Source organism: Bactrocera latifrons, unplaced genomic scaffold (genome assembly GCF_001853355.1).
Source record: "Bactrocera latifrons isolate USDA-ARS-PBARC rearing strain unplaced genomic scaffold, ASM185335v1 scaffold_0, whole genome shotgun sequence".
Taxonomy (NCBI): Eukaryota; Metazoa; Arthropoda; class Insecta; order Diptera; family Tephritidae; genus Bactrocera; species Bactrocera latifrons.
Window position 1 is genome coordinate 5,165,271 of NW_017534406.1, and position 72,089 is coordinate 5,237,359.

A 72,089-nucleotide genomic window follows, 5' to 3' on the forward strand; every position below is an offset into this window, starting at 1 on the left:
TGATAAATATAACGAAGTAGTGAAAAAGTAATATGAACGGACAAACCATGCCTGAGTAAAAAGAATTTATAATATAAAACTTTCAATTTATTTTTGTATTTAAAAGGGTATATGTGAATGCAGGTAATAATATATAAATGAATCTAAAGGGTTCAAAATCACTGATTGTTTTGAAATTTACAACAAAATAAGAATAATCAATCGATAGTAAATAATTTCGTATAGCTTGGAATCAGCATTAACACCAACAGCAACGTCAGCCTCGAAATCCAACGCAGACTAACTCTAGCCAACAGGTTGTACTTCGGATTATGTAGGCAATTGTGCAGTAAAGTCCTTTCTTTACAAGTCACTCATCATTCCTGTTCTGCTATATGATGCAGAGGCATGGACGATCAAAATATCTGTTGTGTCGACATTACTAGTTTTCGAGAGAAAAGTTCTGCGGAAGATTTTGTAGTCCTTTACGCATTGATACCGCGAATACCACAGTCGATAGAACCATGAGTTTTACGAGATATACGACGTCATTGACATAACTAATTCTAGCGGTGAAAACATTTTGAAAACTTGATAAATTTGCCAAGACCATCTATCCAAATTTTCCACCCGCCACAAACATTCTTCGAGCTCGAACTTTCAGAGAAAGTTTTTCACGTTTCCTATCTGGCACCTTCCAACAAGTTCCGACCATCTCCACCTAGTGCTGTAAATACTGTTATGGAACAACGTCTTGTTGCAACTATTTTTACTTTGAAAGCAACTGTTTTACCAATGTATTCCTCCAACATATTGCCACAGAGATATACATGTCGATATATGTAGATATACATCAACAGTTATATGTAGATTTTAGTTTTGGTATTACAAACATTGGGACAGATGTATTAAATTCCGCGAGTAAATAATAGGACTCTCATGGAGAACATTATAACCTTCGATGAGACATGGGTTAATGAGTTTGACATGCAAACAAGTCAATAATCATCGGGATAGAGGAAAAAAAAGAGCCGAAATCAAAAATAATACAGCCGCTCAAAATCAAGGTGATGCTCATTGTTTTTTTCGATATTTGCAGTTTGGTGCATCTTGAATTTGTTCCAGAGGGCAGACCGACAATAAGGAGTTCCATTTGGCCGTATTGAGGCATTTCATCAGGCAAAAACGGACGGAATTGTGAAAGAAAAATTCATGGATTTTACGCGATGATAATGCATCATCGCATTGAGTCACGCTTCTGACAGAATTTAAGAGATCGTTAGAGAAGTTCTCTCCAAATTGGAACTAGATATCTTAAAAACTCTGCCTTTGGGAGTGGAAACCGTTTTGAAAACCACTATTCTGAGAAAAACGCGTTTAAATATTTAGGTCGCTATATTCCCTTTCTACAAGAAACGCTGTAGCGACTGTAATAACTTGAATTTCGATTTCAAAATTTGAGAGAATGTAGTGTATGCTATCCGATAATGTAAAAAAAATCGATATTTGAAAAATTTCACACGATCTCTTAAAGCTAATAAATACCATCTATCAACCAGCGTATTCACCAGATTTGGATCCGTGTGATTTTTTCTTGTTTCCCAAAAAGAAGTCCGGTTCGGAAGTACCCGTTTTCAGTAGATCGAAGAGATGAAACAAAATTCGCTGAAGGAGCTGAGTGCAATCCCAAAAAATGCTTATGAAAAGTGTTTCAAGGACATTAGTCACATCTAGTGGGGCCTTGAAGGCGAGAAAATAATTATTAAAGAATAATTAAATATTTTGCGTTTTATTTACAATTTCCGGGTACTTCTTTGCCACAATGTATTCTACTATACAAATATTTTCTCGTATATTGGCACAGAATTGAGAGTAATTCTAGTGCAAAATAGTAAATAATGTAACCTCGATATTAAGTTTCATTCAAACAAACGTCCAAGTGTCAATAAACCTATTTTCAGTGTACTTTGAATAATTACTAGCATTTAGGCAGATACGCATTAGTTGATGCCAAAGTTCTAGAGTATAATAAAAATGCATTTTGTAGCAATTGAAGCAGAGATGGTGTGATAACTCAGTTAACCTCCGTTAATCGTGTAATTTCTGGGTACTTGTATTTCAAGAAATTTGTGTTTAAACATACACACAGCCACGCACATACATGCAAAATATTAAATATACATATATTATAAATTACAAACAGGCATATGTGAGTATTTATATGTTCATGTATATTTCGAAGTAAGATTTTATTGCTTGTTTACTTTTTGTTTTTACTTTTTTATATAATGTATGCATGTAATATAAATTTGTTTTCATGGAACGTCACAACGTCGGCGATGGTGATTGCATTTACGTTGCGCTACCATGTACAGTACGATCTGTTCGGCATACGGCTCCGTCCCGTTGTGCGGGGAGGCGGTGTCAGTGGTTGTATTGTATGCCAGCTTCGTGGAGGTGCGTCGCAGACTGTTGGTTGCTGTGCTATTTTGTGAGTTCATGGATGAGTTTCGTTTGCCGAGATTTTGGCGATAATTAGTGCGTGCTATAGGCGCGCTTGTTTTTGTTGTTTTATTGGAGTGATGTATAAAATGTTGCCGATCCGCACCAGTTTCATGGTTTTCTAAAAGTTGTTGTTGTTTTTTCCGCTGTTGTTCACGTATAAATTTCCTTAATATAATCTGCGCATTTGATTGCCGACACTCGTTATCAGCGCACTTTTGCTGAGACGCTTCCGTTGTTGTTGAAAGTGCAGTTGCCTGGTGTATCAGACATTGCAGTAATAAAAAGAGAAATGCATATTGCAATTGGTGCTGTTTGAACAGCGGCATTGTACTATATGGCACTGATATGAATATGCTTTACTGTTTTGCATCACTGCTAAAATGTGACTGTTCTTGATGGCTTCTGTGGAATAGGAAACTTGTCCCTGCTTATGCTACACTTATCTCGATGTAAAAAGCAAGGAAGTGGTAAATTCGAACGCAGCCGGTTCTTAGATGCTCTTATAATGCGCGAAAACTAGAGGCATGTCATACTCGGTATATGCAAGGAGTATCAAGCAATTGCGAACATCTTAGATGAAAAATGTGCCATTTGGGATGGGTTTGGTCCAACTTTACTATACATATATGTATCTTTATATACAAAAACTATATTAATTATATGTATAATAGTATAAAATGTCTACCACAGCAACGCGTGGCCGGATTCACTAGTTATATAAGTATATAAAATTGTATAACAAATTTCTTCTGAAAGCTAAGAGCGTTTGCGGAGCTATCTGAACGATATGCTTTTAGATACCCCTAAGATAGTCCCTGAAGGGGTTACATAAATTTACGGGTTTCAAACAATCGATTTTTCTTATTGTTTCATTAACTTTCACAACACCTCCAGAATATTGTCTTAAATTTCCAAACTAATCCGAGTCGGTTGGCAAGATTTCTCGAGAACTACTTAACCGATCTTCTTGAAATTTTACACAGTTCTTTGCGAAACAATTCGTAAAGACTTTTTTTCGATTACTACTATTTAAAAAAAATGTTGTGAAATTTTAATTTTTTTTGTAAGAATTTCTGCAAAAAATCCAATTTACAGTTCTTTTTCCTTCGTCCATGTTCTAAGTTAGGGTTTTAACTAAAACACGAATTATTTTTTACTTTAGATGATTCTGCAAGGGGCTATCCTACCATCGCTGCCACATCTTTTTTCCGAGGGGTCACCGTAAATGGCGCCGCAATGGCCGAGTTTTTATATTTTTTTTTTAAAATGTCAAAATTTATATGTTAATTGTGTACGGATGTAACAATAAAAAAAGGCATGTAACCTCTTAATAATAATAATACCCAACGATTACTCTCCTCCCGCCCAACCGACGCACGGGGCGCAATCCGCGAACGACCGGAATTAGCCGAGTCATAAAAGGCAAGAGAGTTTTAAGCGTTGCGATCTTAAGCTGCTCAGCTACAGAAACCAAAATTTCAACAGCCAAAATTAAGAATTAGATTAAAGTTTATAATTTTTGAACGTTACTTGTTAAGAGTAGATAAAATATTTTTTTTTAATGGTAAAGAGAGAATCTGTTAGATCAAATGTGCTGGAATGAGAATTGAAATCGTGACATATACGGCGGAATGGTTCGTTTAACTCGAAATTTGTTCTAGAAAATTTTATAAGCAAAGGTTTAAACTGCCTGGTAGAGCGAGCGGGAATGTTAAAATTAATATCAGACAAGAGAGATGGGCTACAGACTGACCCATTGATGAGTTTTAGAAGAAATATTATACCAAGCATTTCCCTACGGCTAGCGAGTGTAGGGAGATTTATAAGTTTTAAACGGTTAGTGTAAGGGGAAAGATTTAAACTGGAATCCCAAATGCAAATGATTTAAGGCAAAAAGTAAAAATTAATTTTGAACGGACTCTATTTTCTCAGAATGAACTAGATAACAAGGGTTCCATACCACGGAAGCATACTCTAATATAGGCCTCACCAAAGATGTAAAAGGAATTTTCGTTGTAAGCGGATCTCTAAATTCTTTAGACCAACGTTTAACAAAACTTAGAGCACCTTTAGCTTTAAAAACCATGGAAGATGTGTGAAGATTAAAATTGAGTTTATTGTCCATAGTTACTCCCAAGTCAGCAAAACTGCATACTTGCTCCCACCGTAAGTTTTGTATTACGTATGAAATAGGGTCTACAGTTCTACATGAAAAGCACATCGTTTTACATTTTTTAAGATTCAATGGCAAGTCATTTCTATCACACCAAGAAACTAGGTTATTTAAGTCTGTTTGCAACTGACATCTTTTACTATTTGAGGTGAATGATTTAAAAAGTTTTACATCGTCAGCRTATARTAAAACGTTTGAAAACTTAACAACAGATGATATGTCATTAATAAATAACAAGAGCAGAATTGGACCAAGATGGCTACCTTGAGGAACACCTGAAGGAACATTGATTATGTCGGAATAAGTATCGTAAAATATGACTTGTTAAATTCTGTTACTAAGATAAGAAGCAACCCATTTTAGAAATATTGGTTGAAAAYCAAGAAGATCAAGTTTATTCAAAAGAATTGAGTGGTTTACTTTATCAAAAGCTTTACTAAATTCTGTGTATATAACATCAATATTCTTATTCTTCCTAAAGTCCGTTGATACATGTGATACAAATTCAAGCAAATTAGTTATTGTGGATTTCCCTTTACGAAAACCGTGCTGAGAATAAGAAATTAGTGGAGAGATCCGGAAGGTTATGTCGTCTGTTATAATTTCTTCAAAAAGTTGCAAAGACTTGCAGACAACTTTGCTATTCCCCTATAGTTTTCAATAGATGACCTAAATCCACTCTTATGCAAAGGAATTATAAATGACTTTTTCCATATGGATGGAAATAAKCCTTGCATAAGAGATGAATTAAATAGTTTTGTTAGGGGTTGGTATATATATTTGGCACATTTCTTAAGAAAGCACGAGGGAAACATATCTGGGCCGTAATTGTATGATTGTTCTAATATATTTAACTGATATAAGACGTCTGCTTCGGAAATGGTAGGTGCATTAATGAAGGAAATCGGACATAGCTCGTGCTGATTCGGAACATTTTTTGGAGATTTTTGAGAGTAATTGGACCTAAAGAATTAAGTCTATGTACTCATAATAGGGTAGATAACAATTGACTTCCGTAAAATGTTGTTGACTTCTACGTAACAATAATAAACACATTTGATAAAGGGTGACAAAAACCCCTTCGAAAATCAGAGATTTAATTCAAATTCAGCAGAATTTACGAAGTAAAATTTATATTAAAAACATGTCTGGATCCGCCACTGCTATCGCACATTTGAAATAGTATTAACTCACAAATTATTTATCTAAATATTTTTATTATTTTAACTTAAAAAATTAAATTGCTCACTTTGTTTAAATTTTGCTAATACATTTGAAGAAAAATTTTATGAAAGGTATAAAAATCGCAGCAAATGATATCAGACATAAAGACATTACGATTTACATTCACCCACAGCGATAATACAACACTTTCACAGTTTCGATATAATCCTTATCGTATTTCCTTTGCTATTTGCGTTTTAAGCAAATCCACTTCTTATATCAATTGCAAGCGTGCTCTCGGTTGGGGCTGCAGTTACAGTGGCGACAGGCGTTGAAATTGCGCCTGAGATATTGGCTGTTGTTGTTTCATATGTTTTTGTTGTTGAAATTGCAGCTGAGTTACCGACTGTAGTTGTTTCATATGCTTTTTTCATTGGTTCTGTAATATCCACAGTTCTCTCAGCAGATTCGGTTGTAGTTGGTGGGGCAGCGCGCATTGTTGTAGAAGTCGTTGGCGTAATATCTATGACGGCATCTTCTTTTGGTTGACCTCCACCTCTACGTGGTGGTCCACTATTCTCCCATTCACGTAGGCCGTTATTAGTAGTCTCAAAGATTGCATTCCGTCCGAAACTGCCAGGTTCATAGCCTGCATGTTGTACATTTTCTCCGTTTAGGTCGGGATTCGAAACTATTGGCCTATGGCAATCGGGCCATCTATGGTGATGGCTTCTGTCATGCGGATTATTCGGATTATGCCAGGGATGGTTTACGATTACTGAATCCTGAGTTAATGCCACATTTACTCTAGGCGCTTGAAATGGTCCAGCTGCAAGGTTCAATACGAATGGTGGTGTATTGCCCACACTATTAGTATTAAATTCTTCAGAACTGTGAAATTTTGGCTGTGCAACTACAAAATCTTTATGGGGACCATATCCGTGACGGTGTCGGAACCGATGTCTTTCCCATGGATGTCGTTCAACTTGCACTGCCATGTATCCTCCATTCACGCCATCAAACCTAATGCTGTCTGGTGGTGGCCGAAACGGTGGGATATTGAAACCATGCGTTAGAGTGTGTAATATACGCACACCCGTGGGTTGCGCTAATATATATTCAATGCCACCGCATGCGCAATACAACAATAATATTGCACTGTTTAAGAACCACGACTTTCGAGCGCTCATTTTAGAGAAGGGATGTTATTAAAACGAATGTTTTGCTTTGACTAAGCTTAAGTGTAACATTTGAAAATAATTTAAGTTTTATAATGCTTATCAATTTCTACGGCATAAAATGACAAAAGCAAGGTTCAGGTTATCAGCCAAATTATTCTTAAATAAAAACATATACTAAGTGAAATTAATTGCGTATATTGCGATTTGATTGAGCTAAACTGAAATTTATAGCCCTGAAAGCGCAATATTCTCTAAGTTGCGTACTGGTTAATCAACTAAAGGGGTGAACTTAATCTTTATCCTTAACCGGCTGATCTAGATTACAACGTTATAACGGGTGATCCGAGTAGGGAATATCTAACCAATAGGCTTTTCCGACAGATCAGTCCAGAGTTGTATTAAGCTGTTACATTTTTTTGTCCGGTATTGTTTGGCATTTCATCTTGGAAAGGCTTACGCCGGAACAACATTTACAAATCCTTCAACTTTATTGCGAGAATTCACATTCTATAAAGAATATGTTTCGCGCGCTTCGCTCAATTTATGGTGAACAAAATCGGGCTACTGAGCGTACTATTCGTAACACCATCCCCCATCTTGAGACCCAGCATTCAATACTAGATAATATTCGACTAAATAAACCACGTCCAGCACGCAGTGAGGAAACTATTGCAGCCGTAGCTGAGAGTGTACGCGAAGACCGTGGAGAGTTAATTCGGCACCGTTCGCAGCCACTCAGACTGACTTGGCGCATTTTACGTCGAGTTATTAAATTTAAAGTATACAAAATACAGCTTATGCAAGAGCTGAAGCCGCTCGAGCTTCCCAAGCGACATCGCTTCGCTCTATGGGTTCTTGAAAAGTTCCAGGAAGTTTTGACGTCTTTCAGCCAAATTTTGTTCAGCGATAATGCCCATTCCTAGTTCAGTAGGTATGTAAATAAGCAAAATTTGCCGCATTTGGGACGAAGAGCAAATTAAAGAGATTCAAGTGCTGCCATTTCATACAAAAAAGATTAAGGCTTGGTGGTTTTGTGAGTCGGTAGAAGCATTGGTCCACATCTCTCAAGAAATGATGCCAGTGAGATCGTAATCGTCAACGGCGACCTTTATCGCGTCATGATAACTGACTATTTGATGCCTGAAATTGAATCTCGCGCATTAATCAATGGATTTATTCGGTTGACAGATAATTCCATGTTTTGGACCGGTTGATTGGCCACCAAGATCGTGTGATATCACACCTTAGATTTTTTCCTATAGGAATATGTAAAGCCTAATATCTATGCGGACAATCCCGCTTCGATTCAGATCTTAAGGCAAAACATCACGCGTCTATTTGTCAGTTAGCAGTCGAAATGATCGAAATTCGAATCAACAAATGGACCATCTGAGATGTAGCTGCGGCCAACATTTGAAAGAGATAATCTAATAAATGCCAAAGAATGTTCTTTCGAATGATAATAACTATTCCCATTAAATCATGGTTTCTGTGTTGTTTCTTTAAAAAAATAGAGTACCTCAAAAACAAAAAGAATATCTGATAAGTTGAAACTAGGCGAATTTCTAAATGCGTGACTAATCAAAGGCGATCTTAAGTAGTCATTATGAATTATTTTATTTCCAGTAAGCAACTGCATACATTTTTGTGAAATAATTTACCACATATTTCGAGTAAGTGTCGTTGTATACTCTTTCTTTTGAATTCTCAATTCACAATTACTGCTATTTCTTATTACTGCTTCTACATTCATTACGCAGATATTCTTAAAAGTTGTAAATGAAATGTGAGCCAAATGTGAGTACAGTCTCTGTTTGCTCGCAGATTCACTCTCTCATTTGTTTATTCACCAAGACTTTAGCGAGAGAGCAAATAATTCTTTTGGGGTATTAGAAAGTCTGATAACAATTAGCAAAAATTGTGAAATTATCACTTTAATTCCGGAAGTTAGTTTTACGCTTCGAACTTGTTTACATGCTTGAAAACATCTGCACTCCCTGAGAATGCTAAAAGCACTGATTATCAGGAAATCCATGTTTTTATACCCAAGCAACATGTTGCTACACAGTATACTAGTTTTTTTCAGCTAAATATTTACATATTTTACAAACCACTAAAGCTAAGTTAACCAAACTTGCTGAAAAAAAGTGCTCTAACCTTTCTTCATACACTGTAAAATTGGCGAAATAACATTCTAAGCTATGAGGTTACACCCGAACATAGTACTTTCTTCCTTGTTTATTCCGATTTTTTATTCTCCCGCAACGTGTTTTAAAAATCCGTAAAAGTATAACTATAGCTTAAGTTTAATTTTACGTATAAGTATAAGTATAAGTATAAGTATAAGTATAAGTATAAGTATAAGTATAAGTATAAGTATAAGTATAAGTACAAGTATAAGTACAAGTATAAGTATAAGTATAACTATAAGTATAAGTATAAGTATAAGTATAAGTATAAGTATAAGTATAAGTATAAGTATAAGTATAAGTATAAGTATAAGTATAAGTATAAGNATAAGTATAAGTATAAGTATAAGTATAAGTATAAGTATAAGTATAAGTATAAGTATAAGTATAAGTATAAGTATAAGTATAAGTATAAGTATAAGAATAAGTTTAAGCTGCAGTCTAAGTATGTTAAAGTTAAAGTTAAGTTTAAGTATGTATAAGTTTAAGTTTAAAATTAAGCAATTCCCTTCGAATTACATATGCAAGGGATTGAGCATGGTTTGAGAGAATATTTAATTTTGAGAGAATATTTATTTTTAGTATTTATTTTTCGGTTCCACACGTATATAGGTCTCACTTTTTGCGGAAAGCTGAATTGTAAAGCCTGCTGAGATTTATTCAAATCTGATAGGGAAGCGTAATGTTTGGAAATAATAAATTTAGTGTTATTCGAATGGCCAACGGTTCAATATGGGAGTACGGACCATAATATTATTATATACATATACAACGGTAGTATTTCTGTTATGCTGTGTATTCACAAGTGTTTCCACGCTATCCACTGATCAGTCACATTACTCATATCAGGATGTTGAAAACACACGACAAAGAAAATGGGCACCAATGGCACGACCGCCTAAATCTACGGGACATAGTTCAACGCCTCCATCAAGAGGTAAAAGACGGCAATGAAATTAAATGTTTAGTTACCCTTTTACATCAGCTATATTTGATAATTTATATTATTTTAGCAGAAGACGGCATAGAACGTGGGATAATATGGGGTAGACAGCCTTTACGTGTGACAACAGATGTACCATCACCAATAGTTGAAGTGGGATGGCGGTCTAACTTTCGAACGTACCCTCGTTCTACAAATAGAAGGGATAGAATTGTTTTTCCGATTAAAAACCAGACGACTCAGAGAAGGACTTAACAAAAGAAACAGAAGCGGATATTTAAATCGAATACGAGATTAGATATAAGCTTATGTTCATATTTAATGCATATTATTAGTGCAATTTTTGTGCTCGAAAAATTATGTATTAACTCGTTAATACTTAAATCTAAATTTAAATTCAAAATATTTGAATATTTACTGTGCACATATTAAGTATTATGAAGAATAATATATAATAACGGGTGGTCTCTAGGGACATTGATATTAGAAACCAAAATTTGAGTAATCAATTCAGTTTGAATGCTATCCGCAGACGGAAAAATGCGTCATAACAAGACGTATTTAGTATTAGTTCGCTGAAATATTTATTTCTCTCCCAAGAATATACGATTTTATTATTTTCAACAAGGAAATGAAATGAACGCTTTGATGATAAAAAATTGTAGAGTGAACATCAATGGCGGCAGTTTAGGTTTACTTTGTTGAGTTGATTCAGTGGTTGAATTTCAGTTATAACGGGTGATCCAAGTAGAGGTACTTTTTTCAATATTCATTTTTGATAGATCACGCGTGAGTCGAGTCATGCTATTACGTTATGTTTGTTCAGTATAATTTGGTATTTTATCTAGGAATTCACGTTCTGTAAAGAATGTATTTCGCCTGCTTCGCTCAACTTATGATCAACATAATCGGCCTGCTGAGCATTCTATTCGCAACATTATCACTCTTTTTGAGATTCAGCATTCATTATTGGATAATAATCCACCATGCCCAGCACGCAGTTAAAAAAATGTAACAATGGTAGCTGAGAATATACACGATGACCATGGAGAGTCGATTCGGTGTCGTTTGCAGCAACTCGGACTGAGGTATGGAACGATTTGAGGTATTTTACGGCGATAACTTAAATTAAAAGCGTACAAAATACAGCTTGTGCTCACTGTGTTGAAGCTGCTCGACCATATCAAGCCAAAAGTTACAAGGCAATCCGACGTTTTCAATCAAAATTTTTTTCAGCGATGAGGCACATTTCTGGTTCAATGGGTATGTAAACAAGAAAAATTGCCACATTTCGGACGAAGAGCAACCTGAAGAGACTAAATAAATGCCATAATACAGAGAAACAACGGATTCGTGTGATTTGTGGGACCATCGAAGCATCGGTCCAAATTTCTTCAAAAGTGATGTTGGTGAGAGCGTAACCGTCCATGGCGACAGTTATCGCGCTTTGATAACCGACCATTTGATGCTTGGAATTGAAGCTCAAAATCTCCCCAATATTTGGTTTTAACAAGACGGCACCACTTCCCACACATCGCATCAATCAATATATTTATTGAGAGAGCACTTCGCTTATCAGATAATTTAACGTTTTGAGCCAGTAGATGGCCACCAAGATCATGTGATATCACACCGTTAGGCTTTTTCCTGTGGGGATATGTAAAGTCTTAAGTTTATGCGGACAATGCCGCTTAGTTTCAGAATTTGGAATAATAATACGTAGGTATTGGTGAATAATACGTAGGTGAGGTAGAGTCGCTGGAGTAGAGGCGCAGTAAGCTTTTTTGCGGATGAATGGAAGTCCAAGTTGAAGGAGAGCGAGTTTTCTGTTGGGAGCTCTCAATCAACTCTTGTTTCAGACCACTGAAGTATCTTTCAAGCAGAAGTGGTAGCCATCAATGTAGCGCTTCTCTGAAGTGCGTCGTTTTTAGAGAGGTATGCATCCTCTCCGATAGCAATGTTGCTAATTTAGGACTTGAGCTTGCTGACAGTAAACTTAATTATATTCAAGGAGTGTATGACATCACTAGCTGTAGCATCAAGCTACTCCCATATTAAACTTGTCAGTGTGTCTGGCTACGGCGGAGTTTTCGGAAATTGTAAAGTCGATGAGTTTGCAGGATAAGGCATCGTTACCCGAACTATGTCGGAATGGGAATGAGGAAGTTTTCCTTATCTTGATCACTTATCCAATGTTGTCATCGTCCATGCCTCTGAACCATATAGCTTAACGGGAATAATGAGTGACTTATGGAGTTTTGTTTTCGTTTGTCGAGAGAGAACCTTACTTCTCAATTGCCTGCTTAGTCCAAAGTAGCACATGTTGGAAACAGATATTCTGTTTTGAATTTCGAGGTTGACGTTGTTTTTGGGAGGATGGAGTCATGTGTAGAAGTTCACACAAGTGAGAAAAGTTCTTTGATTGTCATTCACTTGGGAATGGCTAGAAACGATTCTTTTACATATGGCTCATGCAGCTCACGACTTTCGGTATTAGACTAAGTATTTTTTGGGCAGCCAAAGAACATCCCTTTGAGGGCGATCCAAAGTGAAGAGGCGATCCATCCCTACTCAGGGTTGTGCGCTGGGTTTGGGACCCGCCAGGTAAAAAACGCCCTCAATGAAAACTAATCAACAGCCTCGAATGAGAGACTCCCCATTTGATGACGATCATGGCAAACGTAATTGACCTTAACCGCCTCAATAAATTTATATCGTTTAGTCGATATATGACACGAAGGTCTTATCGACCCATGCCTAGGAGTTTGCATTGGACAGGTATCTCTAGCTGTTTCGTTCTGTTAAGTTTTTTGTTTTTTAGAAAAAGTATATTTGAGTACAATATGAGAGAAAATGTATATTTGTCATGGAATAAGGCTCAAATTTTGCTATTGAAACCAAATTAATTTTAAAGCAATTTATAAACAACCGTCATCTTTAAATGGTTGTCATATTATGCAGTACTCAGTTATTTACATAGGAAATATAAAATGTGTTTCCTTTGAGTTTAACTAAAAAAAGTATTTCCCATCATCCAATTAAGTAAATTTATTCAATCAAACAGAAATTAAAACTGCACGTTTGGGAATCGGCGAAGCATTGCCGCAGGTGCAGTGGACTGTAAAGCCCAGGAAATGAGTGGCATGCTAAGCGCCATCCATAGTGACCAAAATAATGTCATCAGTAATGGTTAAATGTTGTGTAAATGTACATCTTACGTATAGTTGATGTTGAGCGCCAATAATAGTGCAGATGCTCCGCTTCATTGACCCGCACGCATCCGCCTTAGGAAAGGTTGCAGTCATATAAAATGAATTGTTCCGGAGTTAACTAATTTAGTGCCGATTTGTTGAAGAACTGCCGCAGATCATTTGTAAATAAATAAGAGTAGTGAAAACCGTTCGCTTTTCTTCGCTAATATAATAAGATATTCGGTGTGTTGTGTGTCCTTAGAGCTACGAAAATCGGGAGTCTTACTGCCAAGCAACTACTAACACGTGAATTCATGCGTTCCTGGCGCAAAATGCGTAAACCGTTTCTGGCCATTATCGCCATTATATTGATCGTACTCGCACAAATTATTATCAGTGCGCCAGTTCGCAAGTCCATACGCGTTCAGCTGAATGCCGACTATGTACGTGCCATGGGTGCTTACAAACGCTTAGAGCCGCGTTTGCCACGCGAAGAACTACGTGTGATCACCACCTTAGGAATATTGAATGGCGCGAAACAGGCGGAACAGCTAATGGAGCGTAACTTAGTAGACATAGTGAGAGGCTTACTCTTTGAAGCTAATGAACTAAATGATGATGAACTCGTGACCAAAGTGCAAAATATTGAAAAGCAGCTGGCGCGCGATCATCGTGCATTATTAATACTCACCAGTGCCATGGATTTGGTGACCGGTACAAAAGACGTATTCGACTTCAAGGCGGATATGCAGCAAACGCTGCAGCAAATACGAAGGCAATCAGTGGGCGATGTTGATGTGGAAACCTCGCAAGAGAATACTGCGCAACATGATAAAACCGTTGATGAAAATAATGTCGCTGAGCGCGTCGCAGCTCTACGGCGACAGATCTTACAGCAAGTGCGCACTATGAAGGCGCTTGTAGATGAGAAAGTTACCGAAACTTTGGATTATTTGATTACAAAGGCAGACAAGGGCAGCTTGCTGGAGCAGGCGAGCAAAAAAGTGGTGCGAAAACGGAATGCGATAGAAACACCGGAGGTGCCGGCAGAAGTCCGTATGATCGAGTCCATTTTGAACGAGGTGATTTATATTTGCAGTTGAAAGCTAGTTTTTATATTGAAACAGTTAAAGCAAAGCTCTGATTCTTTAATCTTTAAATAGGGTTACAGCACTTCAATTAATTTTTTGGTAAAGCTGTACAAATTTACTATGTCTGTACAGTCACAGATGTTAGAAAGCTTGGGTTGGGTAAATATCTTCAAACAAACCAATTCGTTAGCTGTCTGAAGTGAACTTAAGGGGTTACATCCACTTGTGAATTTAAAAAACAGCGATTGTTTCAAAAATAATATTATATAAGATTGTATATCCGGAAAATAGTTTCATAGATATGAAAGGCGTTATTTGCAAGAATATCTTAACTTAGTAAAATCGGATTTAAACATTTATTTCCCAACGTTGTTTTCAGATACATTTATTAGGTAATGATGGAAGGAGAAAGTGTTTTGATAACAATTTACAATTATCCGAAGAAGAAGATTGAGATAATCAGATGCACTACCAGATACCTTTTTCGGAAGTCATCTGGAGATTGACTCCAAATTCTGGAATCAAAAATTGGTTGAAAAGAAGCATATTAAATACTGCAAATGATAATTATTTTTATTTATAAAATAAAAAAATAACAAGCTAGGAAGGGATAAATTCGGGAGCCTCCGAACATTCTTGCAACTTACAACAATCAAAGCTAGGAAAATAGCTGAAGGTGTAAAATGTCAACCAGAAGATCGGAATCCAAGCAATTCGATATATATACTATATATAACTCATACACTGACTTACAAATTCGGCATAGGATTTATTAGATCGAAACGATTTTATCTATTAACAATTATCACGCCACATAACAAAGATAATGTTCCCTAGGTTTCACTTAAGTACCACAAATACCCGGTTGTTCAATAAGTTTAGTCGTTTGTTAGGAAAACATAATTTTAGGAAAGAATCCGGAAGGTCTGCAAAATACGCTTCTACAGCCGTTAAGACCTCTTCATTTGATGGAAAACGCTTACCACGCATACATTTTTGGAGTTTTGGAAGAAATGGAAGTCGCTGGGGGCAAAATCTGCGGAATGCGGTGGATGCTTCAACAATTCGATTTTTACCATTGTCAAAATGCGCTTGAGAAACGGTGCATTGTCCTGATGAAAAAGGATTTTTTTCTTCTGTAAACCGGGTATTTTTTCAGGAATTTTTCCTTCAACTAGTACAAAAGGATGCAATAATATTCAGAAATAATTATTTTATCATCTTGCAAGTAATCCCCAAACAAAATTCCTCTCGCATACCAAAAAACTGATGTCATAACCCTCTTGGCCAATTTCCGGTAACGAACTCGTTTCGAAGCTGAACAACCAGGTTCACACCACTATTTAGCCTCTTGTTTTGATTTACATAGGATCATGGTGATAGACCATGCCTCATCTATAGTGATGAATGGACGCACAAAATCCACTTTATCTTTTTTAAAATACTCCAAATGTTGCTGGGAAAGTCGCATTCGATTTTTTCTCGTTCCATTGTTAGCAAATGCGGCACCCATTTCATTTAAAATATGTATGCCTCACACTGCCTAAAGAGATGTGTAGAACCTCTACTAAATCTCTCTCAGTCAATGGACGATCTTCCAAAACCATATCCTGACTTGACAGATTGAAATGAAACTTCACAAACGTTCATACGAAGAGTATACCAACAAAACATAAAACCATCACCAATCATATGGAGCAAAGTCAGCCGAATGTTTGGAAATGCTGATATTATTTATACGGGGGGTAAGGAGAGTATTGGCCCGACTCAATCCATATTTGACTCTGAAGTACTAATGTCACAAAATAATTTTATTTGAATATCAATTGTATATCTCCCACATTGACCGATATTTTCGGTTAAAAGTCAACTCTAGATACTGGGGTCCACAAATTCGGTACCAATTCGCCCATATTCACACTGTGACATAAGAATGTGAAAAAATTCCACATTCTAAGCTTAATCGAGCGTGTGCCAGTGGTCCAGTTATGCCCATATACGAATTCGAAATTTTTTTGTTCTAGCATACGTGCAGTTTCATAGAGACTTAATTTTAGTTGATTTGTACAATCGTTAGGTGAACAAAACTATTTTATTCTGTAGCAACGGCTTGCAAGAACAAATTACGCTTTTTCTGATTTGCAAGTGGGAAAACCCCTTTGAAACTTATAGCTCCTTGAGAATGCATCATAGTATAATTACAAATAGAAAAAAACTGCAGTATTTATGATATTTAAAGGGCCGTTTTATTCAACCCCAGGAGGATTTTCGCAATAACCTCGTAGATGCACGTCTTGACAATCGAAACAACGAGCTTATAGATGATTCTCTAGAAGAAGACTTTGCATTCCCGTCAAACGCTAAGAGAGTGAGTATTTCAAACGTTGTATTTTATTTTTGTTATTGTTATAGTGATTACGAATTTACACTAATCACACTTGGTTTACGCTTATACTAACCGCATTGGAATGCGCCACATAACTTAGAAAATAATGAAATATTTAAAATTAGAAAAAAAACTAAAGTCGTTATAACTTAATTTTCATTAAAACCCAACATTAAAGTCTAAGATAGTCATTGAAAATCGCAGCAATCAGAAAACAGAGAGTAAACCTACATTAACAACAACAACAGCGACGGCAACAACAACAACAATACGAGCAACAAGAGCTACTAAGAACCTCAGCACACGAAAAGCGAACGCTGCCATAACAACAACTACGTCACCTAATCCCACACTAACACAAAGCATCGCCATAATAGATGTAGATGAACCAAAGCTTGCCAAACAGGAAGAGTTGGAACAATTTCCGCCAATAGCACCACTGCCACCACCAGCTGGCAATTTGGATGCAGACGACGACTTCCCTGATGCTCCACCGCCGCCTGATGCTGGTGGTGGCGGCTTGGTAGGAATTATAACGAGTTTGAGCGGTGTAAGTAAGTCAAATGCACTTTGACTATTTGAAATTTGTTTAAACTTTTCCATTGTTTATTAAAAACCGTTCGTTGACTTTCTAGGGTGAAGGCGGGTCAGACATCGGCGCATTAATTGGAGCATTAACTGGCGTCATTTCTACTTTATTTGGGGTGAGTGAGACGGTGCAAAGCTAATTTAATATAAATCTTATATCTATATTAATATATATTGTGACAAAAAAGTATCCGGAAATTGTAATTTAAATTCCCCGGGTAAATGATATTCCAAAAAGAGTATTTTGCTCAGTGGGTAGGACTGCAAGAAGTGGTGTGTTTCTGTGACACCAGGCGTTTTGGAGGGCCGGGAAGAGGTCGCTGATCAAGACCTGAAGAATGAGCAAATCCAAAATGAAAATGATGCTCATTGTCGTTTTTGACATCAAAGGCGTCGTCCACTATGAATCTTTTCCTCCTGGAGAAACCGTCAATGCCAAGTTTTACGTGGAAGTCCTCAAGAGACTCAAACGAAGGGTTAATCGGGTTCGACAAGACATCGCAGCAGATTGAAAGTTGCATCACGACGACGCCCTGACTCACACCGCCTTTCTTGCGAACAGCTACTTAACCAGACGCCATTCCAACGCTTCCGCAGCCACCCTAAAGCTCAGATGACTTTTTTTTAGTTTCCTTGCTTGAAAAGGCCGATTAAAGGGATCCACGCAGCATACACCTCGGCTCTCACGACTATTCCGGAGAATGTCTTCCGCGACGCTTTCAATGCTTGGAAATCGCGCTACATCGATGCAGAAGGAGCCTATTTTGAAAGTTTTTAAAGAATTTTAACGATTGGTTTAATAAATTTAAATCAACTCAGACCTATTACTTTCCGAACAAACCCTGTAGAATTTGTTTCAAATTTTGTATCTCTAACCAAATTTCGAAAGCGGAATCGTTGCGAATGTTGGAAAAGGCTTACAGTCATTCAATTTTATCAAAACACAAGCCTGGGAGTGGTACAAAGTCATCAAAGATGGCCGAGAGATCATGCATCGTTCTGAACGGCCTTCGACTACTTTAGCTGATGAAAAATTAAAAAAAGTGAAGGATATGGAGCTTGAGAATCGTCAGACAAGTGTTAATGAGTTTGTGTGAATATTTTGGTTATGAAACGCGTTCTTGCTAGACTCGTCTTGATTTTTTTCAAAAAGAGTACCGTAAACAGGTTCTACGCCAATTAAGAAGAGAAGAAGAAACAGGTTTCTTTGAATGTGCTTGGTCGTGGAAATTCCGATGCCATATTCATGGAGAACATTATAACTGATGACGAGACATGGGTTTATGATCTTGATATGCAAACAAGTCAACAATCATTGGAATAGAGGGCCGCTCAAAAATCATGGTGATGCTCATTGTTTTTTTTCGATATTCGGGGTTGGACAATCATGATTTTGTTCGGGAGGGACAGACAGTCTTTTGACCATACTGACGCATATACGTGAGAACATTCGTCGAAAACGGCTGGAATTATGGAGATCAATTCACAGATTTTACTCGTTGATAATGCACCATCGCATCGAGCCACGATTGCGACCAAATTGAAAGCCAAAAACACAATGAATACCATCGATCAACCACCGTTTTCAACAGATTTGGCTCCGTGCAATTTTTGCTTGTTTCCCAAACTGAAATTGCCGCTCCGTGGAATCCGTTTTCAGTTGATCGGATAGATAAAATAAAGTTCGCTGAAGGAGCTGAAGAGCATCTCAAAAAGTTCTTATGAAAAGTCTTTCGAAGACTTGAAAAATCGTTGGCATAAGTGTATTACAATACATCTTGTGGAGATTTCTTTCAAGGCGACAAATAAATGTTGAAGAATAATATAACAAATTTCCGTGTCCTTTCTTGTCATATTGTTTTTGTGTTTTTTTTTTAATCGATTATTTTTTTTAACCTAATTCATGCTTTATATTTCTTAACTGGCATTCATTTTTATTCCAGCCAGGCGGTTTAGATATTGAATCCCTCATCAGCACGGCAACTTCACTCATTTCCGGTTTGCTGGCGGTAGGTGTACCATACATTGAACTTGATTTTTAATAGTCAAACTCAGAATTTATAACTTAAAACTTATGCATTTTTCTTTAACAGGGCAACAAAAACTTCGGCACAGTGCTGGGCATATACATAGGTACGGCATTTGACGGTCTCTCCGGCGGTGGTGGAGCGGTACATACATATTAATTTCAATTTGATTTGAATTCTAAACTAATCACAAATTTTTTTTTTTTTAATATTTTAGGTGAACAATGGACAATTTATCGGCAATCTGCTTGGCACTGTTTACGCTCAACTCAGCGCAGTACATATATATTACGATATATCAAATAGTATCTATTGCACTCATGATATTTATTTACCTATGCACCGCTTACAAACTTCAACTAACCAATTACTGTAAATAATCGCACGTTAATGCAATTAATAGCTTACACCATTATTTAGTCTTTTGGCAAGATTGAATTGTGAAAAAAAAATTTTATATATTTTATAATTATATAATTTTATAAATTTTTTCTTTTTCGCTTTCCGATTTTAGGACCCCGAAGATGATGACGCACGTCCGAACCCTTTCCTCTTTGCACGCAATCTCATTAGTAGTTTTATAGAGGCGAAAAATCGCAAAGAATCCGATGAGGAGGACGGCGATGAGCGTCGCTCTGATGCACGCCATTCGCATGGCGACAAAGGAAAAGGTGATGCGGGCGGTGGCTCCGACTCGGGTGGCTTTATCAAGCATATCGCTTCTCATATAGTGGGCAGTCTTGTCAATCTGATTTTAAATGCCTCATTGGGCGCTTCTGGCGGTGCATCACATGCTTCCGCTTCATTATTTGGCAGTTCCAGTCATAAAGGCGGCGGTGGCGGTGGGCAAAAGCATTAATGCTTCATAGTCATACTTAATTTAGTGTATAATTTTTAATTTTTGATTTCGATCGGCGGCKGCTCGTATTGTTGTTGTTGCTGGTGAATACAGCAATGCTATGATATATGAACTAGTGGCATTAGTGCAATTACGCAATATATTATATGTAGATACTCATTTAGCTTCCGTGTATGCTTTACTAATTTAGTAATTGTCTATTGGCATGAGTTGTACTCGTTCTTCTATTTATCATTACATGTTTGTATTTGCTTGCACAAAGTTCGGTACAACTCAGACATTAATTTAGTATTATATATATTTTAATTGTAAGTAGTAGTTGGTACAGTCCTTTTTATTTTTATACATTTTGGATTATTATATTCGCTAATAAAACTTGTGAGATCGACAGTATGTTCTCAAGTATTTATTGCTAGCTCTGAGATATGTTTCTCTGTTTAACAGTTATAATCTACAAAATATGCTAGAACTAATGTCAAATGGCATTTAATATCAAAATCATTAGAAACTAAATGCGTTTTCTTTTCTCACGAAAATGTTGCATTTGTTCTGCCTTATGCTCCGGTTTTTGAAGTTGTGTGTTTATTACTCCAATTTGTTTCTTTTTTTGAATATTGCCTTCTAACCTTCTGGTTAAGTGGAACCTTTTTTACACTACTCAAAAAAGAAAGAGTAGAAGTTGCATGCTAGATATTTATATTTTTTTATATATTTTTTTTTTTAAATCAAGATTAATTCGCTATGACTCGGATTGGCATTTTCCTGTTTTTGGGTTGCGAAAGGTTGAACAATTTTACGAGCTGTAACGGAGTATTTATATAAATAATGTAGCCATATAATGAGACAAATAAATTACACAATTAAAAGTAATTTTCATAATACTCTTTCTTTTTCCGAAATTGTGTTTGTATAAAGAGCAGCGAATAAAAGAGAGAGATTAGGATAGTTAAATAGAGATAGAATATCGGATATAAGGGCTTGCCTTTACCACTTTATGAGACATTTACATATTTTTTATTTTTTTTGATTTTTTACACACTCACATCTTTTATTTCTATATACGGTATGAAAATGGATGAAATCGGAATATAACCTCACTCACTCCCCATCTTACGGTACTGTTAAAAAGTACTAAACGCGACATAAATCAAGAACTAAATACACCAGAGACATTCAATTTTACCATAGAGATGATATGAAAAGGCTTAAAAAAGCCGGTGTAAAAATGGGACGATGGGCGTGACACCGCCCACTTTTTGGTGAAATCACATATGTCGGGACCCGACCAACCGATTTTCACTCAATTTAGCCCATAGCATTCTTTTCATGTTTCTATATCACAGTGGAAAACTGCTTCCTACATAAAAGAGTTTTAGATTTCACTTGATTCTTTCATTTTTTAGCACACAAATCAAAAAGTAATTAACATAACAAGATAAAACTTTGCATCAAAACCTCTTTAAAGTATGATACCTTGTAACCAAAAGCTGTTGAAATTGGGCCACCGATACCGTGGATCTCAGTATCTATAGTCGACTTTTGACCGAAAATATCGAACAATGTATGGGATATACAATTGAAATTCAGAGACAATTCCTTTCTGATAATAATATCTCTGTGTATTACCAATGGGTTGAATCGGGTCAATACTTCGCTGAGCCTCCATATACCCTAGGGAACATTTTTTTAATATGTGATATGATAGAAAAATTGAGTCGGTACTACCTCAACTTTATATGTATACAGAGTTTGTCCGGAACGTAATAGGACTAATTTTCTTCCAAACAAGGCTGGCATCCCAACGTTTCTGCAGCCGCCCTACAGTCCAGATATGGCCTACTCGGACTTGTTTTTGTTTTCTTGCTTGAAAAGGCCGATAAAAGGTTAGCATCTTGAGATGACAGAGAGGATCCAAGCTGCATGTACCTCGGCTCTCAAGACTATTCCGGAGAATAGCTTTCGCAATGCCTTCAATGTTTTCAAATCGCGTAGAAGAAACCTATTCTGTTAGTTTTTAAAGAATTGTAGCGATTGGTTCTATAAATTTTTTTGAAGTCCTACTACTTTCCGGACAAACTCTGTACTACATATAATGAATGTTTAAATGTTTTTCTAACAAATCTTATGCCGAATTTGTCGCCCAGTGTATGAGTTATATAGAGTAGTTGTACATGTACCATTTCTTAGATTAAGATTCTCTGGTTGACGTTTTACTACGTAAATATAATATATCCCTGGCTTTAATTCTAGCAAATTTCAAAAGTATAAAATGTTCGGTTGCACCCGAGCTTAGCCCTTCCTTACTTGTTAACTATTGTTTATTTACCATTACTAATCTTAAGTTGTTAATAACTAAATCTGAGGAGCTGATGAGCTCACACTAGAGATTTGGTAATTGTTTACTTATATTATGGGGCTTTTCAAACTAATGAACCAAATTGGATTTAACATTTTTTAGAAGATTGTGAGACACGAGTTCAGGTAAGTTTTTCTCACTCTCAATTAAAGTACATAACATATAATAAATTTATAATTGTTTAATTTGAATTGCATTTATTTGCATAAAATTAGGAGATTTTTTTTTCTTTTTAACTTTGGTTAATTGAAATTTAATTTTGTCATACAGTTCAGTATTTTTCACTCTTTAAAGTAAAGTCGTTATATTTTCTTGAACATATTATTCATATTTAATATGGTACCAAAAACTTGTAAAATCGGCACAGAAAAGTGTTCAATCTTAAAGTTGTTTTATATCGACCCAAATTATCCTCTCTGCAGTTATATTTTTTGTTCAACAATTTACTGTAGGGATTTTGAATTACGAATGTTGAATTCGTTTGGGATACTTCTAAATCAAAAAAAATTGTGAGAATATCCAAGATTTGACTGTGCCGGAACTTAGCACTTCCATTTTTGTGCTCCATCGTGATAACGTGCAAAGCATGTAAGTATTGTACTTAGTTATAGTTTGGCAACGCTCTGTTTTAATATTTTGCGCTTTGTTCTTACATTTTTCCCTATCCGTACAAACAAAGGTTAGCTCTCTCTCTCACGTTTTAAGCATTTTGTTTTGATTTCGGATTTTCTCTCCGGCATACATACATACATATGTACATATACGCGTACGCATGTACTTGCTTACTCATACCAAGCACAACTTTCTCCAACAAGCTGCTTGTGGCTGGCTATCACCCAACTACACTTGGCTGTGTATTTCTGCCTTACTGATTTTCTTCATTCGCATTTCTCTACCTTATATTCGTAGCTGTACTTAAGCACAGATATAGATACGTATGTATATTAATATGCGCATAGTAGCGTTATTGTAAAGACTTGGCTTCTTTACAAGCATATTCATTCAAATGAATGTTTGCTCTTTATTGGATTTGTCCTCACCTGACATCGCTTTCTATGCGTTGTCGCGCAAGCGCAATTTGTTGTGTGCTGTCGTAGCCTCAGTTATATATCGGTCTTTCTCAAGTGACTACGACGACATCCCAAACAAACTTTGACATGCCACCCAGCAAATGCAATCGCCCAAAATTTTAGTTATTTATTTATAAATTCGCGCATTAAAGTGGCGTAAAATCAAACGCGTCGTTTTATATTTGCTTTCTTGTCTTTGTAGAGCAACACGGCGGTCTGGTTTCATTGCCATTAATCCGTTTCCCAGACACCTGAAGAAATTGGCCAATAAATGATATTCAGCAATATCGGCGAAATATCGGTCAACGTCTTCAGCGTCATCGAGTCATTATCGCTTTGTGAACACGAAATATAGACGAATACATACATACAAGTGCAGCATATCTATGTGATTAAATTCCATATGCTCTAAGAGCCATCGAAGTGTGTTAATTATGTGCCGTTTGTTGTGAAGTTTTCACTTTTTTTGGTTTTATTGTGTTTCGGTTACAAAAGCATATTCGCAAATTCGCAAATCATCTGATGCTGTTGCAGAAATTTTTGTGAATTTGTGTTACTATTTGTTAGCTATAATTGTATGTGCTTTTGTTTATGCGCAGTGCTTTTTTTCAGTTAAAAATTTGCAACAGAAACGCACTGGTTAGTGCGTGGTTAAAATAGTAATAATAAGTAAATAAAATTTATGAACTAAATCGACGAAAACCAGAACTTTCTCGAAAGTAGTAACAATCATGTGAGTAAATATAAATATATTTCTTGTATAGTACATAATAAATGCGTAAATATGATGTATATCGTCATCTAAATGCAAAACAACGTAACATCACTTTTCATAAGTTGACAAACGAAGGAAAAACGATTTAATAGAAACCACCCATATTGAAAGAAGATTTGAGATTTAGTTATAAATTGGTTATACAGCGGTTATAAAATGGTTATAAATTGGTTACATATTGGTTATATATTGGTTATATCTGACAGCGGAAGCTGAAAAATTAATGCTACGTATATAGTATGTCATATGTTGTAGTGAATCGTAAGCAATAAAAAAACTCAATTTCGATTTTTTTGATGATACGTTATTTTGTATTTTAGGCTACGAAAATACGAGTACATATCCTATTTGACTGCAGATGTTTTCCTATTAAGACTATAAACTAATTCTACAAATTTCATGTTTGATATTTTAAAAATGATTTCGGCAAGTGACCGCTCGCCCGGCTTGCATTATTTCTATACGAGAGAAGTAATTTTGCACCATCTTTTGCAGCAATTAGGGACATATGTCAGCAATAACTCTTCGAATATTCTATTCTAAGTGTCAGTCGTCGCTTACTTATCTGCGTAGACAAGGCACTTATAAGCCACGATTCGCGATAGTGCGCTCATGAAAACTGTCCTTAATAATCAACTTCCTCAAGTTCAGGCACGAAATAGTCAATTATGATATCTCTATAGCCTACCTAATTGACTGTAACATAATTATTAAATAAGTATGCATTAATGATTCCCTCCGTCCTTTAGCACACCAAACAGCGACTTTTTGCGAATGCAATGGCGTCCCAACTACAAAAAAGTGGTCTACAGAACAAAATTTTCTTGTGAAAATCGGATTCAGTGGCCTCTCTTTGGTCCCACTTACCGATGATCGTTCATCGTTCTGCTTCAATTCCTGCCCGAGTTGAATTTTGTGAGCCCGTAAACGAAACTCATTCAAATCTTTTCTATGTTCTGCTTCACTGCAGCATTAGCGTCTTTGGTGTACATTGTACGGCATCTCTGAGAATAAGCAATTTCCACTAGGGTAGAAGTGGTGCGAAACCTATCCATGGTTGCTTGAAGTTCAAATTCTGATGCTTATTTACGTAATAAATTTCACTGTTCACAAAGATTGTGTCGGAACAAGTCTCATCATTATAAAATCTCAAGGCAAAATGAGTACAAACTAAGTAGCAGTTACAGTTAAAAAGATCAATTTCAAAATAAGTATTACCTCATTTAAACCATGTTAAAAAAAAAACACTCGTTTTCAAATGTGTCTGAAATACTGAAATCCTTCTATACCGTTTCTGGCGGATACTTCCTTCTATTGAGGGAATGGTTCGGGTTTGAAAGTCAGATATGTCATACGCTGAAGAAATTCTTCCTGATTTCAATGTTTTTCTCTAATGATAAGGTGATCCAAGCAGGGGTACTTTTTTCAATAGCCTTGAGTGTACTATTGGCAGCAGCATCAGCCATCTTGAGACCCAGCATTTATTATTGGATAATATGCGTCCGAATAGACAACATGCAGTCCAGCACGCAGTTAAAAAATATAGCAGCGGTTGCTGAGAGTGTACACGCCGACCGTGGAAAGTCAATTCGATGCCATTTTACGTCGAGATCTTAACTTAAAAGCGAACCAAATATAACTTTTGCAAAAACTGAAGGCGCTCGTTCTTCTCATGCTTCACTTATGGGCTCTTGAAAAGTTCCAAGAAGACCCGTTTTATCACACCGTTAGACTTTTTTCTGTGGGGAAATGTTAAGTAAAAATCACGCATGTCATTCGCCAATTACCGGTCGAACTGCTCGAACGAGTTATAGAGAATTGTACTCAACGAAAAACCCATCTGAGAGGTCAACGGACAAGATTTGAAAGAGATAATCCTCAAAAAATAATTGCCAAAGAACGTTCTTTCGAATTATACTGAACATTCCCCATTAATATTTAAATTTTCTCTGTTTTTTCTTAAAAAAAAAAGTAGGAAAACTCGAATGGAATCACTTTATAATTAATAGTCTCACTCTGTAATGTATGGTCCTTTGCGCCTTGGCCACGGCGAATATCGCTTTCGATGGAACGATGAGCTGTTTGAGATATACAACGACATTGACATAGTTCAGCGAACTAAAAGACAGCGGCTCCGCTGGCTAGGTCATGTTGTCGAAAGCACTCCAGCTCTGAAAGGCTTCGTTTGGAATCTCCAATGGGCGCCACGTAGCGAAAAGAGGAAACGACTGGCGCACTGTTGTTAACTCCGCTATAATCGCGTAACCGGCGTCTACGCCAGTTAAGAAGAAGATGAATTGAAAATGCAATTTATAATTATGGAAAATACAACTACGCATAAAGTATTCTCCGACTGTGTCATACTTCTGTCAACAAAAAAGTAAGGTTATATAACCATGAGATATGAGATTTCACTTAAAAGCGGGCGGTGTCTCCAGTGGTGTTAGTCAAAAGGCCTTACATTCCGTATCTGTAGGCGTGATAGGGTAAACTCCGTTATTTGTAATGAGTCAAGAGCAAAAAAAAAAAACAAATTTGTTTGTGAAACTAGCCGAGAAAAAGGAGCAATCATCGAGGTAAATTTTGCCTTGACTGATTTTTGACTTATCTCTTATGAAGAAAAAAATGGTTTCAAAATCAAGGTTTTGAATTGAAAATTCTTTTATTGTGAAGGGTATTCTAGTTTCAATTGCAATTGGGCGTGTCGTTTATTGTTTGTTTTTTGAAAATATGAATTTATGTGCTGCGAACATATTCATTTGGAGTCACCTGCATCAACAAAATGGCACTAATTTTTACGGACTTTTAAGCAAATAGTGTTACTAATTTTATTGTTGTTATTTAATTTATTATGGCCAATTACGAACAGTGCAATAAAAATCAGCGAATAAACTACACATTGCAGCGACAAAGCGTGGGTAGATCTTTGATGGATATAAAACATTAGATAACATCTGTCTTTTCAGCAGTTTTGCAATATTGCGAATTAGTTTGATGAAGGACACACATTTTTGCTAATTTAATACAATAGCTTTTACCAAAACTTAAATGAGTGCACTAAATAAAATGCAAAAATCTTTTATTCCATTGACATTTCAAGAGCACTTTTTGTGCACACCTTTTTTGAAGATGCAATAAATTAAATGAAGGATACATAAAATCAAGATATAGTTTTAATTAAAAATGATTGGCTGAAGCGCGAATATTTTGTGACACATCATTAAATTATTTAGACAGGGCTAATGAAAATGAAATGTGCGTGCGTGGTCACAGAGCCGGTAGGAGGTAAACTGAGAGGCAAGTCAAGGTCATTCAATGTAAGCGCAGTCAATAATATGCCTTTCCATTTCGTAGGCAGGTGTTAAAAATCAACAAACAAGTTGCTTCTGTGAGGTCAGAGCTCTGAAAATGCAAACATATATCATGTCGCTGATTAATTGCCAAAACATAATTAAAGCGCATTAAATTCATTGTTATTGTAATGAACGATGTTTTGTATTTAAATGCATATTCATATTTTGTAACGTATGATGAAGTTTGGGACTATAATAGGAAAATACTTAAAGAGGCTTCTGTAAAGACAGGAATGGAATGGAAGCGTGATAACAGGCAAACAGAGTACAAACACTAAAATAGCAAAACTTATATTGTCACGGATGACACACAATGTACACTGACAACATTGTCTCCCAACAATCGACGAAGACGTGGTGATACAGTTCTAAGGTTGTTCGTAATAAGGCTTCAGAGGCGGATAGATTACCGGCAGAGGTGTCTAAGGCGCACGTTTCGGCAGCTATGCTTGATTTGGATTGAATACACGCCCAATGATTGGTATATTATACTTTACTGTAATATCCACCAGAAGGAAGATCCCCCAGTTTGGCGCTAATTATCTTAGGATTCGTTGTCTTAACATTGCGTGTAAGGTTATTTCGATCATGGAAGGGTTAAGCCCTTCTTCTTCTTCTCTTTAATGGCGTGGTCACGCTTACACAGTTATTGTCGTTCTTGCTTTTCGCTGTTTGGCACCAATTATATATTGGTACTTCCCAGTCTGTAGAGATCTTCCTCTGCTTCCCCCGGTGGGTACTGCGTCGAATACTTTCAGAGCTGGATTGTTTTCATCCATTCGGACGACTTGACCTAGCTAGCGTTGCCGCTGTCCTTAATTCACTGAACTATAACAATGTCGTCTTATATAATAATTCATACAACTCCTCGTTTTATCGACTGCAGTATTTGCCGTAGCCAATGCGCAAAGGACCATAAATTTGCAGCGGAACCTTTGTCTCGAAAACTCGTCTCCCTGACTCATCAGTTGTTGTCATCGTCCATGCTCCTATACCTTACAGCAGGACGGGGAAGATGAGTGACTTGTAGAACTTGGTATTTACTCATCGAGAGGGGACTTTAAACTTAAGACCCAGATTTGGCAATTTCATCATGGACCAGGTTTTCACCACACGTCAAGTTCTAGAGAAGACCATTCAAAAATAAATCGACATCCATCACTATTTCAAAGCCGCTTTCGACAGCACGGATAAGACCTGCATATCTAAATTTTTCAGAATGACGTAGGGCATAAATATCAGCTATGTCAAAATCGGGAAGAACCTCTGCGATCCATTGAGTACCAGACGAGCCAGACATAGCAGTTATTGGCATCATAGACCTTAACAACGGAGCCGTTAGCGCAGCCTTTTCCAGATAAGAACAAGAAAAAACGTTAACTTCGGCTGTCGAAGCTAATATACCCTTGACAGGTGTATTTTTAGTAACTATGAGCTCAGTTTGTATGCTTATTACCGTAAGCAGTAATCCATGTCAAATTTCGTGAAGATACCACGTCTAATGCAAAAATTTTCCATACATGCCCTTGATTCCTAACGTTCGGTTTGTATGGAAGCTATATGTTATAGTTAAAATAAAAATTTCTTCGTATATTACATAATTGTCTTAGAAAATGACCTGTGCCAACTTTTGTGAAGATGCATTGTCAAATGTGACAGTTTTCCATACAAGAACTTGATTCCGATCGTTCAGTTTGTATGACAGCTATATGTTACAGAGGTCCGATATCGGCCATTCCGACAAATGAGCAGCTTCTTGAAAAGAAAATGACGTTTACAAAATTGCAAAACGATATCTGAAAAACTGAGGGACTAGTTCGTATATATACCGACGGACGGGCATGGCTAATTCGACTCAGCTCATTATACTGATTATTCATATATATACTTTATAAGTTCTGGCGTGACGTCACAAAGGATAGAATCAATCGGCAAAGTTTTGTTTTTTCGGCCTATACCGATTCTTTTTCGTAGTTCCACAGGGGAAAAGCAGTAATTTTTTTGCTTTCACAAAGCCATTCTACCAACTTTGTCTGATTCAGTCATTTCCGACATATAAAGTTTTTGATCCATATCTCGTAAAAGGTTAAAGAAGCTACATTTATGGCTTGACTACTCCTTTGGAGAGCATCTGATTTCACTAAGCTGCGGTTGTTTAAAAAAAAAACTCCCAAAATGTAGAGCATTTTGTATCCAAATTATGGAAAAATTTAGGATATGGCTTAAAAAAATATTTTCCCATCTAAATATAAATTAGACTCTCTTAAATACTAACTAATTTCAAAATAGCATTTGTTATTAATAGGGACAGTCGGTTGTCTGTCTTCTGCAGGACTCAAGGGCAATGGAAACATGAAAACTACTCATTTGGTCATGGTTTAAGATTCCCGAAATTCGCAGTAATTTTCGTTCCCGGTCAAACTGTTGAAATGACAAACGGTTTTTGTATGCCAATGAAGATGTCACAATGTCATGAAATTGAGTCGTCAAAGTAAAAACTGACACTTTATACTAAAAAATGTATGTTAAATTCATTTTTGTAGTTTTATGACCCAACTTTTTGTATATAAACTGTAGAAAACCTAAGAGTGGTGTTAATGACTTGATGTTCCAAAAAATAACACAAGTTTTATACTTGTTAACGAAACGTGGAAAATTACTAAATAAAAAAGGGAAAAGAGGTAAGCCAAAACACAGTAATTGACTTACTTTAACGCCCTTATACATATACGAATATATATATGTAGATGTATATGTAAATATATGTATGTAATGTGTCGTATCTGTGTTCGCCAGCTTAATCTCGGTTGCTCCAGTTCAGAGTTTCACTTTATGTCTTCTACCAATTTGCCATACTTTCGCTTCGAAGGCAGCGTGAGAGACGTCATTTCACGAAATTGTGGTAATCACAACAACCAGCATAACTATCAGCCTCACCATCTCATACACACACACAAAGTTACATACATTTCTGTCCAAGCACATTCACCGAATTCACGCATTTGCTCAACGACCTTGGGACCATTACCGGTTTCTTGATTAACTTTGGTTTTCGTTGATAGATAGTAAAGCTTATATGCATTGGTAAACACAGCTAATGCCCGCGAGCTGTTGTTGTCAAGATATGTTGTAATTATCATTATATTCATGTGTGATGGTTTGTGTGCGCTCTGCTCTTTAAACGGTTCATATTAGTTCGTCTATCACACCTAACAAAAATTACTACATGCGTTCATTAAGATCGGCGTGCTAATCGATGGGTATGTGAGAAACAACCTATATTTTCCAGTCATGCCTTTGGACGTCTGTTCGTTGCGTGGAAGAGGTTCCGGACATTTTAAAGCCCACTAGACCTTTTTCGAAGAAATAAGTTGAAATCCCGCAGAGAACGGTTGATGAACTTTTGACATTGTTTGATATATAAACGATTAGCGTGATGAGCTCAGTCGAGTATGTGCTTGAACGGCTGTATATACGTGAACTTCTAGGACGGAAACCACCGACATCCAACCATTATAGCATATATTCTTGTTTAAAAACTCTTTTATTTGTTAAGGAATATTTCGGGAATTTGGAAAGCATTTTTATGTTGTTATTGTTTTACGTGGTACTTAAACCCATTTAGGATGGCAAGGATGAGATAAATTGTCATCGACTTCATCCAACAGTAGGCCCAGGAAACGTGCTGCTTCGACGGGCTCGGGCCAAAGAATGAAGGGTGTCAGATGCGTTGGGTTAGCAAGGCATGCAAAATGGTGGCTAGTGTCATGCGGGGTCTCATTGTCCGCTGGACATGTGTTTGATACGTGAGGATGTATTCTTAATAAGTAGGAGTTTAAACTGCTAGAATGTTCAGAACGAAGCTGTGCAAGGCTCAATTTCATTTCTTGTGGCAACTCGAGCTTTTCGTTTGCAATTGGTGGTGGTTTGACTCCAAGTACGCCATTCACTGAAAGGGTTAATGGCTCCACTGTGAATGGCGGTCAGTGTATGTCAGAAGTTTGTTGCGTTCGAAGTCTGGTCGGGGTATTGTTTTATGTCATCGACATAGTTGAGATAGTACCTCTTGATGCCCCCAGGAGGCGGTTCCGCTTCAAGCAAAGGATTTTTTTATCTAAGGCAACTGTGGAATGTCCGAATAAATTGTTCCGATCGAATCTCTATAGCATATATGCACTATCAAAATTAAGGGCTTGTATGGAAATTGTTTAAAAGCGAATAGAGTACATATAAACTAAAGGAATCAGTTTTATAGATATATTTACATCTCAAAAAGTATTAGCATAAACATTTTCTTAATAAGAGATATCTACGAAAAATGTGTGATCAAAGAATTGCTTTGAACCCGCAACACTTTCATATGTCTTAGTTAAAGTTTTTGATAGAAATATAACTGTTAACTAAATAGTTAGTTGTTTCCATATGATGATTTCACAAAAATCTTTCAACAGCTTAGATAAATAAAACAGAGAGGTCATTTGATAATTTTGTAGTTACTCAATTATTTTCATAATGGTTAATCATGTTTTGGAGTATACCGCCTTCGATTCAACGATTGCTTCATCTTCAAATCCAAAGGCAATCAACAACTAACATAAAAAATCAAAGTGTTGCCTAGACACACCTATACTGTTAAAACTTCAAGCCAAATGAATGACAGAGAGAAAGAATTGAAGAAAATTTCACACACCCATACAATTCGCAAGGCTTACATTAAAACTCATGAGAAAAGAAGAGTGTCTTCAAAATGGATATTATATTGGAGCATCAACGATTCAATTGAAATAAATACGGAAATTAGTCTAAATGTAGAATCGCTTCTTCTTCCCTTCTCTGCAAGTTCAAAGTGTACGAAGGGTTGGCAATAAATTTTAATTCCAAAATTTCATTTCTGTTCCGAAATGATTTTAAGGAATATAAGCATATACATTTTCTTCCATTGAACTAATTTTCGGGAGAATTGTTGTATTTATTTATTACAGCTCAGCTAAAAGTCATTGGACTAACAAAAAAAGTTAGCGCATTTTACGTCCATATCTTAAATTAAAAGCTTGCAGTTTGTGCAAGAATTGAAGTAATCTGGCCTTCCTAAGCGATATTACTTCTCTCTATGGGCTCTTGAAAAGTTCAAAGAAGATCCGATGTTTATGAGTCAAATTTCTTTCAGCGATCAGGCCCTTTTCTGGCTGAATATAAAAAGACATAAATGCTGCATAGATTCAAGAGCTGCCTTTTCATTCAGAAACAAACGGTGTTGTGCGGTTTGTGGGCCAGTGGTCCACATTTCTGCAAAAATGACACCGTAGATAATGTATCCGTCAATGGCGACCATTATCGCGCCACCATAACTGATCAATTGATGCCTGAAATTTAAGCTCGCTATTTCGGCGATATTCGGTCCCACTTCCCACATATCGCATCAATCAATGGATTCATTAAGAGAACACTTCGGTCAGCAGATAATTTCACGTTTTGGGCCAGTTAATGGGCCAACAATATCGTGTGATATCGCAGCAATAAGCTTTTTTCTAATGGGTATATGAAAAGTCTAAAGTGTATGCGGCCATGCCCGCTGCGATTCAGGCCTTGGAGCAAAACATCAAGGGTCTTATTCGCCAGATATCACTTAAAATGTTGGAACAAGTCATCAGAATTTGAACTCAACGGATGGACCATTTGACATGTAACCGCAACCAACATTAGAAAGAGATAATCTTCAAAAACAAAATGCCAAAATAAGGTTCTTTCGACTAGTAATAAACATTCCCCATTAAATTTAAAGTTTCTGTGTTTTTCCTTTATAATAGTGGGGAACATAGAAATCTACCATCCTTTACTAAACATAATTATAATAGTTATACAATGAACAAAATGTATTAAGTCTTCAATGTGGTTTGTAATATCACAACCGATATTGAGATATCACTTAACTCATTTTGTCTCCCCAAAAAGGTGCTCAATTGTGGATATCACGGATGACCGGGTTACTACATAGCTGTTATACAAATTGAACGATCAAAATGAAGTACAGCACCGGTTTATAGTAGAAGTTAGGTAACCAGTTTAACCTCCGATGAGAACTTTCGAAAATTCTTTGATTTGAAAGCCTGAGAAATTATATTTTACCCGGAATCACACACTGCGTTTCTTTAATAAGGCTCATTAAAATTCACCTTGAAAATTCAATAACAGATTTATAGTATTCTAAGTATATATTACAAGTGTGTATGTACATATGATACATACATATGCATTTAGCTTTTACTTAGGCTATACAGAATTCTAAAATCTATGCCGAATCAAAGGTGAAGGTTCTATGCGCCCATTACAATGTATACTTGTTGTTGAATTGGTTGCCGCCTTAGCGACAAAAATCAATTAGCCTCAATGATTTAAGCAGCTTGAACGGGGCAAGGACTTATAATATTTTCCATGTGATGTTGTTTGGCGTCAAAGTATTAATTGAATTTAAAATTATTGGAAATATATACGCATTTACCAAGCAAATTAGCAGCGATTGTGCTAGTATATTAATTGCTTGATGTTATTAAATTATTTGTTTTTGTCTTGCCTAGATAACTAAGTGTTTCTCTTGGTAATTAGTAAGCTCAAGAAATTTATGTTTTATGCACTTTTGTGACAATAATGGCTTTCATTTAAAAATAACTGACATAGGGGCATATTGTTATCACCTGTTACTAGCTGTCTTTTAGCCAGAGTACAATCGCCGAAATGAGTAGATGTTTGCGCGTCTCATGAGAGCTCTATGGAAAGTGAAAATCCAGCGCTTTTAAAAGGGCTCAAGAAGTATTTATTTCCGAAAGTTAAGAATCTATTTTCGGTAGATGAGACCATATTAAAATTTTCTGATAAATGGTATGCTTTAGCTTAAATTCGATAAGTGTAGGTGCTAGAGGACGATCAAACCATGTGTAGAAGCTCATGCAAGTGAGGAAAATTCACTTAGCGAGTCCTGGTAGACTCCAGTGGAGGAGTGTCTTGCCATAATCCGCAACCGGGCAAAACTTTCAACATAACGCTGATTTCCGTCCACATCCCGACGGAAGAAAATGATGATATGAAAAAAGATCCCTTTTATAGGACAGCCCCGATACAATGTAAAAATTGTGCTTGGCACAGAAGGCATATTTAGTACGAAAGTGGGAAAACTCTCCAAATGGGTACATACTGTTCGACTTCGCCAGCGCCCGAAATATGGTTCTCTGTAATACTAGATTACAGCATAAGAAAATGCATCAAGTTACCTGGTTGTCTTCGGATCGAAAAACCACCAACCAGATCAATAATTTTGTGATGGACGGAAGAAACGTCTCCAGTGTTTTAGATGTGCGTACGTTTGAGAACACTCATCAGCAATTCGGAATAGATTAACTGTGGGACGGCATTTCAAGTTCCTTGCTGAATGATAGAAAAAGCTTAACACCAGGAGATGGTTAACCCTATTCCCCAATCGATGACGGCGGAGCGGACGCCCTAATGCCCGACCATGAAGAATTTCAAATGAGGAACAACAAAGCGGGCCCCTCCGATGGATTACCGACCGAGATATATAAATACGGCGGCGAAAACTGATATCTCGCTATATCCGATTTTGGTATCCCGCTAAACGAATACGGCTGACGTGAGCTATACCGAAAGCTCCGTCAGGCATTACGAGTTTTCGAGAGAAAGATTCTGCGGAAGATTTACGGTACTTTGCACACTGGCAGCGGACGAGATATACGACGACATTGACACAGTTCAGCGAATTAAAAGACAGCGGCTACGTTAGCTAGATCATATCGTCCAAATGGAGCAAAACACTCCAGCTTGGAGAGTATTCGACGCAGTACCCGACGGGGGAAGCAGAGGAAGAGGAAGGAAGACCACTCCATTGAAAGACCATGTGGAGAAGGACATGACTACACTTGTAATCTTCAATTTGCGCCAAAAGCGTAAAGAAAGAAAAAAATGGCTATAACCGCTTAAGCGGTAGCTTTGCCAATAAAGAAGAAAAGAAATGCCATCCTCTGTATCTGGAGGTAGTCCGAGTTTGGCTTTTCTCTGTATTCACTATTTCTAAAGATTTCTTCTGATATTTTCATTCATTTTTTAATGTAAATGCGAGTCATGCGAATTTAAAAATGTGAAATGTGTAAAGTAGGCGGGGCTATTATCCGATTTCGTCTATTTTCTCAATGTAATCTAAAATGCTACTCACAATTTGGTTTAAATTAATTGGTTCTGAGATACATGGTACCCATGATCTGAAGGTATGCGGTACCATGCGCATTCATCTTTGATAAATCGATTTTATTGGATGGGCAGACATTCACGCGCATTTCAACTAGTCATAATTATTGTAAACTCTGTTAGGTGAACAAAATTATAATACTCTGGAGCAACATGTTACAAGAGTATATAATTTGTATTGAAAAGTTGACAAGTCACCGTAATTGGTATTTTGTTGTCAATAGAAAATTTATTGAATAGTAAAATCCAGTTTTGATGGAAAAATTATATTATTATTAAAACGATATGAACTTCTTAGCCTATCTGTTAGAAGAATTGTTAAAAATGTCGTTAAATTTTTTTCTTAATTAATTACAGCATAAATCCAATACATATTTTCCAATAAGAACTTGAGTAATTTATCAATTTTTAACGCTCGCACACAACTCTTTAGAAATGACTGCAGCGGCGTTAATTTTTAAGCAGTTTTTATAAAACATTACAAGTTAAGACGCATACAGAGCCATGTAAATCACCAGTCCGGTTTTCTTTGTTACAAATATTGGCCAAAGGTGATAATCTACAGTGGTATTAAGGCGAACAAGCAGCAGGTAATCAGTGTCATTCGAAAAACAGACATTGATTGTTGCAATTAAAAAGAGTAATTATTTTATGTTCTTCTTGTAGAAGTTATGAAATACTATAAATGCTTTGGAAAATTGCTAAACTACTAAAGTTTAAATATGAACTTTATTTTTGGTGTGACAGAAAGGTTTTAAATAATTGTTGCGCCATGGACACTTAGACCCGATAAATTTGCCTAATTGACCCATAAAATAAATCGAATGCTTTAGTGTCACACATGACATGTATAAAAAGTAATGAAATTTTATTGAATATTTACATGGCACTTTGCATTATTAAAGATACCTTGAAGTTAAGTTTTGATCGCGGCCTCGAATAAGTTTAAGATGAAATAAGCATATTAGTTAAAGAACTTTGTGAACAAAATATAGATGTGAAAAGGTGCAAAATTTCATTGTGCAAATTTTTTAGTGGTAATTATCCTCCATATGTATATGCCACCATAAACCTGCGATATGGGTTGTTTGCCTATTCGATTGTGCGATATATATTATACCATTGCGGTTTCCAAACCATCTTTGAAAATATACCTGGATATACTATCCGGCTTCTTTTTTAGAATATATTTTCGTTTATCTGTCTGTCATTAGTTATACTTTCAAAATTCTCCTTTCCAGTTTAATACTTTTTTTTGTTAACCTCCACTATCCACATTAGTCAAGAGTCAAGATTAGTTAATGTTACCTGTTTGAAAAGCTAAGCAATTTTTTTTAATAGATTCTTCAAGTCGTTTAGGATTTGTGATGTTTCTAATAACTACTACATAATAACATTTCTTTAAACATGCGTGCCTGGAATATCATTCAGTTTAAGTGGATTTTCGAATAATTTCGTCTAAGATTGGAAAATAAATTTCGACATGGTTATCTTAAAATCGTACCAAATTAGGGATGGGTAAGGGTTAGTTGTCTCAGGTATAAGTAACAAGTGTATACAGTTAATTGAAATTATGAGGGGTGCTTTCAGAAGTATTCTCACGACGAATTTAATGTTAACCACTGAATATTATTATATATTCTTTATATACTATGTATACATATATGAATATATTGTGTATTGTATATAATTGTCTTTACTCAGAACAAGCGTTGCAAGTAAATATAACTTTTCAATAATGACATAAATTCAACACTTACCTGCATTAAATGAGTTCAAAAAGTTCCAAAAATAGATTGATGAGTCTTATCCGAATTCTAAATTTTGCGAAGAAATTGTACACACGTAATCTGAAAGGATAAAATGTGGGAATTTATTTTCAGAACTATTAATTTCTACATTAAAATAACGAAACTTATGATACGGAATGAAGCTGGAATAATTCATGTGCTGAGTTTCTTTTTTCAGTATCTCAATTTAGTAACAAATTATTTTCGAGCTGTTCTCCCCTACTTTCTTAAAGAAAAAACAAAGAAACTTCAAAATTAATGAGGAATGTTTATTATAATTCGAAAGAACATTATTTGGCATTTATTTTTTTGAGATTATATCTTTAAAATGTTGAACGCGGCTATCTCTCATCCGTTCAGTACAATTTCGATTGCTGGTTCGAAGATTTCCACTAGTAACTGGCAAATGTCACTCGAGATGTTACGCTTGAAGGCCTGAATCGAATCGGGATTATTTGCATAGACTTTCGACTTTAATTATCCCCACAAGAAAAAGTCTAACGGAGTGATATCACGCGAACTTGGTGGTTAATCGACCAGCTTAAAACGTAAATTTATCTGCTCATCAAAGTGTTCTCTCAATAAATCCATTGATTGATGCGATGTGCGAAAAGTGGGTCCAACTTTTCTTAGAACTTTTGAAAAGCACGTAGAGCGAAGTGATGTTGCTTGGGAAGATCAACCGTTGCTGCGAACGGCAACGAATCTACCCTCCACGATCTTCGTGTACACTCTCAGCTACAACTGCTATATTTTGTTCACTGCGTGTTGGACGTGGTAAGTCCGGTCGAATATCATCCAAAAATGAATGGTGGGTCTCAGGATGGGTGATGATATTCTGAATGCTACGCTCAGTAGGCCGATTTTGTTGACCATAAGTTGAGCGAAGCGCGCGAAACACTTTATTTACAGAACATAAAGTTGAGCGATTTGGAAAAGTTATTTAGGCGTAAGCCTTTCCAGGGTTAAATGCCAAATCATAATGAACAAAAATAACATGATAGCTTGACATGACTCACGCGTGATCTGTCAAAAAACAGCTATTGAAAAATGTACCCCTACTCGGATCACATATGGTCCGGTTATTCGAGATGAGGTTAGTAATGGACGCTGAACTCTTTATGTATGTATGGTATTATATATACTGTCTTGAACGAATCAACCAATTTTACTTGCGAGATACCACAACTTCAAGATACCATTAGTGCAAAGTTTTAGTGGTCAGTGAAATATGTCAATTTTTCGTATTACAGTTGTAGTTACTGTGTGGAGGATTGATATCTTGCACCAGTAGCAATTTACAGTTCGATTGAGAGCATTTTTGGGGCATAGCATGATCTAATTTTCTACATCTGCAATACCAATCATCTCAGAGTGGCAGGGAACATGAGGTCTAATTTTCATTCTGATATTTTTGCTCAAGGATGGCAAGACCGATATTCGAAATATTACTTCTCTCGCCATCGTGCACGTTTTTCGCTTTATTTCAGGTCTTCTAAACAACAAAACCTCTATAATATGTACAACATATTGCGAGGATATAATGAACACACATGGTTTTGGGCGGAGTTAGAAGGAGGCAAGTAGCAAGACAAAATAATTAAAAAGAAGGCTGTGGTCATATCATCTATGAAGGTTTGTTTCTGTAAAAATATCTGGGTTAAGAAAGCTTTTATTCATAGCAGTATGTTCATTACAACATCGAACTTTCACAATAAAAAGTACCTTCTTTAAAAATATGCGATCCTTTCTTACCGCTGTTAGCAACATCTGTTATCACAAGTGGAAGAAATCTTTGTAAAATAAAATTTTCACCAGCGAATATTTGAATATAAAAGTTTCAGTATGTCAGTATGTCAGTACACCAAAGTTTTAAGCATATATTCTTACAAATTATTACAGATTCAGTTTTCTAAAAGATTAGAGGGCTTCTATGCTGATAACTGTGTTTACTAGGTATAAAAGAGAAAAAATTTCGAAGTTTGAACTTAACTATTTTCCAGTTTATAATATTAAGAAAGTTAATTTTATTCGAAACAAAAAAATAAATCAATTAAAACTATATTAATTATGCAGATAAATTTCAAAAAAAAAAAAATTACACGAAAAGTAAAACTTATGTAAAAAATTAAGTAATTCAAGCATATACTTTCATGCTCTTTGGTAACACCATGCAGCAAATACTTTACAAATTGACTCAGCCAATTAACAAGTTACACTCCCAACGCCAGCGAGCTGACCACGACGAGTGCTCTATGAGTGAACTCAACAAAATGTAACGCTCTTGAGTCGAATAGCCAGTGCCATTCTCTACTTTTGCTAGTGAATACTAACTTAAATGAATTTCGAGCGTTGCGCATGCGCACCGCAACGGCGCCAAAACCAAAGCGCAGTGCAATCGAAGAGCGAGTTTCAAATTCTGGTATTTTTGGGAGAATTATTTTTTACTGTTGCAGTCTTTTTCTTATATTTTCACGGCTTATTGACACTCTTTTTACACCGCTTCACTGCTCTTCGCTTAGCTAGGTTTCGATTCGACTATGATCTGCTTGCAAATCGCTTGCAATTGTCTGCACCGAAACTACCCGAACCAACCAAACATGCAAGCGCGTTTGCGTATCCACCCATGGTTAGTTACGTTGGCGTTACTCTTTGGCACATTCGTGCGCCTCTTGGACGCTTTTGCAGCGTCAACGTAAAGCACTAAAACTGCGCCAGCTACTGCCAGCCACCAATAATCAAAAACAGGCTGCCAATTGCCAACCAACACCAGCTACCAATGTAAACGGCCATCGATACACACACACACACCCAACAGCACATGAACATACATCGTTCATATGTGTGTACCGAAAACGCTTCGCATTGTAAACAGACATACACGCACACACACACAATGAGTTTAGCTTGCATTGCTTCGGCTCTTGGCCGACTAACTTGCCTTCAAGGTGTGAACTGTTGTTGTTGTGCATGATGTTTGGGGGCTGTTGTAAGCGATTTTTGGCCACTGCTAAATCACCGAAGTCGCTTTCGTCTGCAGTCATTTGCTTAAAGTTAGTGAACGCGCTAATATCGTGTGCGTCCTGTTATAACGCTAGTGTTGCCGTAGCTGTCCGTTGTGCCGACGAGTTGAGTGTGCTTCGATTTTGTGGTACGAGTTCATCAGTTCATCATACAAACATTTCATTTTGCTTTCAAATCACATTTTTTTCCATTTGATTTTTCTATAATCTGGAATGCTGTTCATATTGGAATTGTAGTTTGTAATAATTAATTTCTTTTGTATACGAAAATGATAAGGCTTCTGAGGAGCTATAATAGTTATTGTAAATGATTATTTGTCTGCGCATAATTTTGGGCTGGTTTTTCTGGTGAAGTGTAGAGCTTGAAAATGGTGTTACATAAAAAGTGAAGGTGGTGAATGTTGTAGAACTATATTTTATGTTATTGTCAGTAATATTATATCTTTATTAAAGAGTATTTAAGAATAATTTTTGTTTTGAATATTTAATTATACCAGCATGTGTTTGCTCGTATTATTCTAATTCTTATGAATATCTCGCCTTTGTCTTATGTTTTAAGTAGTGAACTTGAGTTTTAATTATAAAAACTATTAACTTCGCGATTGTTTGGAATAAGTTAAATAGTAAGCATTGTTTTAGTTGATTCGACATTGTTTTTAAGTAATGGTATGGTTCTCACCGTATACTAATCCTTTATCTATATTCTTTGAAAGGGGGTAGTGCTTAAAAGGACGTTCTATAATAAATATAACGAAGGTTTACGCAATTTTCTTTCTAAAAAAAAAGCATTTAATAAAGCTTAGATTCCAAGAAATACATTTTAGAGACCTTAGACCCGGATCAATGTCGATTGCTTAAAGTATTAATAAAGCTTACATAAAAACTTTTTCTGATTCTGATTAACCGCTATTAAACACTTCTTCAGCCATTTGCTTTTGGAGTTTATACTCCAAAAGACAAGTTTTAGAGTTCTTGGAATCATAATAATTGAAGATAAAAGCTTAAACTTATAACTGGGTCAATGTTGATTGCTTTATGTATTGTATAAGCTTATGTAAAAGCTTTTTCTGATTCTAAATAAAGACTTTAAACACTTTACACCCATTTGCTTTACGCATTTTAACCTTAAAGTGTAAACAGATCCATAATAGATTCAATGCCTTTCAAGGAAATTAAGAGATATCCTCCATTATTTGTGATATTTTTTGCCAAGAGTAACAGAATCTGATCACTCTTCAAAGTCCTCATATATTTTTCATAGCTTAAAATACTCAAAAAGTCGATTTAAGTTCATGAAAAAATTTTAATTATTCTTCTTAACTTCTTCAAAACTCAACTCCGCATTTTATCTTACATAATAACTAAAATCAACGATGTAAAACTGCTATGAAATAACGATAGAGACTAGGTTCAGTAGTAGTAGAAAACGAAACATACTTATAGTAATCTAAATCGACTTAAAACACTATCACATATTAATCAAAAATATATGTATTGCTAAAAATGTAAAAATTTTTAATTGGATCCCCTGAAAAAACTTATATTTTTCTAAATCATAAATGGCAAAATAACGTAACATCACTTTTCATTCGTTTACAGACGAAGGAAAAAGGTTATAATAAAAACAGCTCATATTGCAAAAAAAAAAAAAATTATTTTGGGTATAAAGTGCTTATATATTGGTTACTTATTGCTTATAAAATGGTTATTTATTAGTTATTTATTGGTTATATATTGGTTATATCTGACAGCGGAAGCTAAAAATTTTATGCTAATAAATGACAAGATGTAGTGAATCGTAAGCAGTAAGAAACAGAATTTATCGTTTTGCAGATACATTGTTTTGAATTTTAGGCGACAATATATCAATGTATACTATATATACTAGTTATGAACGCTTGCATGTACATGTGCCTTAAACTGTTATTAAAATCTATGCAAAAACCTCAATAAAACCAAACACAATTTTTAAACATTCTTATCTCATTTTTCAGATTCTCTTCAACTCTCTACCTACTCCTGCATAAACACATACACAGCTCCGAAATAATAACATCTAGTAAACCAAACATAAACAGCCAGAAACATGCAGTCACTACGGTGCAGTTTGGTTATTTTCCTCGTCTTTATCATTTGTCAGTCGTGTCTGGCGGGGCCTGCCTTGCGCGTCAAACGTCAACGAGATGATCTGCTCTCACTGGAGGCGGATAGTGCGGATGCTATCAATAGCGATTTGAATCCTATCAATGCAGAGGTAATATACGTTTAGATATAAGAAAATTAAGTGGCGAAAAATATGTTGAAATACCAAATTTGTTATGCAGCAACGTCAACGTGCAACAAGATTGCCCCGTGGCACGAGCCGCATGCTGCATATAACCAACTGACCATATTTTCGTTGACTGCCACAACTGGTTTTTCGACAGTTTGCTCTTTAGCTATTCGTTTTGTCTGTAAGCAAGTGCATACGTTTTATGGGTTATTTGGGTGAATGGTTTTGTCTTTGTCCGTGTTGGCGACGTCATCGCATATGTTTGATTGTAAAAGAAGGAAATGCTCAGCTCGTGGTTTACTGCTAACAAACAGTTACAATTGCCAATACAAATTTACCTTGCGTACATACATATTTACATACGTGCAGGCACTGTGTGGCACTCATTATTTGCACTGCAGGAAGTAAAAATCTTTAATTTACATTGTTATAGTGTTTAGTGCAGTGCCGTTATTTTATATTCATGCTTTTTCTGCGATTTCGTGAAAGGAGTGGCATTTTTACTTTCTTTCACTTTTTGTTGATTACCGAAAATTGGATAATTTTTTACTCTTTAATTTGGTAGTGTACAATTTATTATTTATTTTTTTTGTTCAGAAAAATTTATAAATTAATGTTGAATTTAATCAGCAATTTTGCACATGATATTTTTTATGTTAGTGAAAAGTTCTTGAAAAATTTGTATCAGCAATTTTTTGCATGATTAAGATAAACTTAAAAAAGATTTGTACCAATAGTTTCAAAGCCTTTGAAGGTAGGCATTCGGAGAACACCACGTCTTGATAATCGAAGAAAATTGTTCACATAACCTTGATTTTTTACATACGACAGTTGCCACGATATTCCGTCGAGTGAATTTTTTTTTCTGAGTCGTTAGCACAGATCCAACACTCATCGCCACGTTTTATGACATCCTGGTAGTCGGAAAGCATTGCTTCACGCTATTCTTTCGAAAAAATGTAGTGATCTTAAAATCGTGCACTTTTTCTAGGCCCAAATGATCTTTCAGATCCTTTCGATGTTCCAACGATGCCAGTTAATTTTCGATTCTCAAGCTTCAATTCCTTTATTTTATTGACGTGCTGTCATTTGTTAAAGATGGCCGTCCGGGACGTGATTCATCGTCAATGTCTTCTCGACCCTCTTTGAATAATTTGTGCCAATCAAAAACACTTGCTCGTGACAAACAATTATCATCGAAGGCCTTTTGAAACATTCTGAACGTTTCGGCACTAGAAATTTGATTCCGCACACAAAATTTAATGGAAATTTTTCACTTCACACAACATGAAAATCGCCGAGTGTACTTTATGTACTTCAAAAAGGCAAACCTACACTAAATACTAACCTATAAACAAATATTTCCACGAATGGGTCTTAATATTTTTTACCGTAATCGCACGGTGCTATTTCTGGTAAATAAGGAGGCTGGACAAAGTTACAGTATTGCTTTTAGGCAAGACTCTCGAAAATTTCATTGATCCAAACGAGAACTGCCAAGACCATAAAAACACGTCTAATCTTAACTAACTAGACAAAGAAAGCAATCAAGGAAAACAGCTGAAACTTGTATTATGTTTCGGAATAAATTCCTATCGACATTAGATAGAAGAGACTGTAAGAACATGATCGGAATACTAACTGGTCCCTGTTTGGTGGCGACACACGTCCGCTGAATGTGGCTGACAAATCGAGAAGGTGGCAGGTAATGTCTAGAGCAGAGTACCAAGGAAACAATGGAGCATCGTTTGTGCACTTGTTCCTCGTTGGCAAGACTACGATGTAAGTCCCATACTATGAACTACTGGAAAAGGTATCGATATAGTATAGTAAAACATTATACTCATTATCAGAACACATTATATGAGAATCTTCCATAACCTTGTGCTCACTTTTCAGTAGTGCAATTACAAGTTCAAAGTTTTGCGAAGCTCTGTGGTCTTTTGTGATTCTATTAGCGAACAAAATATACAATTTGGCTTCTTAAAACTTATCCATATACATTTTTCATGCATCTTTGTTTCTTTGTAAGAAAAGGCACATTTTATTAGACGTTTTAGATTTTATTATTCAACATAAATCGAGTTATAGTTTATAGTTTTCAATACCACTTTGCTAATATATTTCAAAATAGTTCCCTTATTACCAGCTGCCTCTTCCTTGCCGTTAATTCCTTCTCTAACGAGTATATTTCATAAAATGTGTGAAACAGATATAACAGCTGTATTCTCCACTAAGAAATACTGCGAATTATTTATCGCCGTTCCTATTGGTTTATGGTATGGTGCATTGCTTATAATATGAATTTGTGCGCCATCAGTTTTGCAGTGATCCTTCCTACATACAAGGATTCATGACCGATATATACTAAATCTTCTTTTGACAACTACAGATTGTCAAACGAAGCCAATAAAATCTTATTCTAAGGACATCCAAAGTTATAAAATGCAGTGCTTTTTAATCTGTAATAACCAATTTTTTACATCCACTGGGCTCATAAGCTTGGATGCTCATATTTTTGTACTAAATTCAGTCTAACAAACGGTTTTTAAAATTCATTACTCCAAATGTTGTTTCACATGAAGCGTTTGATCGACAATTGAGAAATTTGTGCAAATGACTTTTTGGAAAGTTAGACCTTACTATAGTACAAAACATAAGCACATGCATTCTACTGTAGATGTTGTCTCTCAAAGAAATTTTACGCACATTTCAGCCTACCTAGTCAGTATATCGTCACTTAACATGCAAAATAATTTATCATCAAAATAACCGAAATTGAGTTTTTTTTATTATTTACGACTCACTACACCATGTTACATATATGGAGCATTAAATTTTCAGCTTCCGATGTTCGATATAACCAATATATAACCATTTTATAACCAAATGTATAACCATTTTATAACCAATATATATAGCCATTCGAAAACCAAAACTCAAATTTTATTTCTATATGAGTGGTTTCTATTATAACGTTTTTCCTGCGCCTGTCAACTTAACAAAAGTGATATTATTTTATTTCGCATTTTGGGTGACAATTTACTTTTGATAAAAAAAATGTCTGCTGCTCTTTATTCATGTAATTTATGAATTCTCTTATGCATCATACCTAATATATTTTTTTTTTGTGATTGTGTACTTCTTCCAAGCGCTCAATGTTTTGTAGACATTACTAGCTTCAATCTTTATTTTTTTATTTTTTACTTTTAACACTCAGTTGTATTTAAATACCACCCGCATGGTTTCTATTGCCTTAAAAATATTTTAGTCATTGCATTTCGCAATCACCGCTAAAATTAAATTTATGGCTGTCTCGTATATAAATCATTTTAACTAAGTACACATATGAAAGTCACGTACTTACGTGTTTGAATGCCTGGAAATATTCGATAATAAAACAAAAAATATTGAATCACATACAAAAATCAATCATAAAATTCATTAACACTTGTTGGTCAAGCACAAAAAACCACAACAACAACAAAAATAAATATGCAATACACCAATAGATGGGTGGAAACAGTAAAAATATTGTACCTGCATTTCTGAGAAAATGAAAAAAAAAAAAATAAAAAAAAAAAGCTTTACAACTCACATACGACCTTGACTAAAGAAGAGCAAAACCAAATTAAATGAATGCTTTGAAATTTAAATTTTTAATTCAACATTGAAAAACTAAAATATTTCTCACACCAACCAACAAACGGAACGACATAAAATTTAATCAAATAAAGGTATAAAGATACCACGATGATTTTGCTATGCGCACATGTGTGTGTGACTATGTATATAAGTGTATAAGCGTTGAGTTGATGACCATCGTCATCGCTGTACGCAACCATGACAGCGCCATCAAAAGCGACCTATGACAACAAGTACGAAAATGAAACCAAATAGCAAAGAGTAACGTACAAAATATACCACATAAATGGAAAGTGAAAGAAGAGAGTTTATTTTTCATAAGGAACAGAGTGAAGCGTGCAGAAATGAAGACCTGTTGAGCGTAACATGACTCAAGCGCATGAATGAGTTCAGAGGAGAGCAGTAAAGCTGCATAGCTCACAAATATTTTGAACGAATCAACACCAAAAGCGTATAAATACATTAATATGTGAATTAAAAAAAGCAAAAAAGTGAAAAAACTGTTGGCACAAATATTATAAGAAATTATTATGCAATTTTTTTACGATGACGCACTGGCCAACAATATAACTCCCACAAAGTGGCTGCGTCTACAAGTTACAGGTATCGTTAAAAAGCGAGTAGTAGGAACGGTAAAATAAATATAATATAAAAAAAATATAGTGTATAAAAAACATTATAAAAATAAATAAAATATTTGTGTAATCTAAAAGAGTTACGAAAAGGAGTAACCAGCATGTTTAGTAGCGAATAATAGCTGTAACTCTAATAATAAAATAACTCCAAATTTTGAGTTTAACTACTCATACTAGTTATTTTACGCAAAAATTGTCTGCATAAATGGCAATAAAGGTTTATTGTCTTCTTTTATGTTTAAAATACCAAACACAAAGTAACAGTGAAGTACACATGGCAGTGCCATTCACATTTCTGTTGCGTATACGCAATGGCGTCGCTAATGCTATGTCTCCTGTATTCACACGCATTAAACTTCTGCAACAACAGATAAACTGAGACTCTATTCTCAATGATTCTACACGCTAATGGTTAACATACTAAATCCCAAACACAGTTTAGTAACAACCAAGTATGCTTAATTATTGCCTGCTGTTCATGGTTTAAAAATTTGTGTATATTTAAAATTAGCTTCCCCATAGACGCTCCATTCTATTTGTTATTTTTCTATTTGCTTTCTGAGACGAAGGCATAAGTAGCCTGTTTTTTTTGTCTCCTAGTCACTCTGTAAATTTATTTACAAACTTAAAAACAATTAAAAATTAGTTGCGTTTGAATGTTTGGCGCTAAAATTTTTAATTAGTTTCTAAACACCACATTCTTTAACAATTAAGCTTGTAATGTTCAACAATGCGTATTGAGTTTATGGCCTGTAGACTTTTGCGTGCCTTTCTAATTAGGTTTTCAAGCCTGTTTTTAAGTTAAAAGGTCATCTCTCACTTGTTCTACTTTCAAAATAAATATAACTGACGTGGGCAAAATAGTCAATGCGAAGTCAATAATGCCTTAACATTACATGCACACACATATACGAGTAAAGTTACAAAATATTTAATTAATAATAAAAAACTCATTGTATTGCAATCCGAGCAAAAATTTTCGATAATGAAAATAGTTATTTCCTAATTGCTTAAGGGGTTGCATGCGTTTCCTAGGGTAAAAATATGCTTTTTCCAATAATTTGTTTTTTGTATAAAAAATTAAATATTTTAATAGAATTTTTTGTTGTTACAAACAACAACAAAACACTATTTACAAAGAAATTCTCAAATTTTTGGAAAAAAAATATTTTCAACTCGGTCATTTAGTGTTTTAGTTGAAACCTTAACTTACAACTTGGATGAAAAAAATAAATAAAAATTGGATTTTTGGCAGACATTTTTACAAAAAAATTAAAATTTCCCGACATTTTTTTCTTCAAATAGTTGTAATTGAAAAAAAAAAATATTCCTGTAAAATTTCATCAAGATCGTTTGAATATTTCTCGACAAATCTTACCAATCGACTCCTAAAACACAGTTTCGAGTAAAACAATAGATTCGAGCGCCCAAGTTCTCAAAGCTGTATCTCCAAAACTATTACTCGGATCAACTTGAAAATTTAAGGCAATATTCTAAAGATGTTGTAAAATTTAATAAGATAATTAAAAGAATCGACTTTTCGGTTCTACTGCTCTTATACATTTGATATTCATTTGAAAAATCTACATCTTACACCATTTAAAGTCTGTAAAATATGTGTCAAAATCACCGATTTTGAAAATTAGCAGTTCATTGGGAAGGAGACCAGACACATACCCTGTGATATAAATATTTCCTCAAAATTCTTTGTTTTGTTAAAGTTATTGAAGGTTGATATTAGAGTACGCTACAATTAGAAAATTATTATCTCATAAACTAATGCAGATAAATCGATGAAATTTTGTGAAGTCCAAGAAAATTATTCGTGCTATATTTTAAATACTTTTTCACGGTCCATTTGTTTAAATAATGATATTTTCCATAATTTTTTGTTAAACAATTGAAGTTTTCATGTATTCTCCATTCGCAGAACTAATGAAATACTTATTAGGTTTGAATCTCGAGCTTCGTTTTTAGTGTGCCACGGCGAAACAATCAGAAACCACCATTGTCTTCCTGGGGCAAAATAAAAAAGCCGTTTATCCGTATAAGTGTACCCGTAGAAGGAAACATCACAGAAAAATAAAAAACATGTTTAGTGAAATATTTCGTAATAAAAAAAAGTTTTCAATCCTTCGAAATTTCTTCACGTGCAAATTTCTATTTTTTTCCAAAATGTTTTTATAGTAAATTTAAATTTTTCTTGGTAATCGGAGCTTCTTGTGTAGACCTATACAGACTAACAATTTTATTTTTTTGATTCAATCAAGGTGAAGTCACCACAGTAGGATTGCTGAGTAACTTGGGAAATAGCGAATTGTATCCTAAATATTATTTGGAAATTTTTGCATATATTTATTAATAAAACATAAAAAAAAAATACCAGTCTATCGATTATATTATTATGATTATATTTCATGCAAACGTTTTTATAAAAAATTACAAAATTTAGCTATTTTTAGGTGGTAAATATGTCACTTTTCTTAATTGACCGTTTTGTTACACTTTGATTTCATACCGGATCACTTGGATCATGAAATCGCCAAAAAGAACTCTGGCGTTGGAGTAGAGAGCCATCAGGCTTCTTTACGGATGAGTCAAAGCCTGGGGAAAGGTTGGTGGAGGGGTTTACTGTGAAGAGCTTTTTACAAACTCCAGTTTCAGACTTCCTGACTATTTCAGACCTAGGTTACAGCCATTAAGGTAACAGTAGATTTACTGCTCCGGAGTGCAGCCTTCTTTAGAGAAGGGACCATCCACTCAGATTTCAGATGAGCAATACTAGTTTGAACTGATTAAGAGTACGTTCAGGGCTGGTCAAAGATGTGTATTTATGATAAGACTGGTAACTGTGCTAGACCACAGCCGAATCGCAGGAAACTGTAAAGTTAATGAAATAGCAAGAAAAGGCATGCAAGAATCACTTTGGGTAGCATGGGAACGGCTCGGTACTCACATATCCTCTTGTGTTCTACTACTAGATAGCTGGGCTTCGCATTAAGCTTGGTCAGCGCTGGACTACCATCGAAACATGCGCTGTGGCAAAATCCTTTGGCCCAAGAACGATCGCAAGAGATTTAGTGATCTCTTTGCCCTCAGCAAGGCTGCTTCTCCCTCGTTGTGGGGCTTATAAAGGTCCATTGCGTTATTGGGTTCCAGACAGTAAGGTTCAGACAATTCTGACTGATTATAATATTGTTTTGGCATTACAAAACGCATTCCTATCAATACCTTTGCTTAGAAAATAGTAAAGTTTAATGCATAACGCACAAAAATGTATACAAAATTTCTCAAGATTAAAGTATGATAGGCGGCTTCAGTTTCATTGAACGAAAAAAAAAAAAAAACTTTTAGTGTTTCACTAACAGCAGCTGTGATGTCAACAAGTATTGATAAATCAAGACCAATATTCGAAGTCAAGGTGCTTATGTTTAACTGATAACCATTGAATAAAGCGAAACATACTTAATTTATGGAAATTATGGAAAATCGTTGCTTGAACAACGCCAAGTAAGTTACTAGCTTTCAGACTGCTTACTATATAGTTACGCCGTTGGTAGTTTTGAAAAATGCAATTGAAATATTTTAAAAATGTAATCTTTTATAATAATTTCAATGTCAATTCAATTGATTTAACCGCGCAACCTTCAAAATTAAATCAGTACAAATTGGTTGACAATTAAATTCCTACTAAAAGCATAACTGCGATTTATTAACTAAGCGCAATGACAAGTTAGCTCAAGCGCAGATTGCATAAATAAATAATATAAATTAATGCGTTTATTTGTTCTAGTTACAACAAATTTTTATTGCATGTTGTAGCCAGTTTTCTAGCCGACAATGATAGGTTGTGTCAACCGCATCTTATTTTCCACATATCATATAATTACACAATTGAGGCGCCAATGGACAGTTAAATGCTGCGTTGTCAAACACGCTTTGTCTTAACTAAAACTTTATGACAATGCTAATTTGTTGGACAATATGAAATTTTTTTTTAAATTAGCGAATTTCATGTTTTTTTTTTTTGCGGTTTTATATCATGTCATATATTTTTTGTTGCTTGTGCAATTATTTATATTTCAACTGGGTCAAGTCGAACGCGGCTAGCGCATATGATATTAAGAGATGGATTGAAAAAAAAAAGCATATCTTAGATTGAAAAAATTACAAAAACAAAACCAAAAAAAAAAAAAAAAAACAAGCTTGAACAAGATATTTATGCACAAATCTTGGTTTTTCTAAATGAATGTAAACTTGAAACCGGATTTTCGTTCGCGTTGTCAGAGGTGAAGTGACATAGTCCAACTGCAAATCGGTCACTCACCATTTCATTAAGTCAATTGGTGAGTTTGTGGTTATTGAAAAGAAAAAACAAACAACTATATGAACTTGATGAACTTTGCTCTGAATGCAAATTTCGTTAACTAAATATAAACAGTTTTAACTGTGTAGTAGCCTACAACGATTAGCTGAAAATTGCTGCAAAGATTTCGCATTGATTAAATCTATTTTTCAGCAAAAATTGCGCAATTGTTCGGCGACCTTAATCGTTTAATGCTCTGCTAAGTCAATTGTGTGGCCACTTGCATGTCTTAAGCGGCAATTAAAGACACGTATTTATGACTGTATCAAAGTGCAAATAGCAACGATTTTATGGCATTATCATATTTGCATTAACTTTGATTATGGCTTTCAGTGTCTTGCATTTCAGAATTTAAAATTTTTTTTATAGTTTAGGCTAATTTAATTGTGGCTTCTTAAGCACCAGTTACAAATACCTTCTTCTTCTTTTTTGGCGTAGACATGTCTTAGGTGGTCAAATCCGAGCTTACAACAGCCAGCCGTTCTCCTTTTTGTTTTTTGGCGGCAATTGGAGATTCCAAGCGAAGCCAAGTCCTTCTCCACCTTGTGTTTCCAACGGAGTGTAGGTTTTCCTCTTTCTCTGCTCCGTGGGAGTGTTTTCTTCGATTCGTACGCTGTCTTTTAATTCGCTGAACTATGTCAATGTCGTCGGATATCTCATATAGCTCATCGTTCTACGTTCGACTGCAGTACTCGCTGTTGTCAATGCGCAAAGGACCATAAATCTTCCTATAAATTTCCCCTGGAAAACTCTTAACGTCGACTCATCAGATGTTGTCATCGTCCATGCCACTGCACCATACAGCTGGATGGTGATGATGAATGATTTGTAGAATTTTGTCTTTGTTCGTCAAAAGGACTTTACTTTTCAACTGCCTGCTCAGTCCGAAGTAGCACCTGTTAGTAAGAGTTATTCTGCGCTGGATTTCCAGACTGACATTGTTGGTGGTGTTTACACTGGTTCAAAGATAGACGAAATTATCTACAACTTCAAAGTTATGACAGTCAACAGTGATGGGAGAGCCAAGGCGAGAGTGGGATGACTGTTTGTTTGACGACAGGAGATGTTTCTTTCATTTTCAGATCTATTTACGTCGATTTCTTATCCTGTTTGAAGAAAGCACAACTAACGGCACGGTTGTAGAAACCAATGATATCAAAATCTTCCCCACAGTGTACTCCAGCAACTTCACACTCTTACAGAAGATTGTACCTTCTCTATTCAGCTCTGCCTCTCGAATTATTTCCTCCATGAGTCGCATGATATGGAGTCATCTTGTCCAAAACCTCGTTTAATATCGAACGATTTGGAGCGGTCTTCCCCGATCCTGATGGAGCTTTTGGTGTTGCTCAACGTAAATTTACACAGCCGTATTCGACAAAGCGGCATAAAGGCAGTTCCCTTTCGTGCTATCAAAAACAGTTTTGAAATCGATGATTAGGTGGTGTGTCTCGATCCTCTTTTCACGATATTTTTCCAAGATTTAGAGCATGGTGAATATCTGCTCAGTCCGGTCAGTTATTGATTTTCCAAACCTAAAGCTACACTGATAAGGTTAACTCAGTTTGTTGACGGTGGATTTGAGTCTATCACATAATAAGCTCGAAAGAAGCTTATATGCGAGGCTGAGGAATCTTATCCCACGGTAGTTGGCACAGCTTGTGGGATTTTTGTGGATTGGGTAATGCAATAGAATAAAAAACCTATATCTACATCCTTACATAACTATTTCAAAAACAAGTTTAGCCTTGTGGCCGTGCGAGTTCAATTTTTTTTCAAAAATTCGACGATTTTCTAAAGCAATATTTAACACAACTTTTGATTACGGTTTTGCAGGCAGTTTCAGGCGATGATCTTGAGCGCAACAAAAGAAAATTACCCGATGCGACTCTCGAAGCCAAGAACGCAGTGCTGGGATTTGTCTTTGGTGTAAGCATTATTTTGAAATTATTGCAACAAATATTTCCTTAACATAACAATTTTTATTGCACAGAAAATCGACAACTTCCTCGACACCAAAACACGTGTCATCGAGCAGCTGGATCGTGCCAACATCGAGAAGAACAGGCAATATGACATTAAGCAACCCGTGCCCATTAAGGACTTCCAAACGCTCGTTACCGCCGTAGTTTCGCCCAAAATACGCTCACTGGGAAATATTGCCAACGATTTGACCACTGGCGTGCTGACCACAATCACCGCTTTCAGCGGTTCTTCAGCGGGCAATGGCAATGCAAATGCTGGTTTAGGTAACATCGTGTCGAAGTTCCTCGGCTTCTCTGGTCCGATTCTGCAAGGCTCTGCAGCTGGTCCTGCTGGTGGCGGTACCACAGCTGCGCCGGATACCGACGAGGCTGGCTATTAAGGCTGCTGCAAGTGGCTGCTGTGATGTTAACTAAAATACGTGTATATATTTAGTGACGTATGCAAATACATATGTACTTCTATATATATATAAATACATTTACAAATTCTTCTCTGGCTATACACTTCAATACAGAATTATTGTTACGCGCTGCTAACGAAATATCGATCCACATACACATTTGAGAATGCACTTTCATTGAGAGACACACACACACCCATACAATTAAACACATGTACAAAGGCGAAGCGCGCACACATACTCATACATACATGCATACAGCGCATGTAATACGTTAAATTTCAACTCTATTTTATTTAATGCAGAATACTGTAAAGTTACCCTTTTAAACTTCGAAAGCAATGCTTTCCTACTATTCTTGAATATACTTATGTACATAATGTATTGTTCTTGTTATACTCTCTTTAAACTCTTCTGCGTATATTAGTAATTTTATTATGTAGGCAACCATACTCGATTTGATATTTCTAAATTTCCAACAATTCGAAAAAATATTTTTTTATAAACTTTTTGCTTTTTTTTTTTTTTGTATTTTTAGTTTAATTTAAGAATTTTTTACGTTCCCATTACATACGATTGTAAACCATATCATTAATAACTGTAAATAATTGTACAGGATTTAAATAAATCATTCGATATATATTTGGTTTCTGAAGCGTGTGTTTTTGTTACTTCTTTTTTTATTATTTTACAACCAAAATAATGTTTTGCTTATGGCAGCCGCCACTTTCTATGGCAAATTTTTTTATGTAAAGAGCTTCATGTCTATCTAAGGGGCTGAAATGATGATAAAGACCTAACGGTAGAAGTTTCAACAGCCTTTCTTGAAAATTAAGTCTGCTATTAATGGGAAGTTATATATAGTCACAGAAATTGCAAAGTCAATATTTTCACAAGATTACGTGAAAAGGGTAAGCGAACGAACGAAGATCAAAATAAAAAATAAAAAACTTGGGTATTTGATAATTTCAGATAAAGTTTGAGGTTTTTTCCAAAAGATGGAAAACCAAAATACGTAGATCCTTTCATATATATACATATATTTTTGTGTTTTGCTATCGCAGGAAACCTAAAAACTTAATTATTTAAATTTTTCATATAATTTTTGAAGTCCTGTGTCAAAGGTGGATATAAAAAAGTTGTAAATACATTCATATATATATATATATATATATATTTGTTGTGTTTTGGTATCCAGAAAATGGTAAAGACCAGAACTGGTAGTTTTGCCAGAAATGGATATCTCATCATTTTTCATTATCATATATCATTTTTAACCCTTGAACGTTGAACCACGCCCCTCCCTTTCCTCTTCCCGACCTCAGATAGCCCGTAAATTATTTTTTCTTTAATATTATATATTTTATCTTTTGTTTCAATGAATTTAATTTACCATGATTTTTTGCTTTCGAAAGCTATCCATCATGGTTTATAAAGATAAATCTGTGTGGTGACAAAATGTAATTATATAGTCATCCCTGTAATATTCTTTGTATATAAAAAAATTCGACACAAGTATTAATTTCAAATCTAGTTCTCTTTAGATATTGGATATTGTTTGTTACGTTCTATTATATAATCTAAGTTCGATAAAATGTGAACACTTTGATTGAATTGGAAAGGATTTTATTGTCTAACTTGAAGCATTCATCATTTTGAAACTGCGCTCTTTCCAGCATTTTTCTTTTATAACACAAAGAGATTCTTTCGCTCTTTTTCTATTTTCTTTGTCTCAACCAAACATAAACAATGAGAAAATATAGTACTGTGAGAAAAAAAATTGTGACAAATGCCACATCAAAATAATCATTAGTGTTTAGACAAGCATATATGTCTCTCTGAAGACATGATGTGCGTTCGGTGATTTTTACTATGAGTGAAATTATTAAAGAAAGAAGAGTCATTAAATTTCATGTGCTTTGAAAGTTCAAGCCTTCGTTGATAATTTTTTATGGCGAGCAAGAGTTTTTGATTGCGTTGACGGTGGACCACGTCCAGGACGGACATCAACGTCAACTGAGAATCGATGGTAAACCATCGAAAATCTTCAAATCGTTGGAATATCAAAAATATCTGTGAAAACTATGTTGAAAGATCTATTGGGTCTAAGAAAAGTGAAAGCACGATTGGTTATAAAATCACATTTTTTTTTTCGAAAAACAGCGTCAGATTAACATTTGTAAAACAATGTCGTCCGACTACCAGGATATCATTATATTTATTGTTACTGGCAATGAGTTTTGGAACTGTGATTACTACCTGGGAAAGACAATCAATCGGCCGAATATCATGGCAAAGGTTAGCCGAAGCCGAAAATCCACATCAAAGTAGGTCGAGAATCAAAGCTAGGCAAAAAGCAAAGTTATGTTAACAGATTTCTTCGGTTATCAAGGTATGATGCACTCCTTAAAAGAGGTCAGAATTATGGGCACCACTATAATGCACTGCCGCATACTGCATTGCATTTTGGTGAGTTTTTCGTCAAATTTCCAACCAATATCGTGTCGCAACATCGCATTCACCTTATTTAGCTCTGCGTAACTGCTGGCAATTCAGCAAACTCCCAAAAGTGATCCGAAAAAACCGTCTTGAGTCAAGTGAAGGCATTAAAAGCTATCCAGAAATTGATTTTAACAAAAGTTTCAAGAATTGGAAAAAATGTTGACACAAGTGTATTGAGGCCAAAGGAGATTACTTTGAAGGGGACTACATGGATTTTGAGAAATTATTAACGAAAGCTTACTATTTTTTGCTTATAGGAGTACTTCGGTTGTCGAATAAAGTATGCTAATATTTTTCTGCTTTTTATTATAAATTTAATTGCGAAATATTTAATGTGTGACTAAAGGTTTTTATAAAAGGAAACCAAGTCAATCAAATTTCTCCAGATTTTTCTATTTTAACAAACATAATTCAGTGTCAAGAAGTGCGAATATTTAGAGAAAACCTCATAATGATTATACTATACTTTTAGAATATCAGTGTACTGATTGGTCAAAGTGTATACAAATTTCAGTAAACCGGTTAAACTAAATCAACTGTCAATCATTTTGTGAATATAGTTATCAGATCACTGCTTCGATTTGGCTACATTTCGAAAACTATAGCGAATGAAGTTGGATATTTGTGCTACTTGGCTACATATACTAGTTAGATAAGTAAATATGGATCGCACTACGACCTAAGGTCTATTGTGCCCTACATATACTTAGCTAATATGAGTTTATCATGTTTTACAACGATACACATTAATGAAAATCATTACGGCCTCTTTTCGCATTTTTAGTTTTCAATATATTGTGTTTTCAGTTATTTATTTGAATTTTCCCACTCCCATTACATTTTGCCATCTTTTGGTTGTAAGAATTTACATTATTTCCTTTAAATATTTTCAGTTAGCTTCGCTGAAGACCAACCGTCTAATACGTCCATACCGTGCTACAGCTAACACTAACAACAAGTATGACGATGTACCGGAATTCGATAGAAAGCAAGTGTCTTTGGACTTTCCCGAAGAACTTTTTAACAAGTCATTTGCAACTTTAACAAACATCTCCAAATCGTTTTCAAGGCTTATTATGGTAAGCTTATATACGAAATTAAAGCTTAACACATATAAGGTCAATTGTTAGATAAGCGACGCATTATATAAAAGTTTAAATCAGTATTTGACTGGTAAGATAGTATATAACAATAAACTTTTCAACATAAAGCTTTATAAAGCTCAAGCTGATTGTGCAGTTGTAACGGAAAGCTAAAATAACTGTTTATACTGTTACAGCTTTGAAGCCGTTGAAAGCGTGTTTAGATGTTAAAAGCTTTTGCTGAAAGCTTTTTAACAGCTGAATTGAGCATATTGAGCTTGAAAGCTTTTAATAGCTACATTGAGCACATTGTGCTAACAGAAAGTTTATATATGTATTTTTTTCACTGAACCCAAAATAAATTTAAAAAACTTTAACTGTAAACTGAATTATAAAAAATTGGTTTTTTCTCGCCTAAATACCTATGACGTAAGCAATTTTATTTTCATTGAATATTTATTTTATTTCAGAATTCTGCTCGTCGTTACTCACGCTTTGTCTTATTCTTCAAACCCGTGTTTGGAGACGCATTGGTCGTCAAGGGATGGGAAGATCCCACTACAACAACAACTACACGGAAACCAAGAACTACCACATCTACAGCAAATCCACTTGATTCGCTCAATGAAGTATAAGATTTCGACGATTTAAATAAAATTTAAGCGAATTTATTGTTTACCGTCACGAATTTGAGTTTAAAGTTATATACATTTTTTGTCATTTTAATTTTAGAAAATATTTATGAACACTGGCATATTAATTATGTATGAAGATTAAGAAAAATCGAATAAAATTGGTATATGGCAATTGGTTTAGGCATTTATCGGTAGAATTTATTAAATAAAAAATAATTACAATTTAATCGAAAATTTTCCAGTTCAAGTTTTAATATTCAATGATCGTTTACAGAAATATTCATTGAGATAAAAGTGCACCCTGGAAACTGTAATTGAATTCACCAAATAAATGATATTTCAAAAAAAAAAATCTATTTTGCTAAGTTAAGGACGGTCTTATCCTTAATTACAATGCCAAATATGAGTGCGATCTGTAAACAAGGGTGTTTAGAGCAGCTGCTTAAGTCGGTGCACATCAGCAGATTTATCAAAAACAGAAGCTTAGGAGTGGTACCAAGCCTTCAAAACCGTCGAGAGATCGTTGAAGACATACCTCATTTTGGACCACCTTCGAGCTCTTAAAATCATGGAAATATTAAAAAAGTGAAGAATATAGTGGTTGAAAATCGTCTGGTTCGAATGATTTTGATGGATATTTTGGGTATGCCGTTCTTGCTCGACTCATATCCAAGAAGTTCAATTTTTTCAAAAACAACGCCGTAAATAGGTCTCTTTGAACATGCTTTATCGTGCGTCTTCCGAGCCCACATTCATATAGTGCATTAAAACTGCCGAAATCTGCTCCCAAAAATTAAGTTTATGCTCATGAATTTGTTCCGGAGGGACAAATTGTCAATGAGGTGTTATATTTGGCCATATTGAGCCGTTTGAGTGAGAACATTCGTTGAAAGCGAACGGAATTGTGGAAGAACAATTCATGGATTTTACAGGATAATAATGCACCATCGCTTCGATTCATGATCGTGACCGAGTTTAAAGCCAAAAACGCAAGGAATACCGTCGATCAATCACCGGCTCTGTGCGATTTTTGCTTGTTCTCAAAACTGACATTACCGCCCGTGGAACTGGTTTTCAGTCGATCGATAAAAAAAAATTCGCTAAAGAAACTAAAGGCCAAAAAGTGCTTAAGAAAAGTGTTTCGAGGACTGGAAAAATCGTTGACATAAACGTATTACATTTGGTGGTGATTACTTTGAACCCGCAAAATAAATATTGATCAATAATCAAAAATTTTGCATTTTACTTACAATTTCCGGATACTTTCTTGTCACAATGTATAGGTAGGTTTGAGTATTATTCGTTATCCAAAGGTAATGTTTTACGTAAACCCGGGGAAACATAGTCCCAGTGTCTTCCGTGGATTTGGTGCATATTCACACTATACTTAGTACTTAAAAGTACTGCTTAATTTTTAATTATTTATTAATTTAAAAGAGAACTAATTATAAATAATTAATCCACTTGTAAGAATCAGCACTGGCTACCAGGGCCTTCGGCTCTTAATACTAAGATTATGGTGAAAAGAAAATGTTTAGTAAGGTTATTTAGTTGTATGTGGTGTTATATGTCTTTGATGTTAATTTTAAGAAATTTATTAATGGCACTGATGTTATCGCTACTTGTTGCTTTGAGAAGGTCGGAAGGTCTCTTATTTTCAAAGGTTGATTTCCTTAATAAATGCAGTGCATTCATCGATGAGGTGAATGACTGATTGGGTGGGAGCGTTGCAATGGTGACAGCTTGGTTGATCGTTACCGTTGCTACTGTTTAATAATTTCCGGAATTTTTCTAGTTATCAAACAAGAATTCTTTTATGCTTGCTGAAAAACACACTTTTTTTGGTGACATGTGAGAAAAGGTGGTTGGCCAGATAGAGGACGGCAATCGTAGACCCCAATTTTCTTAAAGTTTGCAGTCACTCGTTGAACTGAGAATTGATTGAAAATATAGCATTTTTTGATCTCTTGTTATCGAACCATAAGAGAATCACGCACGAACAAAACCATAATATTTCGAAATATTTTTTGACCACGAATGTTTATTTGTGGATATCTCAATTAGAAAGTGCAGATATTGATATTGGTCGATTTTTTCTATATGTACTATATACCAAAATATTTATAGGTTATCATATTATAGGGTACATATTATATATAGTTTTATAATTTTCAATGAAACATCTGTATTCTCATAAGAAGGCATATTTGAAATAGTTTATACAAAAAGTGGTGCCAACTCGAGCTGTAATATGATTCATGCATATATCAAAAACGATTAAAAATATAGCAAATCTCGTAATACTCGTACACACGCCTATCGTGGAAATATGACTATATTGTTAAATTTAAATGAGAATATTTCCAATCAAACCTTAAATATTATATTACGCCCTTTTTATCAGCTTCAAAATCAATCAAATCAGTATAACAATTTTGAGTTGTAGGGGCTTTATGTTTGAGTGTGTGTCGATTCGGTGCCGTTCGCAGTAACTCGGACTGGCGTATGGAACGACTTGGTTCATTTTACGTCGAGATCTTAAATTGAAAGCATACAAAATGCAACTTGTGCAAGAACTGGAGCCGTTTGACCTTCCCAAGCGACATAGCTTCGCTCTATGGGCTCTTGAAAAGTTTAAGAAGATCCGACGTTTTCGAGCCAAATTGTGTTTTGTCTCAATGGGTATGAACATGATGTAAACTTGCAAGATTGCAATATTTAGGACGAAAAGCAACCAGAAGAGATTGAAGAGCTATCATTTCAATTCGAAAAAGCATTTCAATTGAAAATTGTTTCAGTACTGCTTCTACCATCCTTATATCTCTTAATGAAATTAGAAGTATGATATGTTATGACATCGCTGTGAGAAATAAAGTCACATCCATCACTAAGCTAACTTGTGGAATCACTGATCGACCTTCGTTTGTCGTGGCCGCGGTCTAAGTTCATGATATTGATTTGTAGAGCTTTGAATTTTTATTTGGTAGATTTATGTTTCACCTAAATATACTGAGGTGATTCCTTATACGATGAGGATGGAGTCATGTGTAGAAGTTCACGAAAGTGAGGAAAGTTCTCTGATCGCCATTCACTTGGGAGTGGCCAGAAACGATTCTTTTACATATGACTCAAGCAGCTCACGACTTCCGGTCTTTGACCAAGTATCCTCTGGGTAGCCTAAGAACATCCGTTTGAGGGCGAGCTAAAGTGAGAAGGCGAAGCATTCCCTGCATAGGGTTGTGCGCTGGGTTTGGAACCCGCCACGTAAAAAATCATACCAATGAAAAGGAACAACAAGCCTTTGCTTTAGTTAACTCGGCTATAATCGCGTAAGCGGTGTCTACGCCGATTAAGAAGAAGAGGATTTCTTATGAGAGATATGATTTGCTTGTTTTATAAAATATTTCGCTTTACTCTATTCCTTACTCACTTTCCGCTCAATCCCTATGCCGTAGTAAAAATAAAAGTACTTATGTACTGCTTATTTATGTTTGTTTGCTGCAGTCAGCCCACTTCAGCTTGCCTCAAAGTCTCGGCCACTCAAAATATAAGTATATAAGCAAATAACGGCGCATGAATAAGTTTAAACAAAAATAATATCAACATTTGTAAATGCTGGAAAACGTGAGAGACAACAACAACAAAACTAAAAGTAAAATAAAAATGTATGCAAAGCAACACAATTTGTTATAAGAAAATTGCAAGTGGCCATAAACTTGCTGCGCAAACGGATGTGGAAGTGGAAGGAAAGCTGAACGCCAGGCAGTTAGGAAGTTGGAGCACCGAAAGCAAAAGCGGCGACAGCTAGCAGCAGCTGACAGCAGCGATAGCCAATGGCAGACAGCACGTCCGGCGAATGATGGCATAAAATAGTTGTAGAGCGTCGTTGTGAAGAAAAAAATTAACAACATCAAATTTAACTTCAAATTAAAAATTGAAACTTGTATACAACAAAGTCAGCTAACCTAAGAAGGCGGCAAGACAAGCTGCAGGCGGACTGTGCTGTCGGACCCGGTGATTGTACGGATGCAAGAGTAGAGTGGTTATGTATGTATAGTAGAGTTTTAGATAAGTATTTGTGCAAAAGTTTGCGCGTAAGCTTGTTCACTAGGATGTTTAACATTAAATGAGTCAAAAAATGACAACAGCGGCAAGAATAATATGTCAGCTGGAGACTGCAAGGCAAGCCAACACGAGCGGCTGCGGTCGAGAGAGGTGTTAATATTTTATTAAAATTACAGTAGGAGGAAAATCCAGCTATGATAATGTTGCAGCGAGTGGATTTCATTGTACAGTGCAATTACTTACTGTTGTAAGATGTAAAAGTTTTATGAATGAAAAACTAAGTACACAAATAAAAAAGAAGAGAAGAAAAAGTAAAGTAAACAAGCGAGAAGACGTAAGTTCAAGCGCAACCGGACAGCAAATACGCGGCACACTAGAGAGAGATGAAGTACGGATTTTCTACTTCTTCAATGTGCTTTATTGAATACTACTACCAATTAAAACAATTTTATGTTACAATCCCCATAATATATATTATTATCGGTCATTGTCTTTCCCTTCTGACCGCTATCTACCAATGGCTACAACAGTTGCATAAAAGTCACTTTGTTTAGAATGGAGTAATAAAAAATTCGCTACATTCAACAAATAATTTTTGCAAGATTATGATGATTCATGTTTCAACACCGATTGTATAGTAATAATATAAAGATGGTGGCATAATAAGTTCTCTGTTATCGATTGTTTTCCAAACAAGCAGTGTTTCCAAATCAACTTTGCAGCAAGTTCACGGATGTACGATACAAATATAGCCAGGAACCCTGCCTGGCCAACGCTGAGGTGACCCTCACCGTTCGATGTGTGGTTAAAGGTCATAAGATGACCTCACGGGAAACTGGTTGCCAGCTGGCTCTATAACAGAAAGTAGGCACCGTGTCTGGGCAGAGCATAAGTGACAATCCTCGATGTGATGTGATTAAAAAGTCATGAGGTGACCTCGCGGAAAGCAGGCTGCCAGCTAGTTATATAAAAAAAAACATACATGGACTTAAAAGTCATTATGTGGCATTATCAGTTTAGCGGTCATTTTCTTTACATTTTATGAGATCAATAACCCATTTGTTCACATTTTGCCGAGGTCAGTGACTCTTTCCCAAGCATTTAGCCAAGTCGACAACCATTGTTTACAAATAGCCGCGTCAACATTTGTATACATTTGGTGTTAGTAACCCCTTTTTATTTTATGAAGTCAATTACCCTTTTGTTTACCGGGGTTTTCGTGACATCAGACCTCACACTTTGTATAATTCGAAACTTTGGGAACAAAAACTGATAATCGATATTCAAAATCTTACAATTCATCTGACTGTGCGCCTGTCCGTCCGTTTGTACATATGCATGTATATATACGCGAACTAGTTCCTCGGTTTTTGAGATATCAATCTGAAATTTGACACCCGCTGCAGTGCTATGCGAAGTACATGTTGATGGCAGATTGGCTGTCTAAGATGAAAACTCTGGAGTTGTCTGTTGATGCATAAGAAGTTAGCTCCGTGGCTTTCTCAGAAGGACCGCTGCTTGAAATACATATATGGTAGAGTTTCGGCAGCTTAAAAAAACTACCTTATTCCTAACTTTGGACAGCATATCCATCCATCAACACCATCCTCCATTCGCCACTCATTCGTACAAATGTGTTGCGGACAGTTAATATACTTTTATGCCAAACATTTCTTTCTATGTTTACACTGAATACACTTTCCACATTGAAAAGTGGTATCATTTAGTCGAAGCTTCCAAACCCCCATTGCACACCGAGTTATAGTTTAAAGTTCATATGCTCCTTTTCAGCAATACAGCCTATAGAGCAGAATTGGTCATAGAATTGTTATGTTAGCTGCCTACGTGTACATAAGACATTGCTGTTTTTTCTTATTGTTTCTTCCACATTGCGCTTACACAGCGATTTGCTGTCGAAAACTATATGAAGGTGCGTGCCTTGGGAGACCCATTTATCGAAGAGATCCATGGAAGAATTTTGCATTATACAGTGAAAACAAGGAGATTCGTTTTTTCCGGATGCAATCCCACACTTCTTTTGGCTTTGCATCTTAACATTTTATTCACCCTGCGCATCACTTTTACACACTTCCTTGGTCACTCTAGCGTCGCTCAATTCAGCTCTTATCCTTCTAGAGATCAAGAGGCTTCCGACTCAACGCTATAAGACAGAATCAACTCCTATTGACTCGATTCTGTTCAGAACAGAATCCGTAGAAATGTTATTGAATGCTTCCGAAACATCCATGAATACCCTAAGAGCGTTTTGCTTCTATTCAAGAACCTCTTCGACGTTAAATATTACTTCATTTTCAATAAATGTTTTCTATGTACGTAAGTATATGAATTCTAATTAAATTCAATGTATTTGAAAGAAAAACAGTTTTTGCATAGGATTTCAATTATCGTGGTGTACGAACTGCGTACCAAAAGAAATCTTGATAAGCCACAAGAAACTTAATAAAAAGCCAAAAAGGAAGGAAATAAATTTTGCTTAACGAAATATTTTGAATGGAAATCAAGGTACCGATATCAACGAGCCGAAAAAACTTTCGTTAACAACGCATTTGAAGAAGGATATGTGCAGAGCGAGATTGAGAAGCGAAGCATAAACAGTCTATAAACTTTTAACAACAACAATTGTGAGGAGAACCTCTTAGCAACCAAACGGAATGTGAGGTAATTGAGTGTATTTTAAAATTATGTTACCCGAGAATGTGTGTAACTTGTTTGTTTATTATTCGGCTTTTATGTGCTTACTTGAATAAGCATGAGCAAATCGGCTTTGATGCTTAATCACGTGTAAATCGTATGATTTGACACAGAACCTGTGAGGACCGACAAAAATCAAAACAGTAAAAACAAGGCATCGAGGTGTTTTCCTGCTTAAATTAACAAAATGTGTTTGATTCCTGAAGTATTCGCATATCATAAGTAAGAATGTTTGCCCATTTCTCTAACGAACAAGAAACCATTCAATAGGATGGAAGATAAAATACTCTATCGCAGTAGGCAGTTCGCGAATGTACTTATGTATAAATGCTTAAACTTCCACGTAATCTGGGAAATAATAATAATTTTGTATTTAACATTGAAAATATATATTTATTTGATGTATGTATCGAAATTGGAATCAAATTCGTCAACGTCACTTTTCAATAGTATACAATGTATACATTGATGTCAAAAAAGACAATGAGCATCGTTTTCACTTTGGATGTGCTCTTTTATCAGCAACCTCTTCCCGGTCCTCCAAAAAGACTTGGTGCCACCGAAACACACCACTTCTTGCTAAAGCAACATCTTACAGGCTTACACCTGCTTGGTCATATCAAACATCTCTGTCGCAGATTTACCGAGTTTAACATATAATTTAATCGCGTACATCTGCTCCAGCGAACGCTTATTTTCGACTTGTACCACTCACAGAAATACGTTGCGCCAAAATGTTTGTCTTGACTCTCCAGGTGATCGGAGACAACTGACCAGCTGCTCGTTCGTTAGCTAGGAACGCCCTCTACCGAATGTAACTCCAGCGCTCCGAAGTACAGTCGCGACGGAAGAAAATCAGTTCAACTACAACCCTTGTAGTACTAAGATTTCGATTCTAGATCTTGAAAATAAGTCTCTTTGAATAATGTTATAATTTTTAATTTCAATATTTAATAGATTGAGTTTTTGAGAGGGTAGATTCCCAAGTTTTTTCTGCCCGATCTGTTTAAGTTCTGTAAAACTGAGCACCAAGTTCCTGAAACTGAGTCCCCAGGAGTCGGCGCAAAAATATTTAAATATTTCATTATGTTGACTAACCAACCATGTCCAGGATTAAATCCGAGGTTTCAGGTGCATAAGGCCTGTTAGTTATATGAGTTCTAGAGCGACTTTTCTCCGATTTTATTCATTCTAAGTACAAAAATACACCGTTATTATAAAACCACGCTCTCTTACTTTTATTAGATAACTCAAATAATGGTTGTTATATGCAGTTTAAAGTTTCCCGGAAGGTCTATAATTTTTATATTATGTATATGAGGGCTAAGGGAAGTATAAACCCGATTCAACCCAGAGCATTGAGGGTCTCGGGTATTCGATACCCAGGGCTTGAACAGTTTTGGTTCAATTTATACAAATTTTTGGTTATAAGTTACTTCAAAGGCAAAGTTGTATCTCGTTATATTAATTGTTTCTTGATTTGTTATCAGGAAGTGAAGGAATCAAGTGGAATTTAAAACTGTGTTACATGGGAAGTAGGCGTGGTTATAGATTCATTCATATTCACACTATAATATAGGACTATCAGTGGCATGCAAGATACCGGATTCGGTTTAAATCGGTCGAGTGGGTTTCGAGATATGTGTTTTCACATTAAAGTGGGCGGTGCCAGGCTTATCGCCAAATTTAGACTTTGGTTCCACTAAAGCCTTGTCAGGTCATCTTAGTGGTAAAATTTAATGTCTCTGGCGTATTTGGTTATTGATTTATCCCGCTGTTATCAATCTTTAGCAGTACCGTTAAATAGGAAGGGAGCGGGCTTATCATCCGATTTCATCCATATTCATACAGTCAGTATAATATTTACGCCAAGTGAATTTGTTTATTGTAGCTATAGTGATTAAAGAAATATGTATATTAAACTTACTAGAGGGTGGGGTCACTTCCACTTATTTTTTTGTCACAGATGACCTCGCCACCACGATCACCAGTACCAAGGAAGAGTTGTATATCTTAATTTAGAGCTTGGTTATTGCACTTAATGGTGTTTTCGGTTAATGGAAATTTGTGAGCGTGGCAAGGACTCGTTTGCCCAACTACGAACACGTGATTTTTTTTGTACTAAGAAACCCGCAAACCAAGTTTCATCAAGATATCTTAATTTTTACTCGAGTCACAGCTTTCACCGACGGACAGACAGACAGTTAACCGGATTTCAACTTTATATACTATATATATGTATATATATATAACCCTATATCTGACTCGATTAGTTTTAGGCGGTACGTCCAACAATAAGGTTAACAAAACTATAATACTTTGCAGCAACAGGTTGCAAGAGTATAAAAAAAGTTATTTACGCTATTGGTTGATATGCTTTAACACCATTACACCACGATCTCTTCAACAAACCACAATTTGCTGTTACCTTGCGGTTCAAACTTTCATACTTCTCTCAGAGAACGTATATTCATAAATATATACATTTCCTCTCTGTTTCTCTGCAAAAAATGTAGTCGGCTATGCTTTCATGTAATCTACTTGCGGACAATTTTGTATAATTTTGTATGAATATATTAGTTAGTGGAAAAATATGAAAGGAGTCTGAGAAGTGCTATGAAGAGAGAAATTGCAACTTTTTATATGCGAGAAGCTATAGGTAGTCTAATCGGCTGTATGCCTAGACTGAACTGGACTAGTCAGCTGATTTACTTTCATCAGCTTTAAATATGCTATTCATTACTCAGTTATATTCTATGGATATTCGTGTTAGGGCAAGAATACCTAATTTTTTCCTAAAGGTATAAGTTGGTAACTAATTCATTCTACATTTTACTCAATTCCATATTATTTCAATATTATATTCATTACAATAATTTATTTTATAGATATTATGGTACATTAGGAGCAATCTCTGTAAATATTACCCACAAATGTTTTTTGCCGGGTTGTTTTAAGCGCGTATACGTGCACACTCACCGCCTGACGCCCTAAAGTTAAGCATAATTCTCGCTAACACCTTACAGCAGCAATTATTCCCCTCTTGGCTTACTTATGTATGTATGTATGTACGTATATTTACAGTTAGCGTGTGCCAACGTTTTACGAGCACCTAATGCTGATGGCTTTAAAATATTTAAGTAGGTGTCATTGTTGTTTTACTTTTTTTGGTTTTTTGCCAGGAGTAATTGTTTTTGTTTTACATTTTGTGGGACCACCTGGAATGTGTATTTTATTATTCGTGGTAACGGTTGTCTGTCGCTATGGCTGTTTAAAGTTTAAAAGCTTTTGTATTTATTTATATATGGTATTCTTTCTGACGTGTTATTTAACATTTAATTCTTCAAACGGAAATTAACCGCCACATTCTCCTAAAAAAAAATCTTCCCACGAAATAAGCGTTCATTAGCTTTTATTGTCGCATTTATTGTATACTTAAGGTCTTGTGTACTTAAACGCATTACCATTTAGGCTGCGTGTGAATATTCACACATTCGTGGAAAACATTTAATAAGGAACTAATGGACCTGCGTTCTCAATGAGATCCCAGCAAATGTTGAAGCTCAAAGCAATTGAAGGACTGCACATGTGTTAATATTTTGGAGATGATCACTCCACATATAACGGTATTGTTAAAAACTACTAAAAGCAAAGTCAGTCAATAACTAAACACTTCAGAGACATTAAATTTAACCTCCGAGATGATACTAAAAAGCTTTATAGGAGCCAGTCTGAAATTTGGACTATGGGTGTGGCATCGCCCACTTTCTGTTGAAATCGTATATCTCGAGACCCGACTAACTGATTTCAACAAAATTTAGTACGAATCATTGCTTTCATATTTTTATGTCAAAGTGCGAAAATGGGCGAAATCAGACAAAACCACGCCTAATCCCCTTATACCACAATTAAATCCCATTGATTCTTTAACTTTCCAGTACTCAAATCAGGAAAGGTTCAATATCACGGGAAGAAACTTTGCACGAATAATACCTTTAGTGTATGCCACCGTGCGAACAAAAATTGTTCAAATTCAATCACAACTCTTCAAGCCACTAGGAACCGAATATTTGGACAGCAGTAGCTATAGTTGACTTTTGAACGAAAATATCGGTCAATGTCCGAGAAATATAGTTGTAATTTAGGTATAATCCTTTTCTATCAAGAGTTTCTCTGTATACCAAAAATTATATATTTCGAACTTTCGATGACTTTGTACCGCAAATATTGGCCAACATCTTAGTTATCGCAATGAAAATAAGAGAACGTATTTTACTCAAAACAGTGTGGATTTGCATCTAAAATAGATGAATTTGAACGGATACTTGTCCTATCCCCCATATAACTAACATCAGAATTTTCGAACATCCGGCTGATTTTACTCTATATGATTTTTTTTTTTTAGTATATGGCATGTTAGTAGTATGTGGTATTATGAACAATATATCCAAAAGAAAATTTTCAAATGAAATAGACAGGAAGTCCCTATAAAGCTTCGCAAAGAAGGTGTCCTGCGCGAAGTGATTTTGGCTCGTATTAATCTTAACCTTCATCTGAAAGAATCTGTAGGTCTATGTATGGCGTGATATCCAGCCAGTAAAGCGTGATCCACCTCAATGTTTCCAATTTTTTAAAGAAAACACTCGGAACCTTCAAATTTAATTATGAATATTTGTAATTTTTGCCCACAGGCAAATTTTCGATCCTCTGTACCAAATTACAGTTTTATGTTAATTGCTAAAATATTTGACTGATGAATTAGGAGTAAGAAAAACCAAGAAAAAATATTAACATGGGTTGGATCGGAACTATAATACCGTACAAATTCTAGATTCTACACAAAAACTTGCTTTTGATTAGTCACTTCGAAAAACGTCTTCGGTGATTCACCCGTTTTTCTGAACAATAATCCATGCCCAGTTGTGTTAAGATACCTAGTCAAATAAATAAAACTGCCATAGAAGAACACGCTGCGACCCAAGTACGTTTTGTCAAATTTCTGGTGTCGATATCTCAAAAACTGAGGTACTAGTTCTCGTATACACAGACAGACCAACGGACATGACTAAGTTGATACAGTTTGTCATGCTCATCATTAATATATATAATTTATTATATGTGACCTGGTCTACGAAAAGGGAGCTAACGTGCGAAAAAAAGTTTTCTGGGAAACAGCTGTTAAAAATCTCATCTTCCATCCGAATCAACTAAAAAGTGAAAATTGATTTTTTGGATTTTTTGACACCTAAGCCCCCTTCCCGTAGACCAGGTCACATATAAATTAAGGGGTTATATCCAATTGTGATTTTCAAAAAATCAATTTCATTTTTTGAGTGTACATACATATGTATATTCAAGAATATTCTCTGAAAATTTCAAGTTGATCCGACTAATAGTTTCGGAGATACAATCTTGAAAAGGTGGACGCTCGAGGTCAGGTATAGGCTGAGGACGCAGTAATCAAAACTTTAAACGCGTTTATCTCAAAACCGTATTTTCAGAGCCGGTGAGGAAAATTTCTCCGAAACCGCTAAACCTATCGGTTTGAAATTTTCACACGACTTACTCAGATATATTTTTCAGGTAATGATCGAAGGAATAAGGTTTTGGACAATAATTTCGATTTTCATGAAAAACTGATTTTTTTTTTTTAAACAGCCGCCATTTTGTCAAAAATCAAAATTTTGACTAGACCTTCAATCATTACCTGTATTTCTTTATTACAAAATTAAATATTTTTCTCTCTCTCTCCGCAGATCATCTACAGGAAGTAGGGGTACAATATTTTTTTAAATAAACCGCTGATTGTTAAAGTGCATTAAATTCTGTTTAAGTACATTTTTTCCATTAATGTATAAAATAAAATGCCTCTTTGGAAAAAATTCACAAAAAACGCGTTTTTTCTGCCTCGCAAGTGGATATAACCAGTTAAAGCGTCTCCGGCGCTTACTTCTGGATTTTACAAACGTCGTGGCTAACTTGGTACAATTCCATATACACTTATTATGTATAACTATTTACGAAAATATATTTATCTTTTAGTTGGGCGACATCTGTACACATTTTTTGTATTATGATTAAATTTTAACTTTTTAGTTTGAATAGCAAGCGTGTTTTTTAGTTTAATAAAAGTATACTTATTTTACTTTCAAGTGGATATAAGCCCTTAAAGCAAAAATATATAACTTTTCCTAGATTTATAAAATCAGTAACCAATTTATTTAATGGCACTTTCCAAATTTTCTTTTTTTTTTCAAAAATAAGTTTATTTCAAGTAAATTTTTAACTTTTTTCTTAATTTTTCGATTTTTTTTATTTAAAAATACTTTTAAGAAATTAATGTAAATATGCAGGTATATAATAAATAAAGTAATTAAAAAAATAAATAATTCTTAAAACATATTTCATTTCCTTAAAAAATACAATGTAATTTTTATACAAAAACCCTGTACTCACCTTTAAGTTTTAGAGCAAAGCAATTATTACACTCCTTGACTGATATTATTTGTTTGTTTATTCGAACGACGTTGTTGGTTATTTAGAAAACGACGATAGACGAACACCGAAAGAACGAACGCTTTACTTTTCACATTTCATGAAATATGTATATTTAATAGATATTATTTGACTTACTCACTTGAAATTATTTGATTTCCACTCACTTCGCTATTAACACCATTAACAAGCATAAACATGCATAAACATGTCATAGGAAACCAAATTACTTGACACACTATTTTCTTTCACTTTACGCACATTTTTTGCTTTTACTCGAACACTTACTCACTCTCCCTTACACTTTTACACAGCAACTTAATTTGAGTTTTCATTTAATTTGCACAACTCTGACTTAAGATTTTAATTTAAACAAAATAATTTAAAACAGAACTTTT

General features: G+C 35.4%; 3 protein-coding genes across 7 annotated transcripts; all 3 read left to right on the forward strand.

Annotated features, from left to right (window-relative positions):
• The first annotated feature begins 9,889 nt into the window (after window positions 1–9,889).
• Window positions 9,890–10,630, forward strand: LOC108977762. Its single transcript, XM_018947687.1, has 2 exons — window positions 9,890–10,128; window positions 10,205–10,630. The coding sequence occupies exons 1-2, from the start codon at window positions 9,924–9,926 to the stop codon at window positions 10,387–10,389; spliced, it is 390 nt and encodes a 129-aa protein (XP_018803232.1). The 5' UTR covers window positions 9,890–9,923; the 3' UTR covers window positions 10,390–10,630.
• Window positions 10,631–13,639: 3,009 nt separating this feature from the next.
• LOC108969065 lies at window positions 13,640–20,276 on the forward strand. The gene is made up of 8 exons (XM_018933604.1): window positions 13,640–14,407; window positions 16,656–16,784; window positions 16,981–17,352; window positions 17,438–17,506; window positions 19,334–19,399; window positions 19,484–19,561; window positions 19,635–19,694; window positions 19,932–20,276. Exons 1-8 carry the CDS (start codon window positions 13,640–13,642, stop codon window positions 20,274–20,276), a joined length of 1,887 nt encoding a protein of 628 aa, XP_018789149.1.
• A 3,473-nt stretch (window positions 20,277–23,749) lies between these two features.
• On the forward strand, window positions 23,750–58,603 carry LOC108977127. 5 transcript variants are annotated; one of them, XM_018946822.1, is made up of 5 exons: window positions 23,750–24,125; window positions 24,315–24,435; window positions 42,891–43,150; window positions 53,651–53,743; window positions 53,808–54,708. In XM_018946822.1, exons 3-5 carry the CDS (start codon window positions 42,983–42,985, stop codon window positions 54,177–54,179), a joined length of 633 nt encoding a protein of 210 aa, XP_018802367.1. In that variant the 5' UTR covers window positions 23,750–24,125; window positions 24,315–24,435; window positions 42,891–42,982; the 3' UTR covers window positions 54,180–54,708. The 5 variants fall into 5 exon arrangements, 4 of the variants coding, with proteins under 4 accessions (XP_018802367.1, XP_018802505.1, XP_018802264.1 ...); XR_001994018.1 differs by lacking the exons at window positions 23,750–24,125; window positions 24,315–24,435 and adding an exon at window positions 40,896–41,024 and having other exon boundaries at window positions 53,808–54,236; window positions 54,315–54,708; XM_018946960.1 differs by lacking the exons at window positions 23,750–24,125; window positions 24,315–24,435; window positions 53,651–53,743; window positions 53,808–54,708 and adding exons at window positions 40,896–41,024; window positions 57,596–57,781; window positions 58,255–58,603.
• Window positions 58,604–72,089: the final 13,486 nt, after the last annotated feature.

Coding starts and splice junctions, on each gene's coding strand:
- LOC108969065 (XM_018933604.1), top strand. CDS start 13,640: ATGCGTTCCTGGCGCAAAATGCGTAAACCGTTTCTGGCCATTATCGCC. Junction 16,785..16,980: donor TCCCGTCAAACGCTAAGAGA/GTGAGTATTTCA, acceptor CCAACATTAAAG/TCTAAGATAGTCATTGAAAA. Junction 17,353..17,437: donor TTATAACGAGTTTGAGCGGT/GTAAGTAAGTCA, acceptor TTGACTTTCTAG/GGTGAAGGCGGGTCAGACAT.
- LOC108977762 (XM_018947687.1), top strand. CDS start 9,924: ATGGGAGTACGGACCATAATATTATTATATACATATACAACGGTAGTA. Junction 10,129..10,204: donor TTCAACGCCTCCATCAAGAG/GTAAAAGACGGC, acceptor ATATTATTTTAG/CAGAAGACGGCATAGAACGT.
- LOC108977127 (XM_018946822.1), top strand. CDS start 42,983: ATGCAGTCACTACGGTGCAGTTTGGTTATTTTCCTCGTCTTTATCATT. Junction 43,151..53,650: donor TGAATCCTATCAATGCAGAG/GTAATATACGTT, acceptor ACGGTTTTGCAG/GCAGTTTCAGGCGATGATCT. Junction 53,744..53,807: donor TGCTGGGATTTGTCTTTGGT/GTAAGCATTATT, acceptor TTTATTGCACAG/AAAATCGACAACTTCCTCGA.